The sequence below is a fragment of the Myotis myotis genome, unplaced genomic scaffold (genome assembly GCF_014108235.1).
Source record: "Myotis myotis isolate mMyoMyo1 unplaced genomic scaffold, mMyoMyo1.p scaffold_m19_p_72, whole genome shotgun sequence".
NCBI classification, from domain to species: domain Eukaryota; kingdom Metazoa; phylum Chordata; class Mammalia; order Chiroptera; family Vespertilionidae; genus Myotis; species Myotis myotis.
In genome coordinates, this window is record NW_023416382.1 from 35,916 (window position 1) to 106,044 (window position 70,129).

Here is a 70,129-nt window from a genome sequence, read left to right on the forward strand (position 1 = left end):
AAAGAGCAGAGGGTTCTCTTGCTCTCCCCTCCGCTCCTTCACCAGCAGCAGTGTTAACATGGCAACGTCGGGAAACACGGCCGCAGCTCCTTCTTCTGAGTCCAGTTTAAGAACCCATTGTGGCCCTCGAGTCAAAAAGTTTGCCCACCCCTGGTGTAGAACCTGCGATGGAGGAGGGATCACTCTCAGAATTCATTCATACTACGTGGGACTTGGCAAACAGTTTTAGCAAAGACTCTATTAAAGGAAGCTCCTCCTAGGTGTGGAAAGAGTGTGCTAACATGCTCCCTCCATAAATGCTGTCTGTAAATGCCGCCAGCAGAATCTGTGGAGAGAGGTTTGCTGTAACTTTTCAATGAGCTGTGCAGGGCGTGGAACCAGTGTGAGGTCTGAGCCTCTAAGGAAAGCTCACAGGAGGCAGGCTCAGGACACTGTCCCCCTTGTGATCATGGGATGTCCTCTGCAAGGCAGGTGACATACTCTCCTGATGATGGGTGGTGGTTGCCAGGCAGCCCACAGGGGCTGGGTTCCCAGAGCAGCCTTTGGGTTCCCTCCACACCTCCCAGGGGAGGAGGGGAGAGATGGGGCACTCACTGGGAGCGGGGGGTTAGGGGGAAGAAGGAGTGTCACAGGAAGGGGCAGGAAGGGGCAGGCAGGTGGTGGGCAACAGTGCACCAGAGTGTTCTTGGAAGTGGCCCACAGCCGGTGGGACGGTGGGAGGCACGGAAAAATTCCGAGGGAAGGATGTTTGATCCAGCCACCAGGTGTGTGGGCTTATGTGCTTCTGGCGGGCTGCAGGCGGCCATCTCTGGGGCACAAAGCCTACAGCACCCAGTGTTCCCAGGTGGTCTCTTATTTAAGTGCTAGCCAAGCCCGACCCTGCTTAGCCTCCCAAATCAGCGCAGTTCTGGCGCATTCAGGGTGGTGTGGCCCACTGCCCTGGCCTCTTGCTGAGCTCGTGCTCCCCCCTCCTCCCACCCTGCCTCCTCTGGTCCCTCAGCAGCACCAAGGTTTCTTCAATTCCCCCTATTTTGGGGTATTGGGTCCCCAGAGGCACGCTGGGGGCTTCCACCTGGATGAGAGACACCTCTCTAATCGAGGGGTGCCCTCTGTAAGATGGCAACAGTTTCCTGATTGGGGGCCATTGTTGGGGAGTGGCTCACCTGTTGCAAGAGTCGTTCCTGGGGTTCACTCCACACCTCCACACAGAGGAGAGCACAGGCAGGACGCTCACCGGCATTGGTGGTAGGGGTAGGGGTGGGGGAGTATCAGAGGACAGGAAGGGGCAGCAAGGTGGCCTGCAGCAGCACCCCAGGACCCAGGACTGCCCGTCTCTGGGGCACAAAGCCTACAGCACCCGGTGTGCCCAGGTGGTCTCCATCCGACCACTAGCCAGGCTGGCCCTGCTCAGCTACAGGAATCAGACGAGAAGGGTGTGTTCAGGGCGGTGGCGAGAGCCTCACTCCCACCGGGCGGCCTCTCACGGGATCCCGCTGGTCTGCCAGGGCCCCTGTACCCCATTTCCCATGGAGTTAGTATTAACCCTGCTCCTTCCGCTGCACAGGGGACTGGGCTGGAAATCACAGGCCACCCTTGTCTTTAAGCCACTTTCCAGGGTCCTGGGGACTCTGCGGTGGGCGGGCCAGAGCGGGGCCTCCTTCAGCCTCTCCCCCAGAAGCCAGGGGGCCTGGAGGGCCCTGGCCAGGGCTGAGGTTGCTGGACCGATTTCCCCTGAAATGTTGCCTCCAGATGGGGAGGCAGCCCAGGAGCCTGCTGCTTGGTGGTCACCTGGCGCCTCGGTGCGCCCTCTGTCGGCAGAAGCCCATCGTGCGTGAGACCATCGGCTCCCTCCCACGTTCTGCCCATTGGCCCCAGCGACTCAGAGCCTTGGCCTTCGGACCTGGGGACCTGGCGCTTCCCCAAACCTGGACCCCTGGGCCCTGCATGTGCACGGTGATGGCAACACCCCTCCCGCCTTGGTAAAAGGTAAGGGACGATGGCCTGTTTATCTCTGTGGCGGAGTCCTGGGCGCCTCTACGCGGGCACCATCTGGGTGCTGTCTGGGCGACAGTCCTCATGGGCAGGACGCTGTGTTACCCTCCCCAACGGGCCCTGAGGATGCCCCACCCGCGCGCAGGCCTTTCTGAGCCGGGCAATGCGAGGCTTCCCAGCCCGCGACCTTGCTCGGTGCCATGTCTGTGGGATCCACGGTCAGTCTGCCAGCTCCAGCCCTGCCCGCTGCTCACACTCCCTCGCAGGCAGGCCGCCCACGGACGGTGAGGAGTACGGGGCCTCCTCCGGTTTGGAGCCATGGCACCTAAAGCCGCTGCAAACACCCACCTCCAGGGTCCTGTGTGAAACAGGAGTTTTCGTTTCTCTTGAGCAGCATGCAGGTGTGGACTGGCCTGAGCCTATGGGGAGCGTTTTAACGTCACAAGAAACTGCCACACTGACTTCCATAGGGGAGTGTCCCTTGTTGGCCTCTGACCCAGGCCACACTGCCCGCCCTTTGGCTGCCCTTTGGGACTCAGCTCCCTGCAGGCAGAGCCCTCTGAGGCAGGCACAGAGGGCAGGCTCTGGTCCCCCACGCACCCGGCTGTCACGGCACCCCTCAGCCCAGCTGTGTACTCAGCCTCTCGCCTGGCCCAAGGTGGGCCAGACAGGCAAATGGGGGGCGGGGGGGGGCATGTGGGGCCTGAGTCTGAGGGGCTCAGGTGGGGGGCCCAGAGCCTGCAGCCAGCAGCCTCAGAGTGTCCAAACAGCGAGGGACTTGACATCTGTCACGTGCCCCTTGCCTGCCACCGTCCTCAGTGAGGGCCCCACCACCCTCCAGTGCCTCCCATCTCCCCTCCTGTCACCAGTTCACCGTCCTCCTTCCCAGCCACCCGGCCTCTCTGCCCTCTATGCTGCCCCCCGAGGGTTCTGCCTGCAGGCGATGGACCTCAGGGTGGCCAGCTACAAGTGCAGGGTGTTGTGGCCTTGGGCAAGTCACTCCCCTCTGAACTTCAGCTGTGAAACCCACTCTTGCCTGGACAGGGCTCAACCCCCTACTTGCCTGTCAGGCCCAAGTCCCCCCTCTCCTCCTGGTCACCACCCAGGCCTCACCGTGCCCATCCTCACAGCAGCCGGAGTGACCATCAGAAGCCCACCATTTCCCCAGGTCTTTCTTGCTCCCACACACCTGGAGTCAGTCTGCCCGGGCCCAGCCCAGCCTGGACTCTCCTATGGAGACTGTCCTCAGGCCCTCCCCTCATCAGGCCTCCCTCCCGGGCCAAGAGCTGCCTGTTCTCTGAGCCCACACCCAGCTCCCTGCTCGAATGGGACAGTCTGTCCCGGGACATCCAGCCTCGGGCCAACCTGCTCCCCCAGGCAGCCTCTGTCCTCAACAGGGCGTCTGCTCTGGACTCCCCATGGGGCATGAACTCCAGGCAACTCTTCAAAGCTGCCCGGCAGGGCCCTCGGTGTCGGGACCCTCTCATTCAACATTGTGGCTGTGAGATTCTCCCAGTGTTGCCTGCATTCTTTTTCGTGGCCGAACAGTGTTCTATACAATGTTGTGTGTGTGCACGCACTTGAGGTGCATGTGTGTTTGTGTGCATGCTGTGTGTCTATTAGTATGAGGCACACAGCCCTTTCGTTGTCCTGGCCCAGCGGTCGGCAAACTGAGACCCCTTGAATGTGGCTCTTCCACAAAATACCACGTGTGGGCGTGCACGTACAGTGCAATTGAAACTTCGTGGCCACACTCAAGGGGCCAAAGAGCCACATTTGGCTCGCGAGCTGCCGTTTGCCGACCACTGTCGTGGCCCATCAGTGGGTTCACAAGAAGTTGTGGGTGTCTGTTGACACGGCCCCATCTGCGCCTCCTACACCTGCATGGGAGCCCCTTCCCACTGAGCCTGGGCAGCTCTTCTCCAGAGGCCTGAGCTGTGAGGTCACCATTGCTGTCATGATGGGGTGGATGGTGAGGACCCCCTGGTGGTACAGTACACGGTCAGGGCCCCTGCACTGCCCAGAGCCTTGCCTGGGCCCTGAGTGGGCTCACCCTGTCCCAGGCTTCCTCGGGGGTAAGCACCACCTCAGCCAGGAAGAGGAAGGGAAGGGAGGGGAGGGGAGGGGAGGGGAGGGGAGGGGAGGGGAGGGGAGGGGAGTCTCTCTAACACCTGGACCCGCAAACCTGCCCGGCACTCAGCACTCGGCCCTCGAAGAATATCACTTCTCATGACAGACTGCACATGGGGAACTGAGGCCAGGGCAGGGCTGCAGCTGACAGTCAGGAAGGATGGACTAGGTGCCCCGTCATTCACTTGCTCCTTTTTGTCCAGCCGAACTGCTTGCCAGAGCAGCCTCCAGAGACCCATCCTGGGGTAAGGGCCGAGGTACAACCCAAGGCAACACCCCAGGCTCTTTGCTGACACAGCTCTCCAGCTGTGGAGACAGTGTGAGCAAGGGTTCTCTCCCCGTGGCCTTGAAAGCTGGAGGCTGAGCCCTGGTGTAGATGAGTCTCTCCCACCACTGGGCCTCCATGTCTTCCTCCCGCTCATGGGGGCCCTGCCAGCAGCCTCGTCTGTCCTACACTCCCACTCGGCTGCAGCAGGGGCATCCAGTCCCCGTCGGTCCCAGCTTCCTCTCTTGTCACATCGGCAAAAACAAGACTGTAGTATCACTGGGGCCTCCCAGGGCTGTGGGTTCGAGTGAGCCTCTGCTCTCTGCAGGAGGTGCACATCACATCTTTGCAGAAGGAAGGAGAGGTGGCAGGCCCAGGCCCAGAGGGGACAAGGGCATGGCAAGGTTGCCCAGCGGGGGAGGGTGGCATAGTCTGGGGTGGATGGTCTGGCTCCTAGGCCCACATGGGAGAGGGTCTGGGGGAGGGGAGGGGCTGTTGGAAGGACGCACCAGGCTGCGAGGAGGCTGTCTATCCTCTGTCCCCAAGCTGCTGCCTTGTCCACTCACCTCCTCCTGGACGGCCCTGGGAGCCCCACTGCTGCAGACACAGGGCTGAAGGAGCACAGAACAGCGCACGTGGGGAGCCGAGCAGGTCCTTCAAACACACGTCTCCACAGGGTGGCACTCAAGGAGGCCAAAACGCATTTAATGAGGGCTAGTCCCCAGGCCCATGTCTTCAGACACCGCTCGGTATTGAAAATCACGGAAATTTGCCACTTAAAATATATTTGACATTTTGTTATCTTACAAAGAGCAGACACCCCTACACAGGGGGCTCCTTCCTACCAGGCCCCAACCCTCCGGGACCCCGTGCAGGCAGGAACTGGGTGGCACGGCACCGTGGGGCAGAGAACTGCATGCAAGGCACACGCATGGACGCATCATTCCTGACACATGCACACACATACATACCACTCCAGCAGGCAGGCCCCAGCCCTGCTCAGAGCCTGGCACAGCTGCCACACAAACGTACCACATGCATGTACATGTTCAGAGGGACAAATACACACGTGGCCTCCCACACACAATCACTCACTGCTGGAGGTCAAGGACTCACATACGTGTGTAGACATCATTTCACACCCAGGCACCCGGAAGCCTCACCCACACACACTCCACGTGGACACGCTCTGAGCTGAGGGTCCACGGGACTCCTGAGCCAGCTTGCTGACGTTGCTGGCTGGGGTCCATCTTGAGCACTGTGCCCATCCATACAGCCTGGTGAACATTCAAGCCAACGCCCTCATATAAAACACACAAATACTCCCCTACAGGTAAGCACACACACAACTATGCGCGTGTGTGTATATGCCTGCACACATACATACCATGTATCTATGTTATCATCCCAGATCCACACACAGATTGTCCTATGCACACATCTGTACAACAGCGCCGTGTATAATGCACCCACACGTTCATGCACTTACCGGCAAAGCAATCGCTGCGTGTCCTATTTGAACACAGATGAGACATCCCACATGAACTCACACACTTGACGCCCACTCTCTCAGCCACACACACTCCTGCCGGCGTGGCCTTCCCACGGGAGGCCCGAGGCCAAGTCTTCAGCCATCCCCAACTCTGGGCCTCCTGGTCCAGGCTACTGAGAAAATTCTTGGAAATCCCACTGCCTGGGAGGGCGAGGGTAGGAGCAGTTTGGAACACACACCTGCTCAGCACAGACCACACACCAAGTACACACACATGCATGCACGCACACACACTTGCCACACGCCACATGCACTCACATGTGCACAAACACCCCCACTCACCTGTGTGCGGAACGTTCAGTGGGTTAACATGCTCTCCACACACCAAGAGTGAGCACCCCCCCTCGCACTCTCCCAGGAGCCATGTGAACCGTGCTCTGCACATACCATAGCCCCACCCAGCCACCCTCCATCCTCAAGTGCATTAAAGAGGGAGACTATTTTGGTCTTCAGCACAAGCAATAAATAAATAAATACAGGGCAGGGAGGAGAGGGCAGACGAGTAAAAACACAGCCTCTGCCTTTGGCAAGAGACGACAGGCTGCGAGGGGCTGCTCCCTGCAGGGTCTTGAGCTAAGCTGCCTGCCATGGGCCCCTGAGGGCACAGCTGAGCAGAGTGCACCTGGTCACCCCAAACCACCAGGACCTGGATTCCAGGGCCTCTGGGCTTGGCGCTGGATGGAGTGAATGGAAGGCTGGCCTACCCAGGCCCCAGCTTCTCCCTGTCTCCAGAGTCCCACTCCCTACTTGCATGACCTTGCACACTGCCTCAGTTTCCCACTTGGGCCCGAGTCCCTGGTGCCTTCAGGCTGAGCTGTCGTGGGGGCACAGGTTGGAGCAGCCAGGGCAGGCAAGCCCAAAAGCCACTGGCTCTCTAATACTGACTTCCTCATGGGCCTGGTCACTTGGAGGGCAGCGCACTGAGCTATCCTGGGAAGGCACCTGGCTGCCCCGGGGTCCAGGCTGCTCTGGCCTCCCCACCACCCCCCTAGCCCAGCTGGCTTCTCCGCCAAGAAGCAGCCTGCACTGGGCAGCTGCTGGTCTTGGTGCTGCTTCTGGGCCAGCAGAGCCCACAGCCCAAACACCTTCCGGGATGTGTGTGCCGCTCCTGACTCTCAGCGAGAGGTCGAATCTCTCTGAACACTGGTCCTCTCTGTTCAGGCAGGGCGCAGCCTGGCTGCCACTCATGGGCTCCACCCTGCTGCCCAGAGTCAGGGGGAGCACCATCAGCCTGGCCTCTGCAGACAGAGGGGCTGTGGGGACTGCATGGTGGCGTCGGGGAGGGGTACAGGGGAGTCCTAGACCATGAGGAACTGAGCCAGACCCACAGAATCTATAAGGCACCACTCCTCTGGGCCTCACAGGGTGGGGCTGCCAGGTGCCCTCCCCAGGAGCACCCACTCCTGCATGTTTGCAGCGGCCCCCCTCTGTGGAGGGTGGGAGCCATGGGCAGCAAAGGAGAGAGCAGCAAACAAGGGGACCCCGGGGCGCTGGGGGAGGGGACCTTCCGTGGCAGGCGGGGCTCACATCCGACCCTGAGGGGCGCCTCTAAGTGCAAAGTCAAACTCCAGAAACCAGTTGTTCTGTCCCAGCGCCGCCTCCATGACCCAGGGGCCTTGTGAGCATTAACACGGCCCTGGTTTTTCCACCACAAAAGGGACCTAACCCAGCCGTGCGCACAGGGGCCACAGCGAGGGCTGCACTGGCCGGAAGCGGCCCTGGCCCTCCAGCCCCGGGGAGCCTTGAGGAGCCTCCGCCCACTGCCTGCATCCTGGCAAACAGTGGAATTCTATGTGTCCTTTTTTGTAGCCCGTGAATTAAAAAAAGGTTTAATCCCATGTTAATTCTTTTGTAAAGAGTCTTCCTCAAACTGAGACTGAGAAAGTGGAGACCCCTGATTTCTCCCCGAGCTAAAACAAGTGGGTGCCTGCAGCCAGCGGCCTGCACCGAGCGGGGCGGCTGTGGAGCCGGTGGGGGCGGTCTGCAGCCCTTCCCTCAGGCAGACGCACCAGCCCCTGCAGCGCGGCCCCGAGCCTGCGTGGGCCTCTGAGGCCAGGGACATCCGCTCCTGCCACCCACGCTCCTGCCTGCCTCCCAAGACCACTGCGAAGCCTGAAGCGTCTAACATGCGGCCGCGTTGGCCACCTTTCAGAGGCTGCCCGTGGCCACGGCCACTCATATCTCCGACTCCCGCCGGTAGGGCCGCGGCTCCAGGGCACTGCTGCTGGCCGGGGGCCTGGCGAGGCCGAGCCTGGCCTGAGGGCCGCCAGCCGGGTCGTCCTCGGCCGCGTCCTCCTCGTCAGGGCTCAGGAAGGCCAGCTCGTTCTCGTAGCAGAAGGAGCTGGTGCCGGGCAGCAGGAACTTGTTCTCCGCCAGGTCCCTGGCGCTGCAGCAGGGCGTGGCGGGCACCTCGTAGGTCTTGTGGAAGCGCGAGTAGTCGATCTTGTACTGGTTCTTCTCCTCAAAGAGGACGGGCTCGAAGCGGTGGCCCCAGAGGATCTCGCTGGCCAGGTAGGAGCTGCGGGCCTGCGTGGTCATGGCCGTGGCCTCCACCATGCCCTCCAGGATCACCACGATCTCGAAGTCGTCCGCCTCCAGGTCCTGCCGGCTGATGCCGAACAACGGGCTGGCCTCGTCGATCTCGTGCAGGATGGTGATGGGCGACACCAGGAAGATGCGGTCTAGGCCCTTGTCGAAGCCCACGTCCATGTCCAGCTGGTCCAGCGGGATGTACTCGCCCTCCTGCGTGACCCGGGGCTTGATGAGCTGGGCCCGCACGTGGGCCTCCACGATGTGGCTCTTGCGCAGGTTGCCCACGCGCCACATGAGGCAGAGCCGGCCGTCCCGCAGCGCCACCACCGCGTGGTGGCTGAACAGCAGCGTCTGCGCCCGCTTCTTGGGCCGGGCCATCTTGGCCATGATGGCGCCGATCATGAAGGAGTCGATGATGCAGCCCACGATGGACTGTGCCACCACCATGAAGACGGCCACGGGGCACTCCTCCGTCACACAGCGCAGCCCGTAGCCGATGGTAGTCTGTGTCTCGATGGAGAAGAGGAAGGCGGCCATGAAGCCGTGGACTTGCAGCACGCAGGGCGGGCGGCCGCGGGCCTCCGCCGGCTCCAGGTCGCCGTGCGCCACGGCGATGACCCAGAAGATGACGCCAAAGAGCAGCCAGGAGGCGAGGAAGGCCAGCGAGAAGAGCAGCAGCATGTAGCGCCAGCGGATGTCCACGCAGGTGGTGAACATGTCAGCCAGGTAGCGCTGTGACTTCTCGTCCATGTTGGCAAACTCGATGTTGCACTGGCCATTCTTCTTGACAAAGCGGTTCCGGCACCTGCGCCGCGTGTGCACCTTGCCGTTGCCGAAGCCATTGGTGCCCGACATTGTGACCAGGTGCAGCCCGTCCTCCAACAATGACACGATGCTGTAGGGGGTGGCCCGGCCAGCTGCGGTCATCCCGGGCGGGGGGAGGTCCTGGCTCCTCGGCCCCACGCCGGCTCCCAGAGGGGCGGCTCCTGCAACAGAGAGGACAGAGGACGTTCCACATGGGCCCAGGAACCTACCACCTCCCCCGCCCCATCTCGGTCCCCAGGTGTTGCTGGACCCCGCCTGAGCTGGCACATGCAAGGCACTCACAGTGCTCACTGCCTGCGCGAGTCACTCCTCACACACAGGGAGGGCAGGCCACACGCTCAGCAGATGCTCCCAGTCATCCAGTCAACAGCCCCAGGAGCAGCTGCTCCCTCTGATGGAGATTCAGAGGCCGCCTGGCCTCCCCTAAGCCACGCAGCCAATAAGCAGGAGAGCTGAGGTTCAAAACACTCTTGTCTAACTCAGGGCCTCCCGTCATGGGCCCAGGTTCTGCTGGGGCCTCATCTCCTCTCCCCCACCCCCCACCCAGGTGCTCCACCCGCCACCTCGCATGGGTCTGAGGAGCTGCTTCTGTCTGGGCCAGGAGGCAGGAAGCCGGGGGTGGGGACGTCAGGGGGAGTGCCAGGGTCAGGGTACACAGATTCCAGCAGGAGGCTACCAGATCGCTGGTGGGGTGTTTTTGTGGCCCGGAGACTTTGAAGGACGTGCAGCGGGTCATGGCGACTCCACCTGGGGCTCTGAGGTGGGACGGAATCACAAGAACAAAGGCCAGAGAGCCCGGCCTGGCGCTGCTCCTGGCTACTGAGCAGCCTCACACCTGGCCTGCGCCCAAGCAGGTGGGCACCTGGGACCCACCTCAGCCATGCCACATAGGCCTGGTAACCCTCACCTGCTGACGCTCCTCCTAAAACCATACAGAGAAAACCTGTTCACACCCACCCCCCTTTCAGAGCTGTCCAAAGTCACCCTGACACTAAGGAACAGAGACAGCGTGGAATCCCGGAGTCCAGTCCGGTCCTCAGCCTCCCTGCCCTCTTGGTGCCGTGTGTGTGTGCACAGGAGCACACGTGTGTGAGATGCTCAGGGGGGAGCCCCTCACAGGCTCTCAGTAAACAAGCACACAAAGCCCCAGAAGAGGACCTAGGAAGAGAACCCAGCACCACACACTTGCCCAACGGCCCAAGGGCACTCCTCATACACAAACACTGGCTTGGCAAGAAGGCTGGGCCATGCTGTGGTCGTTAGGGACTCCATTCAAGACATGTGGGATTGCCCTGACTGGTTTGGCTCAGTAGATAGAGCGTCAGCCTGCGGACTCAAGGGTCCCAGGTTCGATTCCAGTCAAGGGCATGTACCCTGAATGCGGGCACATCCCCAGTAGGGGGTGCGCAGGAGGCAGCTGATCGATGTCTCTCTCTCATCGATGTTTCTAACTTTCTATCCCTCTCCCTTCCTCTCTGTAAAAAATCAATAAAATATATTTAAAAAAAAAAAAAAAACATGTGGGATGATCCCCTGGCCAGCTGAGCAGTGGTTAGAGCATCAGCCCTCGGCTGAAGGGTCTCAGGTTCGATTCCAGTCAAGGGCACGTACTGCAGTTGCAGGCTCCTCCCTGGCCCCCACTGGGCTGTGTGTGGGAGGCAACCAATCCATGTGTCTCTCTCACATCGATGTTTCTCTCTGTCTCTCCCCCTCCCTGCCACTCTCTAGAAAAAATCAATGGAAAAATTATCCTGGGTGAGGATTAACCAAAACAAAACGAAATGTAGGGGGCGGTCCTCGCCCGGGCATGCAGGCCTGTGCGGCACTCGCTCAGGGGGCACCTAGTTAAACCAGATAAGAATGGAGTTATATGTGTTTTGTTGGAAAAGGCCTTAGCAAACAAGGAAGCCAGCTTCCCATTTTACAGATGGGGAAACTGAGGCTGAGACTCATCCCAAGTCACAAAGCAACTTACAGACTGAGATGAGATGGTAAAGAGAACAGGACCAGAGCCATTGTCGGCAGATGCCCAGGTTGGTCAATGAGGGTCAGGGCACTGCTGGGAGAAAATGGGGGCGAGACACTGGGGTGTGATACCTGGGCCAGAAAAGGTGGGGTGACTTCCACACCAGAGACAGCAGTGAAGCGAGCTTAGCCGGCAGAGAGTGGGCAGTGCAGGACACGAACCCAGAGCCCTGAGGAGGTGAGGCCCCAGCAGGGTCAGCATCAGAACACAGCCTCTGAGCACCCAGCACACTCAACCTACTGCTCTGGCCTGAGCTGGGGTTTTAGAGAGGCAGCTACCACAACCCATGGGAGGGGCCCGAGAGTCACTGGGAGGGGCCTCTGGACAGAGCAGATCAGGCCACGCCTCATCCCCTGAGGCTCCAGACACCTCCCTCAGGTTAGATGGCAGCCAGGAGGAGACCAGGACAAGGCCTGGGCCCACACTCTCAGATGCCAAGAAAGCAGTGACTGTAAGGACCAATGGAGGAGGCCCTCAGGGGGCAGGCTCAAGGTCCCCACCCTCAGGGCCCCTTCAGAGGTGCAGGCAGAGTCATCAATGCTTACCCAGTGTTTACTACCCACCAGGCACTGCTCTGAGAGGGCTAATCCCTACAGCAACATTATGACTATCACCCCATTTCCCAGGTGAGGATACCGAAACTCAGAAAGATGAATCCACTTGCCCAGGGTTACAGCCTTCGCACAGAGTGCTCCCTTGAAATCCCATGTGGATGAGACACACAGACAGCCCAAAGCTCAGCACTGACCAGCAGGGAGGCCCACACCAGCCCGCCCCCCACCCCCAGCCATGCAGCCCTGAGAGTGTCCGGGGATGGGGCACTCACAGCCTCAAGTCCTACAACTGGAGGAACCCTTAGAGGCCACTGAGTTCAGGGAAAGCCAGAGTGTGGCTCACACACCACCTCTCCAGCCTGTACATCACCAATCCGTCGCGGACCTGACTCTCAGTGTCCTGGAGCAACTTCAGACTCTGCTGGTCCATTCACTGGGTATCAGAGTTGGCCCAAGAGCTTAAAAAATCCAACCTTCCATTTGAAGACAGAGAGACTGAGGCTCTGAGAGAGGCTCCCTTTCCCAGTCACACAGGAAGTGAGGCCAGCGGATGCGCCACAGGCACTGGGAGCTGGGGGTGCAGAGGCAGGGAGGGCATTCCAGGTGGGAGAAGGGGCAGGCAGGGACATGCTGGCCACTCAGGGGGCCGTGAGGAGGCTGGGGATGGCCAGGAGTGGGCCTGGAGGGGACAGAGGCTGGAGGGGGCATTCCCATCCTCACATCTGGGAGACGATGAGCCCTTGCACAGAAGCACCTCTGCAGCCACATGCCCGCCCGCCGTGCGCCCCCACGTCCTGCAGATGTGCAGGTGAGCATAGTGCAGGCTTCCTGGGCCGAGGCCTGGTGCCCAAGGAGAGAAGGAGCAACGTGGAGCTGCATACGCGGAGGCTGGGGGACCAGGCTCCACCCACTTCCTGGGCCTCACCATTCCAGGGCCACTGCCCAACAGCCAACCTCCACCAGTCTTTCTGCCCAGCAGCTCTCAGCAGGTGGGAAGGAATGCCCCAGAACAGCCTTCCATCAACTGGCAGGCAGCTCCCTGCCTCCACGCACACTCTGGCTCCTCAGCCAGGCTGAGCTCCCACTGCACCAGCCATGACTTTGTCAAAAATACATCCCAAATGACTCCTGCCCTTCCCGGTCTCACTTCCTTACTCCCCTCTGGTGCTTCTTAGGGTCCCCAGCCACTAAACCACCTGCACGGACCTGGTCCCTGGGCTCTCCCTCGCAGGCTTCAGGCAGTGTCCCCTCCAGGAGGTCCCACACCACCAATGGCCCACGCAGCTCCTCTCCTCTTCCAAACCTCCGCCGCTCCTTCCTCTCCCACTTCTCTTCCCCTCCTCACCTCTTCTTCACTCCCCTCCTCTCTTCACCCTCTCCTTTCCCCTCCTCCTCCCACTCCACATGGGGGTCCGTTGGCACCCTGACCCCTTCTCCAATTGCCCAGCCAGAAGCCTGCCTCCTCCCTCTCCTTCAGTCCCCAGATCTACTCCCTCGCCCAGTCGGTCCTCTGTATTTTACCTCCTGAATTCCCAAAGGCACCCACCATTTCCTGGCCCACGGCCACCCTCCTGCCCAAGCCACTCCTGCCAGGACACAGCAACAGGCTCCTGATGGATTTCCTTGTAGCCACCCTCTGCCCCATGTCATCAAACCCCCAAACCACAGCTAAAGGGGATGTTTAAAATCTTCCCATCCACCAGTGCTTGGCTGAAAGCTACTAGTTCCATGAAGCCCTCTGAGTGCTCTGGCCCTGGCTCTCCTGTTAGGGTCCGAAGGTCCCATCTCTGGCCAATCTCAGAGGCCCAGAGGGGCTGATGCAGGCCCGGCACAGAGAGAGAATCCAAGAAATTCTCACTGACTAGACCAGTGGTCGGCAAACCATGGCTCGCAAGCCACATGCGGCTCTTTGGCCCCTTGAGTGTGGCTCTTCCACAAAATACCGACTTGTGCGCACGGGCCATGAAGTTTCAATCGCACTGTACATGCGCGCTCGCATGTGGTATTTTGTGGAAGAGCCACACTCAAGGGGCCAAAGAGCCGCATGTGGCTCGCAAGCCACGGTTTGCTGACCACGGGACTAGACAAAGGAATGAGGGGGTAAGCATCTGAATAGAGAAACAGATGAGGAGATGGATGGATCAATGAATGAGGAGACAGGTGGCCGGGCATATGGATGGATAAACAGGACTGACAGATGAGTGGATGGGCGGGTGAGTGGTAACCAGAGACATGGAGGAGTTAGGTGGATGGAAAATTATTGAATGGGTTGGGTGGATAGATTAGTGAGTGGAGAAATAGGTGGAAGAGTCAATGGATGAAAGGATACATGGGTGGTTGGGCGAGTTGAGGAGTGGCTGGGGGATGGTGGGGAATGAATAGTTGGGAGATGGGTGAACACATGGATAAAAAGATGGCCGGATGGGCTGGGTGGATAGGTGGGTAGATGGCAGATGGAGGGAGGACATGTGGAACTAGTGGATGGATGATGGAGGAATGAGAGGCTAAGTAGGCACGTAGAAGGATGAATAGGGAGATGGATGTATGGATGGGCTGGGGGGGTGGGTAGATGGCAGATGGAGAGAGGACATGTGGAACTAGTAGATGGGTACTGGAGGAATGAGAGGCTGAGCAGGTACGTGGAGGGAAGAGGAGGGAGATGGATGGATAGATGGGTGGGTGCACAGATGAGTGTTGGGCTGGGAGGACTAGGTGGACAGGTGCACATCAGTGACCTTAATCTTACCTCTTGGTTCTATCTTCTAAGTAACAGTGCTGAGTGGGCACGTGCTATCTCCAAGGCCGCATTAGCAGCAGCTGCCATTTCCCCAGCATCAGCTAGAGATGAGTCAGTGGCTAGAAGACCCTAAAGGTAACAAAGCAAAGCCAAGTTACTATAGATGGTGCTACTCTTCCCAGAGAGGCTCCAAAGTCAGGAATTTCCACATGCACCCACATTCCTGCTTGCTTCCCCCAGGACCCCTGGGAGGAGGAGGGGCCTCCCATACCTCTGGTGCCCCACACCTTCCCAGAAGGTCAGCCTGTCCATGACAAACTGTCAGAACCAGAGAAGGCAGAACAGAACAGGTCCCACCACAATGACAGCCGATAACTGTTGAGCGTCTATGGCATCCAACACTGTGGTAGGTGATTTGCAGACATCAATTCATGTCATCCTCACAACAACCCCCCAAGGTAGACACTATTGCTGTCCCTATACTTGAGAAGAAGTTAATGTGGGAACACTCCTAAAGTCACAGAGGAGCTCGGGTCCCTAGCCTGCGCCCCAGCCACCACCTGAAGGGTCTTCCCAAAGTTAGTCACAGGGCTGACCTACCAATAGATGGCTGGATATATTATGTATGTATGTATGTATGTATGGATGGATGGATGTATTGATGGATGGATGAATAGACAGATGGCTGAATGGCTGGATGGATGTTGAATGGGTAGATGGATGGGTGATGAGTGGATGGATGCATTATGAATGGATGGATGATGGATCACTACATGTGTAAATGGATAAATGAGAGGGTGAGTGGATGAACAGTTGGATGAATGGATGGATGGATTAGATGGATGGATGATGGGTGAACGAGGGAGTGGATTATAAATGGGTAGGTGGGTGTATAAATGGATGGATGGGTGATTATAGATCACCCGTGGGCAAACTACGGCCCTCGGGCCAGATCCGGCCTGTTTGAAATGAATAAAACTAAAAAAAAAAAAAAAGACCGTACCCTTTTATGTAATGATGTTTACTTTGAATTTATATTAGTTCACACAAACACTCCATCCATGCTTTTGTTCCGGCCCTCCGGTCCAGTTTAAGAACCCATTGTGGCCCTCAAGTCAAAAAGTTTGCCCACCCCTGTTATAGATGGATGAATTATGGATGGCTAGGTGGGTATGTGGATAGGTAAGTGAATGGAAGGATGGATGGATGGATGGATGGATGGATGGATGATGGATGAAGAGGGATGGATAATGGATGGATGAATTATAAATGGATGGGTAGATAATGGATGGATGGATTATGGGTGGGCATGTGGGTGTGTGGATGGATAAGTGAGTGGATGGGTAGATGGATGAATGGGTACATGGATGGATAAATTATGGATGGGTATGTGAGTGTGTGAATGGATAAATAAGTGGGTGGGTGGATAGATAGGTAAGTTGATAATGGTGAATGAGTAGGCAAATATGAATAGGTGAGTAGGTAAATATATTTTTAGGTGAATGAATGGATGGATGAATGAGGTGGTTGGGATAGATAAATAACCTTACCCCCCCCCCAAGTGGGCCCACACTGTGCCCCACCCTGGGAGCTCAGCTCCTGGCTTTAGTTATTCCAACCTTCTCTGCCCCGCCCTGCAGGAGAGGTGAGTCTCCCTACTGAGCAGAGGGAGACACTGAGGCTGAGAGGGTGCCACTTGCCCCAGGTCACCTGGAGCGGGGACTCTGAGCAGAGGAAGTGTCCCTCACAGGGTAATGGGAGAGAAAGAGGGGGGCCCAGGGGCCAGAGAGTCCTTGCTCCAAATTCAAGACCTGTCCCCTCCCCCTCCCCACCACCCACCCACCCCCAACCCGCCAGCGGCTAGCTGTGGGCCTCTCCCTGTGTCTCAGCCTCCTTGTCTGCAGAACGGAGAGACGCCACCCACCTCGGGAGGCTGTCAAGGAGGTAAACCGAGGCCCTGCCCCAGTGGGTGCCACACAGCAGACCCAGAGTGAGTGCCTGAACTTTGTGCAGGATTGTCTGTCCAGGTCAGGGAGAAGGGACAAGGGTGGAGGTATGGACAGCCTGCCTCTCCCCACTTCAGACTGGTTACCTGCCTCTCAAACCCATTCCTGACTCCATTTCCTCAAGTTTCCAGACACACAAACCCCGCCCGTCAGGCCTGTCCTTACCGTGAACCTGAGGCGCAGGGAAGTGACTTGCCAAGACCACAAAGCAGATGAACGAGTGGAGGCGTGGAGACAGAACACAGGCCTCTGGACACCCTGCCTGGTGCCTTCCCTGCCCACTGCGCGTGCACTCAGCTCCTGGCACCCCTGGGTCATGGCCGCCGTCCTGCACGGGGTGGTCTGGGTGTGGGACCAGGCTTGCGACAATAGAAGGGCAGCCTGAGCCACAACGGACCAGACTGGCTCTTGGCGTCTCAGCAGTGAGGGCAGGGCCTGGGTGGGCCCTGGAGCCCCTGTGCCTCCCTGCCAGCACCAACCTGTCAGCAAGGCTGGGACGACACCCCAGGGGGCAGGGCAAGGCACTTCCCCTTCCGGAGGCCCAGCTTCCTCCACCACAAAATGGGCTGATGACTGGCCTCCCAGGGGACGCCTGTGCCATTCACTGCGATGGGGGAGGGCGGGTGCTCTGGGCAGAGGGCCTGGCACAGCATAGCTTCGAGGACAGGCAGCTGTCATCATAGCATCACGACACCAACCTTTCTTGGAGGGAGGGGCCCAAGGGGCCAGAGGGTCCTTGTCCCAAATCCAAGACCTGTCACCCTTCTCTCAGCCCCCCCCCCACCCCCCGCCCGGGCTCCTGTAGGCCTTTCCCTGTGCCCCAGCCTCATCTACAAAATGTAGAGACCCCACCCACCTCAGGAGACTGTCAAGGAGGCAAACCGAGGCCCAGTCCTAGGGGGTGCCACGCAGCAGACCCAGAGTGAGTGCCAGGGCCTCCCTGTGCCCCGAGAGGGGTTTCCGCTCTAACACTGGCAGAGGCAGCTCCGAGCAGAAATAGGATTCCCAACGGAATTGAAACGGCACATGACTGGCTCCCACCAGCCCCAGTGATGCTCTCCAAACGCCACGGCAGCAGCTACGCCAGAGCCGTAATTCCATCTGCTCAGCGGCCGCCTGGCCAGTTGCTCCTGTGCCTGTGCCTGGGCTGGTGCGGGCCACGCAACCACAGTGCCCACGACCCCCGGGCCCTGCACCGTCTGGGGTCTGGGGACCGAGGTTGGACATATGAACCCAGTGACAGGCTGTGCCACGTGCCCAGGAGGGTGGACATCTACCCTGAGTCCTGCGGGGAAAGCCAGGTCTGGCCCCAGGGCAGGCGGCAGGTCGGGCCAGGCACCAGGGAATGTTTCCGGGAGTATTTTTATCCTGAGAACATCCTACTCTGAGGGCGGGGCAGGGGGAGACAGGGTGTCCCTGGCCCCAGGCCTCTGGGAGCAGCAGAGGACAGAGCTGCTGGGTGCTCTCCACTGAGTGGCTGTGACAGTGTCTCCCCGCCTCTGGGCCGTCCTGTTCCTATTTGCTAACGAGGGGATGGCCCTTCCAAGTCCAACATTTCAGGACTTAAAGGGACTAGGGGACGAGAGGGGCTAGAGACACAGAGGGGGCACCCTTGCCATCCTGATAACAGAAGGAGGAGGTGTACTGAGTGCATGCACTGGCCCTGGGGCCGAGGCTTACAGACAGGGAAAGGAACTGAGGCTCCAAGAGGCCCTGGATGCGTGTTCATGAGCTTGAACTTAATCCCAGGGAAAGTCTGAAAGTGTGAGCTCTGGGGCAATATGGCTGGGGGTCCCCTCTTGTCTCTGTCTCTTCCTTGTGTGACCTTGGGGAGGTCACACAGCCTCTCCGAGTGCCAGTTTTCTTACCTGTAAAATGGGATCAATCATGGTACATATCTCAGAGGTGACGATGGAGTTGCAGCAATTAATACAGGAAGCTGACCAGCTGGGAACCTCCTGGCCCCCACCCCCTCGCATCATCTCATCTCTAAGCCTGGCTCATGCCCTGGAGGCCTCAGCTGACCCTCCCTCCAGGCAGGAAGGGATGAGCAGATGGACAGAGACTTCAGGGGAGGAACCCAGTGAGCAAAGGCAGCGAGGCTCCTATTTCCCTTACGGTAGCAATTTTTCAAGCTTCAACCTAATATGAGTCTCAGACATTTCCTAAGCACCCAGCATGTGCTTGGGAGAGCAAAAACATGAGATTAAGTAACTAGAAACGTCCTGAACCAGAGACCATGAGTAAATAGGCTAGAAAAGTTGCCAGCATAAAAATACGTATGATGTTGAAGCATCCGTCTTACATAAAAACTGCTGTTTGAAATTTTAACCCTGATATTTTGACTTCTGTTAATGCTTGCTGGCTTACAGAAAATAAGACTACTCCCATTCCAGAGAGGCCGTAAACTCTGCCCCAGACAGAGTTGCCAGTGCTGGCACCAGGCCAGCCCTTGAGATATGGTCTTACGGCCCCTTCCCAGCTCACAGGCCTTCTTTCTCAGAAGGCCTGGAAGTCTCATTCCAAATTTGGGAGACAAAGGGCTGGAAAAAGTATAAATACAGAGAGTTTCCTCCATGTTGGGGGGCCCAGAATTTGAAAGACACGTTTTTTTCTGGGCCTGCACAGAATCATAATTAAAATGTAACTCCCGTTCTCTAAGCATGGCTTGGTTTTTCTCCGGTCTTCTGTAACAATGATCATTATCAAAGCCCACCATAAACAAAATAAAAGGTATCAATGTTTTGTTTGTTTGATGTGTTATAAAAAAAAAGATTGATGAACTTAATAGACAAAGGGCTCTTATAAATCAATGAGAGAAAAGGACACACAGAAATGAACAGAGGGCTAGGGTAGGGCCCCCACTGAGGGTCATGTTCCTCAGGCAGCGACGTCTCAGGAACAGCCACACTTTAGAGCAGGGGTCCTCAAACTACGGCCCGCGGGCCACATGCAAATACAAAGATTGCATTTGTTCCCGTTTTGCTTTTTTTACTTCAAAATAAGATATGTGCAGTGTGCATAGGAATTTGTTCATAGTTTTTTTAAAACTATAGTCCGGCCCTCCAACGGTCTGAGGGACAGTGAACTGGCCCTGTTTAAAAAGTTTGAGGACCCCTGCTTTAGAGCCTCGGTGTAAGCTAGTCCCTCACCAGAAATGCCTTGTTCTGCCTTCTGAAACTCCATGCATCCTTCAAGCGTGAAGGATGCCACCTCTATGAAGCCTTCTAGGATTTCCTTGGCTCCCCAGTACTCCTTGCTAAGTCCCCACAATACGTTTCTTGGGCCTCTGGAACCAGTACTTGGCTTCGGTGAGTACCTGGCACTGCATCAGAGATTATCCCGGGTTTCGGGGAGGTGGGGGGGGGGGGGCCTAAACACCTTGAACAGAGGAGAAAACCAGGTACAGTGATGGAACGGTGCCCCCAAGGCCTCCAGTCTGTGAGCCACCCCTGAGGGCCTCCCCCTGCCCAGGTGTCCCACCTCTGGTCCCTCCACACTCCAGCTGCCTCCTCCCTAAGGAGCCTGCCAGGCCTGCCTTGTCCCTGATAAGAAAAGCCCCTGCCCTTCGGGCTGCATCTTATATAATAAAAGCCTATTATGCTAATTAGGCTAATATGCTAATTGGTCTCTGGTCAGCCGTTCAACCAATCAAAGCATGATATGCTAAGGTCACTCAACCACTCGCTATGACATGCACTGACCACCAGGGGGCAGACACTATGACCAGTCACTTAGCTTGCTGCTGGGGTCCGCTGATCAGGACTGAGTGAGACTGGCCGGAAATGCCCTGGAGCCCTCCTGTGGTCCCTCCCCAGCTGGTCCCTCCCTTGTCCCTCCCAGGCCCAACCGTGCACAGGTGGGGTCCCTAGGCCTGGCCTGTTCTTTCTTACAATCTGGGGCCCCTCCAGGGATGTCGGAGAGCCGGTTTCCACCCGATCCCACAGGCCAGGCTGAGGAACCCCCTGGTGCACGAATTCATGTACTGGGTCTCTAGTGTCTTTATAATGGGCCTGACCCACTGGGAGACCGGTCCAGGCCAAGGTCAGGCAGGACCAGGCCTGAGTCCCAGCCTCTGCCCCCCAGTGACCCAGAAGCTCAGCTGAAGGAACACAGGGACTGTTGTTTCAAGTTCCCTGTTCCTTTCCTTCTCATTTTGTAAACTTGGCTTCATTTGGGGACCAGGAAATCCACTAGGAGAGCTGACAGGCCTCCGAGGGCCCTGGGCCCACCTGCTTGGGCAGGAGGCTGAGTTCTGCCATCAGGAGTCCAAGGAAATAGAGTGACCCGTCGCTCCCCAGGGCTCCCGGGAGAACGGCCAAGGCCTCCACCTGCTCACCAGAGCCACACTCACAGCCACGCGCTCAGCAGATGCCCAACAGCCTCGGCTCTATAGGAACATGGTGTCGGGCCCATATTCGATGGGGCCAGATGGACAGAAGCATGTTGAGGAGGAAAGAACCAAAGGGACTCTAGGGGCAGGAGACCTCCCGAGGGAATGTGGGAAGTGCCTCTGGAACAGCAGGGATGGAGGCGCTGAGGCTGCGATGCCGCTGTGTTCAAGGAGCTGAAGAGCAATGGCTGGAGCTGAGGGTGCCCGGGAGGGGAGAGCAGGTGAGGGAGCAGCGCCAGCCCAGAGGACGGTGGGACGCACAGCCAGCAGGTGCTGGAGAGCCTGCTGTGCACCAGGCACCACACTCAGAAGAGACGCCGCCCCCTTCCTGCTTTGCCCGATGCCAGCCCCTGCCCAACGCCCTCTCTTCCTCTCTTCCCTCAGGTTCCTACGCTCCCTCCACCCCACCTCCAAGCCCCATCCTGTGCTCACCCCGGTCTTAGGCCAGGTCATTCTGGAGAGCAATCACCTATCCCTGTGAGTCTCCCCCAGGGCCCAGGGCCGGGTCTGAAACCCGCAGGATCCTGCCCCTCTGACCTGAGAGCCCCGCGGCCTGGCTGCGAGGCGGTGGAGGGGCTGTGGGCCCGCCCAGGAGGCTTCCGGCTCACCCTGTCATGGGGCCTCGTGCTGCCCGGGCCGTCTCCCTTGTCTGACAAGAGTCGCCTCTGGGCCCTGTTCCACTTGCGCCGGGAAAAGGCCGTGGCTGGGGGACTGGATGCCCACGACCTCATTCCCTTAGTCACTGCTCATCACCTCAGAGCCCCCTGGAGTCCAGGGGAGCCCAGGGTGCAGGACAGGTCGAAGGGGCTCCTGGCCACACCTCAGGACGGACATTCAGAAGAAAATGAGAAGATGAAGAAGATGCGGGCTGAAGGGGCACTGTGGACTACGGGGGAGTGGGGTCCTGCTGGCGGGACGGGCCCGGGCCTGGAACAGGAAGCGGCTCCAGCAAAGGCTGTTTGGGAGGAGCTGTGTCCAAGGGGAGAGAGTGAGCAGTAAACAGGGGAGATGAGGTCTGAGAGGGGCAGGATGGGGTCTCGCCTGTGACCCTTCTAAATGTCCCAGGTCAGGCCCTAGCCAGTTTGGCTCGGTGCATAGAGTGTCGGCCTGCGGACTGAAGGTCCCAGGTTTGATTCTGGGCAAGGGCCTCCCAGTGGGCCCCACGCCCTCTCTTCCTCGCCTTCCCTCAGGTTCCTCCGCTCCTTCAACCCCACCTCGAACATGCCCAAGTCGTGGGCTCAATCCCCAGTAGGGGGCAAGCAGGAGGCAGCTGATCAATGGTTCTCTCTCAACAATGATATTTCTCTCCCTCCCTCTCCCTTTTCTCTCTGAAATCAAATATATATATTGTGGGGAGCCAATATAGGCTTAAGCCTCGGACTGACCTGTTGGCAAAGTCACAAACAAGTCCCAGCTTAGAGGGCACAGTCCTCTTAGCATAATTAGGCTTGACCTATAACACTCCCTAGATCTTATCTGGGAAGCTAATAGGCTGAGGGAAGTGCAGGAAGTGTAACTATGGTCAAAACAAGTGAAACTCACAAGAACAGTGTAACTATGGTAACCACTGCCTTGTTTACCTCTGACTATAAAAGGTCTGTGCGGCCTGAGCACCAGTGGAAGTCCTTCCTCTTGAGTAGGACTTACCGGTCTGGCCCCCCAATATTCCCAAATTATCTCTTGTCTTTTCTCTTTCATTTGTGTGCGGCTCCTCTTCCAGATCCTGAACCCTGAACCACGCGGGACTTGGAGGGAAACATTTACAACATCTGGCGCCCGATGGGAAATCTGGAAGTGAAGGCTTCGCCTAGAGCGAAAAAACAAAGTTTCACCATAAAGATGGGGAAGAATTCACCATAAAGGTGGAGATGAATTCAGTGTAAAGGTGGGGAGATATTTCACCGCATGCAAAGCCCATGATCAGCTGCAGAAGTAGGGTGGGAACGTCTTTCTTAGCCAGGCTAATGGGGCAGGATTCGGCTTAAAAAGTAAGAAACTTTATTATAGACTTTTGCTTTGCATGCTAAAAGAGTTAAAGCTTCAGAAGGTAATCTCTTATAATTTTTGCTTGATGTTATAGAACATAACCCTTGTTTTCTTGAAGAAGGTACATTAGATCTTGAATGTTTGCCAAAAAGTTAGTCAGAACTTGAAAAAAGGTCAGCAGCAGGGAAAAACTTGCCTCCAAAAACTGTTTTCCCTTGTGGAACACGGTATTTCATTTGCTAGAGCCTTTAAGAGAGGCCAAGGAGGATAAATCTCCTCCCCTTGCACCCTCCACTCCTTAAGAGGAGCAGAAAGAAAAGAAAAAATGGGAGGAATGGCCTTCATGGCTCCCTCCACCTCCATGTCCTAATCCTGAAATGTTTAACTCGTCGTTAACAGACTCACCTGTGCAAAAAGGCCAAATTATAAAGAAATTGGAATAATAAAAGGTACTCTTTTAAATCAGACTGAAAAAAGAGTGCCATGGTCATTTTAATGTGGTTTCTTGTCCAAATTAAAATCTTAATTTGTATTTGGAATCTAAAAGAGGCCAGGCTGGTGGGGCGACAGCCTGGTGTTTGGACCTTGTTTGTCCTTGCTGTGCTGTGTGACCTTGAGCCACAGGACCTCTCTGTGCCTGTGCCCCGGAGAATAAGGTAAGTTTGGGGGCACTGGTCTGGAACAAGGGGTCTGAGCAGCAGGTCTCTGGCCCGGGCAGCTGGGGTCACTGCTGAAAGGCCCCGGAAACCTTTCTCAAGCCTGCAGCGCTTACTTAGCACCAACAACCCCATGAGAGGCTGCCTCCTGCCCCAAGAGGAAGAGACAGGGTCGAGAGATAACCCTCCTCAAGAAGCTGGGCAACCTGGGGGTGGGCAGGGCACGGACCACCTCCCCCTCCCGCACATGTGCATCTGCCAGTGGAGGGACAGGGAGGTGTGAGGGCAGGTGTGTGTTCCTCCTGTGTGGGGAGGTATGGGGGCAGGCGTGGGTTCCTCCTGTGTGGGGAGGTATGGGGGCAGGCGTGGGTTCCTCCTGTGTGGGGAGGTATGGGGGCAGGCGTGGGTTCCTCCTGTGTGGGGAGGTATGGGGGCAGGCGTGGGTTCCTCCTGTGTGGGGAGGTATGGGGGCAGGCGTGGGTTCCTCCTGTGTGGGGAGGTATGGGGGCAGGCGTGGGTTCCTCCTGTGTGGGGAGGTATGGGGCCAGGCATGGTTCCTCCTGGACCTGGTCCCGGCCTCCATGTGCTCCACCTCGCCCTGCCTCCATTCAGAGGCACACAGTTGTGCTGCTAACCGAAGCCTCAATGTCCACACTGGTCAATGGGTTTAATCCCATTGCCTCCCTGGTGCTGTTGGGAATGAATGGAGGTGGCGGATGCAAGGTGACCAGGTCAGGTCCTGTGCCCAATAGGTGCTCGCGTGTGCACTGTCCTTGCACGAGCACGCAGCGGAGGTGCGATTCCTGCTCGGCTAGGAGGTGCCAGGGGTGTGTGTGCACCTGGCCCCAGTGTGCATTTCCCCAGAAACAGACTTGGGAGTCAAAGATTTGGGAGCAGGTCGTTTGGGAGGTGACCCCAGGGAGACTGAGGCAGGGGACGGTGACAGTCAGGCCGGGGTGTGCTGGGAGTGCCTCTCCACACGGGCACTGAGCCTCCCGCCCCCTGGTGCCCGCACCTGCGCATCTTCACTACCCCCTCAGAGTGAAGCAGCCCATGGTGCTAGGGAGGGCACGGTGGCCCGGGGGCCACTGAAGGCAGAGGCAGTGCTGGCAGCTGGAGGAGGTGCCGTGCAGAGATGAGGGTGCAGGGTGAGGTGGCCACCTGGCATCACACATGTGTGGTGTGTGGGTGTGTGTCTGCATGTGCAGCAAGTGCCAGGTGTGTGCTCCTGTAGAAACACATGGGGCATGTGCGTGTGCACCCGGGCTGAGCCTGTGTCCACCAGGACAGATCTGCACCTGCCTTAGTCCTGGTGCCAGACACTCTGGGCCAGGTCTGTGTGTCTGCTTTTGCACACATGCATGTGCATGTTCAACCTGTGTGTATATAGCTTGGCACACGCACACACGCATGTGGTATGGCACATGAATACACGTGCCCAGGCTGTGTGCATGTGCATGTACCACAGTCCCTCACCCAACCTGGCAGTGGAGATGGTCTGGTCGCCTTGGCAATAAGGCAGGAGCTGGCTAGGCTGGGTCGGCTTTGGTTCAAACCCCAGAACCCACCGAGGCTGAGAAAGAAAAGGTGCTGGAGGCCGGGGTGGGCGGGGCAGGCTCAGCCCCTGACTATGCTCATGCTGCCCCCCCACCCCCACCATGGCACCCTGCCATTTCTGTTCAAGCTGAGGGTGGCTGGGAGCTGGGGCACAGGCCTGACTGGCTGAGTGTCCCCAGTGTAGAATCCACCTCGGAGGACAGCAAGCAGGGCTGGGGTGCCCCCAACACTCCCCCAACTCCATCTCCCTGACTCTGCAGGAGGGCCTATTCCCAGACTCACTGAGCCCCAGAAAAAGGCGCCCCAGACACCAGGCTCCTGGTAACCCGAAGTCACCTTCCCTGGACAATTAACGCACTAATTGCCCATGCTGCCCCCTGGCTAGTCCATTAGCCCAGACCTCGCGATGATTTATTCACGAGCTCCCATTTCCCCGACCCCACGGCCAGCTCATCAGCCGCGCTGCCTCTGCCGGGAGGGCCAGACCCACAGACCCTCCCCCTTCATCTCACTTGAAAACACTGCGTGTTATAGTCATCAGACGGAGCCCACGAGGATGAGAGCGCTGTGCCTGCTGTGCGCCCCGAGGTTCCGGCTTTTGAGGCAGAGTCCGTGCTGGAGAGCCTGGGAGACCCTCTGCTCCTCGTTACGAGGGCTTTACCTTGACCGCCTCACGGTGTCCTGAGAAAGTCTTGTAGGAAAGAGTTGCTGCTATTCCCATTTGCCAGATGAGGAAACTGAGGTTCAGGAAGGTGCCGTGACTTACCCAAAGCCAACAGCCTAAAAGAGCCTGCGGTGGGGACTGCTGCTGTGCAGGTGGCCCTGGGCCTGTGCCTTTACTGCCCAGCTTGTGGCCTCCTGGCTGAGTCCCAGAGCGACCCTCTGCAGTAGCCCCATTGTGACCCGTTTCACAGATAAGGGAACTGAGGCTCAGAGAAGCGAAGTGCCTGGCCCAGGGTTACACAGCCAGGAACTGCAGCCAGACAGATGGCCTGACTGACAATGTGCTCCCACCCAGGGCCTGGGTGACCTACGAAGTGTCCAGAAAGCAGCCCTGGGAGGATGAGAACGGCTCAGGCCGTGAGTCCCCCCTCTGCCCCCCCAAACCCCCACACGGTTACCTGCAGACACGGCACATGGGCCCCCTCACCCCACCTCTTCAATGCTTCAGAGGCCCAGATGCCAGCTCCACGGACCCAGCTGTCTGCACAGAGACAGTGTGAAGGGCCCTCAAGCCACAGAGAAGGGCCTCACCCAGCAGGACGGGGCCCAGTCACATCAACATGGGGCTGGGTATTCTGGGACCCCCCACCGGCCCCCAGGGCATCCAATCACTCCAGCTTCTTCTCAGACTCCTGGCAACACGGCCCGCTAGAACCCCATCCTGAGGCCTCACTGTCCTCGTCTGTAGGCTGCGCACTGAACGCCCTCCAAGCACAGGCTGGGTGTGGGAGGACTTGGTGGCGGTGACAGGGTCTGCAGGCAGCGATGGCCCCGCAGTGGCTGCTGCGACTGGTGTCCATGGCATTTGCAAAGCCCGAGGCAGCACACTTGCCTGAGTACAGGCTGCACGGGCTTGGCTGCAGCTGGCTCTGGGTTCAAAGCCTAGTTCTGTGACACCTGGTTCTATACCTCAGGCACCCAGCCAGCCCTCGCGGAGCCTCAGCTTCCTGACCTGTGGGCTGAGCGCTGTAGGGACGAAGCCAGCCCGGGTGTGCACAGCGCTCGCCTCCCGCTCAACAAGCACTGAGAGCTGACCAGCCCTCACACCAGCCCGACTGAGGCAGGGCAGCTGGCACTTCTGGCAGCTGAGGACCCAAAGTAACCTTGTGTCAGGCCTGGCAGGGACCCAGAAGCAGCAGAAATGTAGCCTGGGGGAGTGTCCCGGGCCGGTGGCAGGGGCCCAGGGCCCAGGACCAGGCAGGGCAGGGAGCAGCCCCCACTCACTCTGAATCAGAACACTGCCCTCTCTCCAAGCCAATCCACACTGCCTGCCGGGCACCAGCGGGTTCAAGCACAGGCCTACCACTCAGACCTGGTGAGATGTCGGGCAGGTCACCAGCGCTCTGAGCCTGTTTCCCCATCTATACATGGGGTGCTAAGCTGTGATTCTTGTTGAGGATCAATGGCTTCATAAATTGCGTAGAACTATACCCAGCAGAGAGAAACACTACCAGCTTTAGCACTGTCACTGCCATTAGCACGATTCGCATTTCTGTGCAGACGCTAGAGCTCAGCTGGAAGTGGCCCGGGCTCCCAGTCAGAGCCCAAGCCTGCCAGCTCCAGGATTCCTCATGCGCCGCCTTTTCTGTGGCCCCAGCAGAGCCTGGAAAGTGTTTCTGGAAGAAAATGAATTGGCATTTTCTCATGGCCCAGCACTGCCCTCCCGGCTGCTCCCACCCCATGCCTTTGCCCAGGCTGTGCCCCCAACCCTGCCCCACAAAGGGTGGCCAGCTCCTGGCTGTCCTCTAGTGTGCCCTTCAGTCCCCAGGCTGGGCTGGGGCCTCCCTCAGCCCCCTGCAGCCTCTGGGCTTCCCTCTGTCATGGCTGCAACCACAGCCCAGCCTCCAGGGCATCCTGATTCCTGCCTGGAGGGCCTGCACTGCCGGGCCCAGCAGAGCAAACCATCTATGACAAGAACCAGCTCACTGAGCGGCTGCACACTGGGCCTGTCCCAAGGACTCTGCCTGGGCGGAGGCTGGGCTGGGGAGCTGGCCGGTCTCTGCCAATGGTGTAAGCTCTATGCCTGGGGCTTTGTGGGAAGAATAGCTGGTCTTGCCTCTGAGCCGTTTGAATAGGACTCCACAGCTTCCCTCCCCTGCAAGTCTCATCTCCAAGTCTCACTGCCATTGAGAGGGGCTCTGTGAGCAGGTGTGAGCTCAGAAAGTTCACTGAGGCCAAATATCCCAGGAGTATTGAAAACTAAATAAAACGAGGGCTCCCTGATTGGATTGGTGCCAGAAAAAGAGAGAAAAGTCTGCTATGATTTAAAAATGCAGTCTGGCCGGGCTGGTGTGGCACAGTGGTTGAGCGTCAACCTAGGAACCAGGTTCAGTTCCCAGTCAGGGCACAGGCCCAGGTTGCAGGCTTGATCCCGAGTGTGGGGCGTGCAGGAGGCAGCTCATCAATGATTCTCCCATCTTTGATGTTTCTCTCTCTCCCTCTCCCTTCCTCTCTGAAATCAATAAAAACATATTTAAATTGAAATGCAGTATGAGTCACCTTCATTGGACTTGCAAAATGAAGCAGGTAGAATCAACCACATGCCTGTGTTTTGAGTAACAGAAGCCAAAAGGGTGGGCTTCCTGGCCACATGGTGTGGGAAGAAGATGGAAAGGACACGGAAAGTGAGCTGCTTTTAGTCTGATGGAAATTTCGTTAAACATTTTAGAGCGAGGCCAATAAGCAAGTGGAATAGAGAAACTGAGGCAGGAACATTAAACAAGGCCCAACAGTTTGGATAGCTTGCAGCCAGCTCGTGAATTGCAAGACCTTGTCTTCTCCAACCAAGGACACTTGAGGGCAAAGGGTTAATACCTCTCCCCCCTAACCAGAGGACACATAGAGTAAATCACCCTGGAACCAAGGGGGGGTGGGGGATGGTGGAGAAGGAAAAGAGCAAGTTTTATCTCACCCACTACACAAAGAAGTCACCATCTTAGGACTTGCCAAACAAGATGCCATGCGTATGCACAAACATCCCAAGAAAAGTGACACCCAAGTACAAGGGGACTTTGACACCTAGTCTGACACCCAGGGTACCTGGCAGAGGAGCCTTGAAACCTACAGGGGAGGGCACAAAGCCCCTTGGACCCCACCGGGCACCTGCTCAGACAAGCTGAGGGTGGCCCACTTGTGCCCTATGCCTGGTGTATTTTTAACAATGCTATTGTCTGTCTGTCCGCCACGGATTTGAAATCTCTCTTACGAGACTGACAAGAGCCAAGGAGGGGACAGCCCTCTCCCACGACACCGGTCAGAGTGCCCGTGTCTGCGTGTGCGGATCATGTATAGGCAGGGAATCTGGCACCTGCAGTGACTAAAAAGTAAACTTGAACAAGGACAATTCATTGACGCTGAAACACCTTGTCCAGCTGTCCTGGGAGGCTTACACAGTGACGGGCTGGCTCCCTGCTCATTCATCTGAGAGAGTGTGTATCTGCAGTGACGGTTGTGAGGCCCCTGACCCGGCCAGGTGCCCAGGAGCCTTCCCTGTGTCAGAGCCCAGGCAAGTCCAGAGACTCCGTTAGCCCCGCTCCCTCCTCCAAAGCCCTGGGGTGGCTAGGGGTCCGAGGGCAGGGCAGGTGAGCCAGCTTGCTGTCTGGACCCATAGGCAGGATGAGGTGCTTCTAAGCTGTGTCTCTCCTTGGGGACTGGCCCCCGCGCGGCCTGGGCACAGCCTGTGGCTTTGGGAGTCTGCGGCCGGCTTCGGGCATGTGCCCTGCAGGGAAGCGGCAGGTGGAGCAGCCAGGGCTTCATCACAGCAGAGGCTACCGTGTAGGTTCAGGGGCAGACACTGCCCTGAGGTGGGAGCTGGAGGAGGCGGGTGCGAGGAGGCCACAGCCCCGGGCCTTCCTCTGCAGGTGGGGTCTGCACGGTACGGTGGCAGGGGGGCCGCGGTTACACCAGGCACCTCCCGTGAGCAGCCCCTGGGGCATGGCTGACTCTCCTCACCTCCCCCTCCTTTCATCACACCCTGCGCCCTCGCCATTTCCTGTCCTCACGGTCAGTCTTGGGCTCCCAGTGTTTCCAACGTGGGCACAAGGGGTGAGGAGCGGCTGTGAACGAGGGAGGGAGCCTGTGGGTTGTGGAGACTCAGGGGAGCTGCTCAGCGCAAGGCCCGTCCCAGCGCCCCTGGCAGTGGCTGGGGGACCAAGAGGGGCCGCGCGGGTGGGTTTCCTCCCCGGCCCCGGCTTTCCGAAGGGCTTCAGGTCTGAGCTGCAGCTGGGCAGCGGGCGAGCTGGGGCTGGTGTCCCACAGGGCATCTGTCACAGAGGGCCTTGTGCCCTGTGGCCTGGACAGCGTGGCCTCACCTGTTTGACCTCACCCTCCTCCTAAGTGTAAGTGTACGCATGTTCGCTCTCTCTCACACACACACACACACACACACACACACACACACATGCTCACACACACTCAACACACACACACTCAATACACACACACACATGCTCACACTCACACACACATACACACAATACACACACACTCACACACACACTCAATACACACACACACACTCACACACACACATCCTCACACACACACACATGCTCATACACACACACTCACACACACATACTCACACACTCACACACACACACACATCCTCACATACACACACATGCTCACACGCTCACACACACACAGCTGTGCTCCCGGGGGTGCCTCCTGCCGTCACAGGCCTTCTCTGTGGGGCACTGTCCCAGGCAAGCAAATGCGAAGGGCGGGGTCAGGACCGCCTCCCGTGCTGCCTCCCCCCAGGCCACCGTGCCATACGAGGTGCAGCTCTCTGCTCGCCACAGGGGAGCATCCCTGTGCCCAAGGAACCGCGGGACACTGGCTGGCCACTGTGCAGCACTGTCCCAGCTGGGGTCCCCGCCCCTCTGGGGCTGCTGAGCTTCATCCAGGGCCCCCCTTTCTGCAGAGCCACTTCCTGCCCAGATCCCGCCTGTCCTCCAAAGGCCTGGAGCGCGATAGACCCGGAAGCTCGCTCTGTGCGTCCTGAACAAAAATCAGGCTGGTGTCCTGGGTCACATGGGAAGAGGCTCAAATAGGACAGCGCCTCCTCTCTCCCGCGCTGGCATCTCTGTCCTCAGGGAGGCGGTCACTCTGGCCCCCTGGCTCATGAGGTCCCACCAGTGAGAGTTTACGAGGGCAGCGTCTCGGGCTCCCTGCTTCTTCCCTGCTTCTGCCTCCCCTCTTATGGCTCCTGGCTCCTGTCAGAGCCGTGCTCTCTCTGCACGCTCCTGTTCTCAGGAGCCCAGAACGCAGGGGACCCCAAGACTCCCAGAAGTCAGGCAGCCAGAACCTCACGCCTCTCACCCAAGGCATACCCCACCCAAGTGCAGCAGGAGCTGTTACACACGTGTGACCTCATCCGATTCCCGCAAGAGTGAGGACTGTACAATCTCAGGGGGACTGTTAGACGGGCCTCGAGGTCTGGGCCATTCTCACTAAACGCTATTCTTGCTGAAGGTTAACATGCAGTAGTTTGCAGACCAGCTGTGAACAGAAACTTGACAGGAACCCAACCAACTGCAAACAAGATATCAACGAGCAATTGACCACATAGTGCAGGTGAGCCGGGGCGAGCCCCTTCCCGCAGGCAGGGCTGTGGGTGTGAATCCCTCTCCCGGAGAGGCTGGGAGTAAAGGAAGCTTCCTAAGGCAGCCAGGTCTCCTTTCCCATGGAGCCAAGTGGGAACCCCTGGAGAGTCGGGTAACCATTTCCCACGTACCCTCCCCACTGCACATGCACAGCCGTCCCCATTATCGACATCACCCACTAGTGTTTCTCATATGTTACAACCGAGGAACCCACATGGACACATCATCATCACCCAAAGTCCACAGTTCACGTAGGGTTCGCTCCTGGTGTTGTATTGTCTATGGGTTGGGATAAATGCGTCCTTGCAATCACCAGGACAGTATCACACAGAGCGGCGTCCCGGCCCTACACGCCCGCTGTGCTCTGCCTGTGCGTGTCCTCTTCCCCACCCCTGGCAGCCACTGCCCTCACTCCCACAGCTTTGCGTCTCCACAAGGGCCTCTGGTGGGACTCACACAGGGGCAGCCTTCCCCTGGCTGCTTCCCTCAGGATCTGCACCGCTTGACAGCTCATCTGTTTGCAGTGCTGAGCAACAGTCTACGGTCTGATATGGTCCAGTTTACTCATTCATCTTGGTTGCTTTCAAATATAAATAAAACTGCTATAAACATCCTTGTACAGGGTTTTGTGTGGACATAAGCTTTTGACCTCCTTGGATAAACACCAAGGAGTATGCTTGCCGGATGGGAAGAGTGTGTTTAGTTTTGTAAGAAACCACCAAACTGTCCTGCAAAGTGGCTGCACCCATTTGCATTCTGATCAGCAAATATGAGAGGAGCTCCTGCTGCTTCTGATCCCAACTGCATTGGGTCACGTGGGCCATTCACATAGGCGAGTAGTGGAATCTTGTTTTAATTTGCATTTATTTCCCTGAGGGCATATGATGGGAGCGCCTTTTCATCGGCTTCCTGGCCACCATGTATCTTCTTTGCGGTGATATTTGTTCAGGTCTCTGGCCCATTTTTATAATCAGGTTGTTTGTTTCCTATTGTGGAGTTTTAAGAGTGCTGTGTGTATTTTGCATAACAGCCCCTTTAGCGAATGTGGTTTTTGCAAATATTCCAGTCTGTGGCTTCTCATTCTCCTGACAATGCTCTCGCAGAGCAGACATTTTTAATTTTAAAGAAGTCCAGCTTACCAATCATTTCTTTCATGAACTGTGTCTTTGCTATTCTACCTAGAAACTCATGACTGTACTCAAGGTCATCTAGATTAACTCCATTCTCGTTTTGAGTTTTATAGCTTTGCATTTTACATTTAGGTCTGCCATCCACGGAGGTAGTTTTGTAAAGGTAAGAACTGTGTCTGATTCCTCTTCTGCATGTGGATGTACAGGTGTTCCAGCACCGTTTGTTTCCAAAGCTGTCTTGGCTTCATTGTGCTGCCTTAGTTCCTTCGTCAAAGATCCACTAACTGTGTGTGGCTCTGTTTCTGCTCTCGGTTCTGTTCTACTGGTTTATCTGTCTGTTCTTTCACCAGTGCCACGCTGTCTTGACTGCTGCAGGTTCACAGTGAATCTTAAAGTCGGGTCTGTCCGTATCCAACTCGTTTCATCGCCCTCAGCACTGTGGTGGCTGTTCTGGACCTCTTGCCTCTCTGTTAACTTTAGACTCAGACAATATCTACAACGTAACTCACTGGGATCGGTGGATTGGATTGAACCTATAGATCGGGTGGGAGAACTGACATCTTAATACTATTGCCTCCCTATCCATGAACATGAAATGCCCTCCATTTAATTAGTTCTTTGATTTTCTTTATCAGACTTTTGTGGGGTTTGTTTTCTTTTCTTTTAGATCCTCACCTGAGGATTTGTTTATTGATTAGAGAGAGAGGACGGGAGCCATGGCTGGTGTGGCTCAGTTGGTGGGGCATCATCCCACACACCAACGGGCTGCTGCTTTGATTCCGGGTTAGGGCACATGCCCAGGTTGTGGGCTTGATCCCCAGTAGGGGCCGTGTAGGAGGCAGTGATCAATGTTTTGCTATAGCAGGGATGTTTCTTTTTCTCTCTCCCTCTCCCTTCTCTCTCTAAAAACCAATTTTAAAATCTTTAAAAAAAAAGAAAAAGAAAAGAAAACAATGAGATAGAGGAAGGGGGAGAGAGAGAGAGAAACATTGATGTGAGAGAGAGAGAAACATCGATAGATTGCCTCCTGGATGCTCCCAACCAGGGAATCGAACCCAAACCCTCTGGTGTATGGAACAAAGCTTCAACCAACTGAGCCACCTCTGGCCAAGACCTTCATCAAACTTTTGTAGTTGTCCTCATGTAGCTCTTGCACAGATTTTGTTAGATGTCTAAGTTTTTCATTTTGGAGGGGCTAATGTAAATGATATTTTTATCTTTAAATGCCACCTGCTCATTGCTGGTAGATAGGAAAGCAATCGGCATTTTGACATGAACCTTGTTCCTGCAACCTTGCTATAACCGCTTATTCGTCCCGGGGTGTTTCTTTCTTTTGTTAACTCTTCCAGCTGCTCTACATAGACAATCATGTCATCTATAAACAAACACAGTTTATGTCTTCCCCGCAGCGTGTACACTTTATTTCCTTTTCTCATCTCCCTGTATTAGCTGGCACTTCCCGCCTGGCCTGAAAGGGAGTGGCGTGAGGGCGCGTCCTTGCCTCGTTTCTGGTCCTTGTGGGCAGGCTCTGAGTGTCGCCGGACTGTGATGTTCATGCAGGACTTCCGTAGATATTCTTTATCGACCTGGAAAGCCCCCTGCACCCCTGTTTACTGAGAGTTTTATCATGAGTGGCTGTTGGTGGGGTTTTGTTCTGTCCCCTGGGGTGTCCTGTGCTTGGAGAAGTGCCGCCCATGTGGGCCCTTAATGATCCCTGGGGAGAAAGGGGTGCAGGCCTGGAGAAGTGTCCTGCAGAGAGGGGGCCTTGCCCAGGGATGTGCGGGGTAGGCCAGCAGGTGGGAAAACCACCCACCCGCAGGAAAGCACAGGTGCCGGGACGTGGGAGCTGTGGTGGGAGCCAGAGGGGGCCACACTGCAGGCTGCAAGTCCGGGACCCTGTCGTGGAAGGAGAGCCCGGACTGGGGAAGGCTCTGGAACAGGGAGGAAGGGGTGGGTCTGGGACCAGTGTCCGAGCTCAGGAGCAGGGCAGGGCAGGAGTGGCCCCCGGAGCAGCAGAGGCTGCAGGGGCTCAGGCGTCATGCCCTTCAACTCTTCCTCCCTGTCTGTCCAGGAGGGCAAGGGAGGGCTCAGGAGGCGAGTAGCAAGGGACCTCTCTGCCCGGCTCCTGCTCAGACCCCGAGTGGCTCTGAGGACACTCACCCTGGGCGTACTGGTGCCACAGCAGCCTCCTGAGGGGCCAGGGGCCAGGGCCCGGCCCTGGGGAACCGTCTGCTCCGCCCCCCTGTGTCCCTGTTCTCTCGGGAGACTCCTATTCGGGCCGCAGGGCTCATCCACTTTGGATCCAACATGAAATCAGCAAGCGCATGAGTCAGTGGCCAGCATCTCCGCTCGCCCCTCCCAGCAGCCACGCTGCGGCCACAGGTCCTGGGCAGCGGATGTGCCCGCCTCCACATTCACAGGAGCTCAAAAGTCAGCCACGGGGAGGGGGGCTTGGGACTGGGGGCGATGGGGAGACCGAGCCCCATCTCTGTCTCAGTAATGGATAAAGGGGCCGCGACCCTCCACCTTGAGAGCTTTAGCAAGATCTTGGCCGAAATCTTTCCCCTGCAAGAGCCTCCCAGCACACAGCAGGCTCTCAAGCCAAGATCTGTCCTTCCAGCCTCATCCTGTGGGGGGAAGAACGAAGGCGCTGGGGCCAGAGCCACGTCCAGGCACAGGGATGAGTGGCTGCGAGTCTGGCATCAGCTCTGCCTCAGCTTCTCCACACGTGACGTGAGGGACGCCGGAGGCCTCTGCATTTAGATTCTGAATTGGTCCTCACACCTGGCACACGATCATGGTGTGCACAGGGCAGACGGCCCATTCCACAGAGGAGGGGAGTGAGACTAGAGAGGGAAGCTGCTGGCCGCTAGTCACACAGCAAGCAGAGGGGGCCTGCCCATTGAAGTCCAGACCTGCCTGGCTCATGCCCAACGCCGCAACTCCAAGCCAGAGATGGCTCCCGAACAAGACATCGCCAGACCCTCGGCACAGGGCACCTCTGCCCCCTCAAGGGAAGCCTCACAGGGCTCGAGGCATCCCTGAAGGGCCCGCGCCTTTGGAGGGACACTGAGGCCCATTCACAGGGCTCTGGTCTGAGTTCAGATGCAGTTTGGCACCTGCCTCTCCCGGTGGCCTCCTCGCTCAGGCTCTGCTCCCACCACCAGGACGTTCTGAGAAGTAGAGGGTGTTGGGAGCGGCGAGCACGCACCGGCACCGGGGCACGGGAGTGGCATGGTCACTATGATTTCTGAGCGCCGATTCTCAGCGAAACGCCATGCCACTTCCTGAGAAGTGACGGCACCCGGTGACACCACAGGCTTCTGAACTCACCACCAAAACATCCCAGCAGCAGCCGGCAGCCAGGGGAGGAGGCCGAGGACACCAGGCCCCCAGGCCACACAGGACCCGGCCAGACCATGGCAGCAACTCCTCAGTGCATCCCCATCTCAGGAGGGACACTCGGCAGCCCAGGGAGGAGGCTGGGGCTGGGTTTGGGGCTGGGGCTGGGGCTGGGGGGAATGGGGCTGGAGCTGGTGGGGCTGGGGGCTGCTGGGGCTTGCAGGGAGGCTGAGGCTAGGGGGGCTGGGGCTGGGTGGGGGAGGCTGAGGCTGGGGCTGGGGTTGGGGGGCGAGGGCGGAGGGGGGGCACTGCAGGAGTGAACCCAGCCTCTCCCTCCAGCCACAGTGAGCTTTCAGGGAAACTGACATCGAGGAGCCGACCCTCGGGCGTCAGGCTCCAACTGGGCTGCGGTGCAGCCTTTCTGAGCCTCGGTTTTGGCATCTATGAAATGGGACAGCGACTTCCAGTCCTGGGACCAGCCAGGAAGACCCACTGGGATGAGAAAGGCCCACACTGGACAGGGGCATCCCACCCGACACCCAGAGACCGCGCCCTGGGGAGGGCGGCCAGGGAAACCGCCTCCTCCCAGGAGCCACAGCTGCCAGAATAAGCAGACAGGAAGGCTTTTCGAACGAAAGGCGGCTCCGCGCTCTGAACAGGAAATGCGAGCGGAGTGATGAGGTGGAGGAGCCGCTCTGCGTGGCCAGGACTGACGGGGTCTGAGGGATGGCGATGTCGGGGCCACGGGGCCGGGAGCGGGAGACCAGGCACACTTAGCTCTGCCACGGGGTGGAACTGGAGCGACACGAGGGAGGACACGCAGTGACAACTCTCAAAGCCACAAAGGCACAGGCTGTCGGATCCAGTGGGCTCATTGCCAGAACCTTTCTCTCGGACGCCCAGGCACGACGTCCACACCGGGCGCCTGTAGCAGCACCATGTGCACTGACGGGCAGGGCGGACGGAGACCCGGATGTGCATCAGGAGACAAGCGAACGGCGTGGAAACGGAGCCCCAGGCAGGCGATGCCAGGGAGACTACCCTCCTGCGGACCCAGCGCCAATGACAGGTGTCGCCCACTGCACCCGCCGCCCGGCCACCTGAGGAGGCAGGGCCATCCACAGCTCCCCTTTGCAGATGTGCAAACTGAGCTCAGAACAGCTGGCGAATGTGCCCAAGTTCACACAGCGGTCAGCAGCGGAGACCGAGCACAGAGCTCCCACACGACGTACCCCCAGGTGTGCTGCTAACTAGGAGGTGGTTCTTAACAAAGAAAAAGCCAGGCCGCAGGGCAATACATCCAGGTTGGTCGTAGGTAATGGGCTGAACAATGGCCTCCAGAAAAGAGGTGTCCACCCAGGCCCCATGAGTGTGGCCTGTGCAGGCGTAACTACTGCGATTACCCTGGGTGAGGATGGGCCTTAATTCCAATGACAAGTGTCCCAAGAAGAGGAGGGGAGGGGAGGGGAGGGAAGGGGAGGGGAGGGGAGGGAGGAGGAGAGGGGAGGGGGGAGGGAGGAGGTGAAGGGAGGGGGGAGGGAAGGGAAGGGATGGGAGGGGAGGAAGGGGGGGAGGGGAGGAGAGGGGGGAGGGAGGAGGTGAAGGGAGGGGGGAGGGAAGGGAAGGGATGGGAGGGGAGGAAGGGAGAGGGGGGAGGGGAGGGTAGGGGGGAGGACTGTGTGGAGACAGAGGCAGGGAGCAGAGGACGTGTCTAGGAGCCAAAGCCACCAGGATCCCAGCAGCCCCCGAAGCGGGGAGAGAGGAGAGCCGGTGGGAGGTGGCCCCTGCCGACACACCGCACCATGACCTTGGGCTCTGGTCTCCAGGGCTGTGTGCTTAAGCCTCCAGCTGTGGTGCTGACTTGGCGGCCACAGGAAACCAACACAGGGTCTGCCTCTGCCCGACCTCCCCCGCCTCAGCTCCCTGGGCCCGGCTGACTGCCCCACCCCAGAATGCCGCCCAGCCCTGGCACACATCAGCCCATCTCCTGGGCACCCATTTCCCCATGAGGAACAGGCCACGCCCACCACTCCCCGCCTGCTGGCCCGCGACCGGGGCCGGGTGAGTGGGGACCCTGAGGTGCCCAGAGAGCAGCTGCCTTAGAGGACTGGCCAAGCCTCCAGGGCGGGACACCTGGGCCAGGCCCCGGGTGCCTCAGGCTGGGCTGGCAGGGCCCCTCTGCTCCACTCACAGCCCCCAGGAGGCCTGGCTGCCCAGGGACTGCGTGGCCTGGAGGCGCTCAGGGCCTGGGGGGGGGGGGGGGGCCTGGCTGCCCCAGCCGGGCAGGTGCTGCCGACAGCTTGAGGCCCAGCAGGCCAAGGGGATGGGCACAGCTGAGCCTCCTGCCCACGAGGCTGTGAGAGAGGAAGCTGCCGGCTGGCCTGCCCTGCCCGCAGAGCCAAAGCCAAGAAGAATGAAACATAAAGCCCCGACTCACACATGGTAACAGGCGCAGGGAGGAGAGCGCCAGGTGATGGAGTCCTTCGGGCTTGGGCTCTCGGGTCCCCTGCAGCAGGCAGGGCGGGGACTGTCCTTCAGACCCAGCCCCAACCAGGCTCTGCCCCCAAACAGCCGTCTTCCCTCCGCCTGAGAATCCTGAGCGAGCAAGACAAGGAGGCCAGTGCCTTCCCTGAGGTGTCCAAGCAGAGTGGCACCCTCCCACCCATCTACACCGCACCCTCCCACCCGTCTACACCGCACCCTCCCACCCGTCTACACCGCACCCTCCCACCCGGCTACACCGCACCCTCCCACCCGTCTACACCGCACCCTCCCACCGTCTACACCGCACCCTCCCACCCGTCTACACCGCACCCTCCCACCCGTCTACACCGCACCCTCCCACCCGGCTACACCGCACCCTCCCACTCGGCTACACCGCACCCTCCCACCGTCTACACCGCACCCTCCTACCTGTCTACACCGCACCCTCCTACCTGGCTACACCGCACCCTCCCACCGGCTACACCGCACCCTCCCACCGTCTACACCGCACCCTCCCACCGTCTACACCGCATCCTCCCACCCGTCTACACCGCACCCTCCCACCCAGCTACACCGCACCCTCCCACCCGTCTACACCGCACCCTCCCACCCGGCTACACCGCACCCTCCCACCCGTCTACACCGCACCCTCCCACCCAGCTACACCGCACCCTCCCACCCGTCTACACCGTACCCTCCCACCCGGCTACACCGCACCCTCCCACCCGGCTACACCGCACCCTCCCACCGTCTACACCGCACCCTCCAACCAGGCTACACCGCACCCTCCCACCGTCTACACCGCACCCTCCCACCGTCTACACCGCACCCTCCCACCGTCTACACCGCACCCTCCTACCTGGCTACACCGCACCCTCCCACCGTCTACACCGCACCCTCCCACCGTCTACACCGCATCCTCCCACCCGTCTACACCGCACCCTCCCACCCAGCTATACCGCACCCTCCCACCCGTCTACACCGCACCCTCCCACCGTCTACACCGCACCCTCCTACCCGTCTACACCGCACCCTCCCACCAGTCTACACTGCACCCTCCCACCGTCTACACCGCACCCTCCTACCTGGCTACACCGCACCCTCCCACCGTCTACACCGCACCCTCCTACCTGGCTACACCGCACCCTCCTACCTGTCTACACCGCACCCTCCCACCCAGCTATACCGCACCCTCCCACCCGTCTACACCGCACCCTCCCACCGTCTACACCGCACCCTCCTACCCGTCTACACCGCACCCTCCCACCCGTCTACACCGCACCCTCCCACCAGTCTATACCGCACCCTCCCACCGTCTACACCGCACCCTCCTACCTGGCTACACCGCACCCTCCCACCGTCTACACCACATCCTCCTACCCGTCTACACCGCACCCTCCCACCCAGCTACACCGCACCCTCCCACCCAGCTACACCGCACCCTCCCACCCGTCTACACCGCACCCTCCCACCCGGCTACACCGCACCCTCCTACCCGTCTACACCGCACCCTCCCACCAGTCTACACCGCACCCTCCCACCGTCTACACCGTACCCTCCTACCTGGCTACACCGCACCCTCCCACCGTCTACACCGCACCCTCCTACCTGGCTACACCGCACCCTCCTACCCGTCTACACCGCACCCTCCCACCCAGCTATACCGCACCCTCCCACCCATCTACACCGCACCCTCCCACCGTCTACACCGCACCCTCCCACCAGTCTACACTGCACCCTCCCACCGTCTACACCGCACCCTCCTACCTGGCTACACCGCACCCTCCCACCATCTACACCGCACCCTCCTACCCAGCTACACCGCACCCTCCTACCCGTCTACACCGCACCCTCCCACCCAGCTATACCGCACCCTCCCACCCATCTACACCGCACCCTCCCACCGTCTACGGGAGCGGGGCGGGAGCTGCAGGTGCCTGTGTCGGGGACACACTAGCACGCCTGCATGAGCGCTCAGGCGATGCCGAAGGCTCTCTGCGGGCACCTCGGGAGCATGGAGCTGGGCTGCAGTGGGGAGACGGGGTGAAAGGAGAAATGCACTCTCTGCCCTTGCAGTTGCTCGTGCTCACGGTGAGCTGCAGCACTCCTGTCAGAAATGTCATAACTGACACAAGGGTATGACACGTCTGGACTTCCTTACATATTTGTTCCCTTCTTTCTTTTCTCCTCCCTCTCTGCCCAGACCTCACCCCCAGCCCTGGCACAGGGCAGGGCACTTGCTAAGAGGGGAGGAGAGGGGAGGGAAGGGGAGGAAAGGGGAGGGGAGGGGAGGGGAGGGGAGGGGAGGGGAGGGGAGGGGAGGGGAGGGGAGGGAGGGGTCAGCAGGACTAAAGAGGCAGATGTGTTAGGGGGGTTCCAGGCCCTTCCACACCCTCCTTCCACAGGTCGACTTGTGGGCTCCCCACCGGCCCAGAGGTCCCAGCACCTCGGGAACCCCTGGAGTCCACCCGCCTCTGCCCTCCATAACCCAGGCAGGCCCGCACACGCTGAACTTGTGTGGCCTGAACTTGGCCTGAGACCAGGACCCAGAGGCCCAGGGTCGGGGCAGCGGGTGGCACACGCTGGCCGCTGCCGTCACAATTACTTTCTGCTGTAAGGGACAGAGAAGTGCAGCCTGGAGCCACCCTCAGGGAGCAGGCTGCAGCTGGAGGGAGGGGGAGGCGGACAGGGATTGGGGACACATTGCCCTCTGTTGTCCTTGGCCTTGGGACCTCTCCATTACACACACAACACACATGCAAACACGCACACACATGCGCGCACACATTGCTCAGCACCTCCCCGTCTTCACACACTCCCTCCTCCAGCCCAGCTTCCTAAGTCAGTCTCCACAGGGCTGCTAGGGGCTCGGGGGACAGAGGGTCTTGCTGCTAAGCAGCTGGGCCACGTCTGGCTGTGGTTGTCCCTCTCTGGGCCTCAGGCTGCCCCTCCCACCGCGGGGATGCCACGTCTCACCCCACCTCCAGGACACCCCTCAGGGGGTGAGGACAGCCAGAAGCTGCCTCCGAGGCGAGCCTGCCTGGGTCGCAGCCCCGAGGGGCATGGCCAGCCCCTGGTGGCACTCAGCAGTCCGCAAGGTCCCTGCCCCTGGAGCCCGTCAGCTCAGAAAGCCCGGCGTGGCTCAGGCAAGGGCCACAGAGAGACCAGAAGGAGGAAAGCATGCAGGTTCTTTTTAAAGTGGGGAGCTGGTCAAGTTGAATATGGCAAATCTTAAAAAATAAAAAAAAAAGAATGTTAAACCTGAACGTCATGATCCAAAAAGAGACTGGGCAGGGGGACACAAGATACAAATGGCCAGTGGACACCTGGAATGCTAAGTGGGCAAGACAAGGAGACACTGGGCCCTGGGACACCCAGCTCTGCAGCTAGCCCCACACACACACACACACACACACACACGTGTGCACGCACGCACACACACGCACACATGCACACGCACAAGCACGCACCCGCACACACACATGCGCATGCACACACACGTTACTGCAGGAAGGCACAGAGATTCATGGCGGGAAGCGGGGGCCATGAGAGCTGAGCAGTGGGACTCCCCGAGCCTCTGTTTGCTTAGATCTGCAGTGAGAACAGCTCCTGCCCTCACAGGGGTGCGGGGCGGGGGGCAACCTAAGCTGCACGCAGGCTCAGAGCTCGAAGCAAGTAAGGTCACAGATGCAACTCAGCACAGAGGAGGGGCCTGAGCTGAATGCCAACTCCCTCCCCAGCACAGACAGATGGCCGGCAAGGGCCCAGAGCGAAGGTCTGAACGCCAGCTCTGCCCCGACAAGCCCCACGATTCTGGGATGCTGATGCCACCTCTCTGAGGCCCAGTTTCCTCATCTGCAGAATGGGACGCCATCCTGGCTACTGAGCACTCGCATGCCTGGTCGCTGCGCACCCACTCGCAGCGGGCACCCCTGCAGCACATCGGATGAAAACCCTGCCCTAGAGAAGCATGCGCTCAGAAGGGACGGCAGGAAACAAGCTGAGCAAGTGAGACAGGGCGTGGCAGGCAGCAGTCAGGCCTCCACAGGACAGCGCACGGGGGGGGGGGGGGGGGGGGGGGGGGGGGGGGGCGGGGGGATGGTGATGGAAGGGTGGCATACTGAGAACTGTACACCTGAAAGCTTGTAATCTTATTAACCATTATCACCCCCAATAAATCAATAACAACATTTTTAAAAAGAAAAATACAGGAGAGGGATGTAGGGAAGGGAGGCCATGGTGCTATCCAGGAAAGCCTCCCGGAGGGGGCGACATCTGGGCAAGACCTGAGAGTGGTGAGGCGGGGGCTGTGCAGAAATCTGGGGAAGAGTGTTCCAGGCAAGGAGGCAGCAAGTGCAAAGGCCCTGGGGGAGGCCCAGCAAAGAGCGGGGCAGGCAGTCCAAGGGGGAGGGGAGAGGGATGGGAACGAGGACTAGACTGTGCAGGGCCTGGGGACCGTGGGGAGGAGGGTGGCTTTGTTCTGAGTGAGAGGAACCCTGGGCGGGTCCTGAGCCCAGGGCTGTCCCTAGACTACAGCACCCACAGCGCACGCAGTGCACTCAGAGCTGAAGTGGCCGCTCGGGTGGCCTGCAGGAGCCTCGCTCTGACGGCTTCATTTGTTGCGCGCTGGCCCTCTCCAAGCCTCAGTCCTACGGAGATCCAGACCCAGGGAAGGGGAGAGGGGTCCCCAAGACCTGCTCTGAGGCCCTGAGAAAGGGCTCCCCTCCTCTCTGGCCACACAGTGGACCTGCATCCAGTGCTACAGAGCAGAAAGCCGATTAAGGGACTGGACCAGGGACCCCTGGTCTCCACAGCCTCACGCTGCCCTGCAGCCTCCATCTCAGCATCCAGGCAGGGGCCTGAGCTGGGGTGCATCGGCTGGGGCAGGTGTAGGAAGCGGGGCAGGGACAGCAGGAGACAGCCTGGCCACAGCAATCACCGGCCCTTCTGGCCTCCATGTCCAGGGGAAAGCTGGGATGGAGGACAGATTCCCAAGGCCCTGGCATCACCAAGGCTCCCCCTCCTTCACCGAGCCCCCTTTCCACTGAGACCCCTGCCCAGAGGCCACAGAGGGGCGCACAGTCCTACTCTCCCATCCTGGGTGCTCTCAGCAGCCTCCCAGCGGGTCCTCAATCCCACCCTGCAGACGATGAACTAAGGCCCAAGAGGAGAAGTGGCTCAGCCAGTCACACCGCAGGCCTCCCTCACCTCAGCCGTCTGCCCTGAAGTCTCCTCCCAAACACCGAGGTTCGGGGGGGCAGGGCGGTCTCTGTGTACCCAGCACCATGTATGAAGCAGACCCTGTGCTGGGCCATGGGCATCAGAATGCCAACCCGCCACGCACATGCCAGCACAGCAAGGCCTCACGAGGTCCCTGTGGCCAGAGAAAGCAGCCCGGACCCTGACCCACCAACACGTCCTGAGCACCTGCTGCATACCAGGCCTTCACGGGGCCCCGGGCCCGCAGCACCTGGGCAGCCAGGAAGGCGAGCAGACACCAGGGCCTGTGTGGGCTCAGCCCCAGGCGAGGGGTGGCAGGAAGAGATGCCACGCTGTTCTGGTGAAACACAGAGGCACCTGCGGGGTATCTGGGCAGGAGGAAGCATATAGCTCTGTCCCTGGCAGAGCACCAGTCCCTCCCAGGGCTTCAAACCTCCTGTGTGTGCCACGGAGAGAATGCCACCCTCTGCACCAGCAGACCATTTGGAAATTAAATGAGAGTGCAGCGCCCTCAGCCAGTGGACAGAGCCCCGGGACAGGAAGCTGGGCACGGAGCAGGCGGTGGAGGCTTCTGCTCAAACCCCCGACTTGCTGTGCTGCTTTCAGTGAAGACCCCGCCAGCTCCGGGTCCACTTCCTCCCAGCACAGCACAGCTCACTGGACGGCCCTCCACCAGGCACTCGCTGCGCAACCGGAAGCCCCCTGGGGTCTGACATGACAGCCGGGATGGGGGCAGCGTCCTGGGCACAGGCTGACAAACGGGCTCTAGCCCCTGCCCCAAGAGAAGGGCCATTCCCTCGGGCTGGGGAGGAGGCTCTGCTGTCCCCTCGCCAGGAGAAGGACAAAGAAGCTGTCAGGGGCCCGGAGTTCATGTCTGCCAGGTCTATGACAACACCCAATCCTAAGAGTGCCATGGTGGACACTCAGTGATACACCAGGGCCCCTGCTGCCCAGCACCCGGAGCCCCCTCTTGTCCCTCGGGGGTCAGCACGCCCCTCCCCCTCTGCACCTGCTGTCCCTCAGGGGTCAGCACGCCCCTTCCCTCTGCACCTGCTGTCCCTCAGAAGCTTGTAACACTGATGGGAGTCCTTCCAAGGTGTCCCTCCTGGAGCTGCCAACCTCTGCTGAGAAATCTCTCAGGACTCAGAATAGGGGTGGGGAGTAAGGGGTGTGAGAGGCGTGGGGGGATCTTCTACTCTAAGCCCCCCTGGCAGCACCCAGGGCTGGGGCCCCTACCTGACCCTCGGGGCCACATGGCACAGTCCGGGGCTGGAGCAGCCCCGGCCCAGGTGAGGCTGGGCTGGGGCAGGGAGCAGCCGGGAGCCAGGCTTCCTTTGGCACCTGGGGGTGGGGTAGGGCCGGCCAGAGGGCTGCAGGTCTCAGACCCAGGCCTCTGGGGAGACAGACTGCCACTGGGTTTCAGGGTTTGGGTCTGGAGGGCAGAGTCCCCAGCGCTTTATCCCAGGGCTCCCACCAGAGGAGAAACGGCCACAGGCAGCACAGGCTCCAGGTGGACCTGCCCTCGGGGAGGGGCAGGTGGCCCTGGTCCCGCAAGTCCCGGCTGTTGAGAGGCAGAGGCACCTCCTGGAGCGAAGACCTCCTCCACGGAAACACGGCTCTGTGACCCGTCCCCCGCTCCCTGGCAGGTCTGAAGTACCACGTGCCCTGAGCACCTTCCAAACCGGAGGGGCAGGAGCACTTGGCGGGGAGTCTGGCCTGAAACCCAGGGGTCCGGGGCTGCGGGGCATCCTCCCCGTGGGCGAGGCCCATCTAAAAGCAAGAAGCTTTGGCTGGAGTCGTCGGCTCGCTCGCCAGTAGAGAATACCATTTCCAGAATGTTTCCACTCCATCGCACGGAGAGTGAGAAGGAGAAGCGACTCCAGGACCGCAGATCTTGGATCGGGGGAGGGGGAAGCACTTTCAGGGCTGCTCATGGACTGCGACCCCATCCGCGCCCCCCATCCCGGGGTCCGGGGAAGATCAGGCAACACACGCAAGTGCCTCCCGAGCCTCTGGTGAACGTCTGCCAGGGGACCGAGAGCGCCTCAAAGTTTCCCGGAATGGAGGTGAGCAGGGAGCAAAGTTCCCGGTGGCGTAGCAGCCGGAGCCATGGCAGGAGCAGGCAAGCCTGCAGTCGGCATGGCCTCCGATGGCTCCCCAAACTCTCCCATCCCCTTCCCTGTGGCCCCACAGCCTCGCGCTCACCCCGAGCCGAGAGGGCCTGCGCGGAGCGGACGCCAGGCCCCCGGGGGCCGCGCGCCGGTGGCCTCGCACTTACCTCGGCGAGTGTCCGGGGCGCGGCGCGCTCCGCGTCCTCCGAGCTCCGCGCGGCCGTCCCCAGCCCCGGCCGCCGCCGCCCCGGCCGCATCGCCGCCGCCGCCGCTCAGGGCAGCGCCCAGGGGCGCTCCAGGCCGAGGGGCGCGTCGGCTCCGAGCGCCGATCGCTCGGGGTCAGCCGTGGGTCGGGGGCGCGCGCCTCCACGGCGCCCCGGGGCGCAAGGCGCTCGCTCCGGCCGGCGCGGCTGGAGTCCGTCCCTCTGTTCGGCTGCGAGAACTGGCGACGCGCTTCCTCCCCCGCCCTCTGTTATCTGATCCCAGGCCGGCCGGGCGCGCTCCCCACGCCCGGCGCCCCGCCCTGCGCTACCTGCGGGCTCCCGGCCCCCAGCCCCTCGACCCTGGCGACCGAGCTGAGGAAGACCGCGGTAGCCGGGAGGCAGGGGAGGACGGTGAGCGGGATGGAGGGCGAGAAAGAGGCGGGAGGCGGAGGCACGGCGCGCACCCAGCTCCGTGTCCTGCGGCCACCAGAGCACAGCTCCGCAACTCCTCCAACTCTCCCCCCGGAGCACCCTCCCAGCGCGACCCGCCGCCGCCCGCCCCCCTCGGGAGGAGCGGGGGCTGGCCCAGCCAGCGCGTCCCCAGCCTCGGGAGGTCCCCCGCCCCATCAACCACTTGCGCACTGGGGCGCGCGTGCGCGCGCGCGCTCGCGGGCACACACACACACACACACACACACACACACACACACAGAGGCATGTCCTCCAGGGACAAGCACAAACAGGTGCACAGAGAGCGCACACACAGTCCAGGGAATCTTGCATGCAGCCCATACACAAGTTCACCCACACATGCAAAATGCATGCCCTGACATGTATGAGGTTGCAAGTGCACAGGGACATACACACTCATACATGTACATTCAGGGTAGTGTGTGCACTTATACACCCAGATCCCGGCTTGTACACCTCAGAATTCTTCTCCCTTGCACACCAGGCATGTACTCACACATACCACCTCCCCTCTTTAACAGCCTCTCCGCTTCCACCCTGCGCGGTTTGACTTCTCTCAAATCCTGCCTTTCCCTCTGTGCTCCCCTCAGTTCTCCCTTTTTGCAGACCTGACCCCGCTGTGACCCGCTTCTCCTGCCACCTCTGCCTCTGGAGGCGGGGCTTTTCCCAGCCTGTCCCCAGGGACCCTGCCCTCCCAGCCTCCTGGGCCCATTGTCTGGGCCTCTGATCTCAGCCGCCTGCAGGGCCCAGGACTTCCCTCCTGGCAGACAGATGGCCCTGACCGCTGGGCCTGGGCCTGGGCCTGCGGAGACCCCATTTTATCACCAGTCTGACCCCTGGCTCCACCTTGGAGCCCCAGCATTGGGCCAAAGAGGTGGGTCTGTGCCCAGAGCACAAGCCTGAAATGAATCCCAGGCCCTCGGCCTCCAGCTGCCCCTCAATGTGGAATGTAATTATGTATCTGAGCTGCGGGCGGCTGGCTGCAGAGCGGAGGGGTGGGGGTGGGGGCGGAGGGGGGGGCAGGATGCCTCCCGGCCAACGCCTAGGTTGCTGGACGCTCAGACAGACCAGTGCAGGCCTACCTGCCCGGCTCCTGCCCAGGCTCCGGGCCCCAGGAAGCTGGTGGCTGCCACATGGCCTAGGCCACCCAGAGAGTTCCCAACCTCAGGCTGTGCTGGGTTGAATCCCACCACCTCTGCTGACCAGCTGAGGAAGCAGGTCAAGTCGGCTCTCCAGGCCACGCTTTCCCAGGATCAGGTGGGGAGTGAGGTTTCCCGCCTCCTGGGCCTGCAGTGAGGGTCCACGAGTGCCTCCCCCAGGCACCCAGCACAGCGCCAGCTGCCGAAGAGCTCGGCCTGGGCCTGGCTGGGCCCCTTGCTGCCACTGCAGCCTCAGCAGTCACTGGCCCTCACACAGGAAGGGTGGGCGCGTACCTGCAGAGCTGCTGAGGGTGAGTGGGGCTCAGAGCCGGGTCTGTCCCCGCCAGGATGGCTGTCCAGCCTGCAACGGGGAGAGGGACACCCCAGGAGGTTCCAGCCACCCCCCACCCCCTTACCCCCTCCCCCCGCCCTGACTGGCACAGCTGTCCTGGCTTCCTCCTCCCCTCGGAGACCAACCTCCCAGGGGGCCAAAAGCTCTCAGGAAACTTCTCCTTTTCCCTGGAAATGACCCAGGAGGGAAGTGACTCAGCTCCCCACCGTCCCCTCCCGTTTCCCAGAACAGGGAGGCTCAGGTCATCACAGAAAGAATGGCTCCCCCCCCCCCGGGGGGGGGCTCGTCGTGCACCCCAGGGGAGCCAGCGCATCCCCTCAGCGGGCCGGGCCGGTGGTCTCAGCTGGAAAGGACAGAAGCCTCTGGGCACCTCTGTCTCTAGGCTCTAACAGCTCCCAGGACAGGGGTGAGCCCAGGGCATTCTCCACTCTAAACCCACCTGCAGCAGCTCCCGGCCTGCTGCTCACCAGGGAGCCAGGGAAGGCAAGCAGCGCTCCCCGGCCTCCGAGATGCCCCAGGGCCGCTCTCCATGCCAGTCACAGACCACGCCAAGCATCCTGCCCAGGTCCCTGAGCAGAGACTATCCTTGCAGAGGCCAGCCCTTCAGGCTCCACATCCCACCCTCCTGGCCCACCTCTGGTGCCAGAATTCAGTTCTCAACCACCATCACATCACATAAGCAGCTGCTAAAGGCCCAGGTGCATGGCCCTTCGCTGGGCCCCATGGGTGCCAGCCTCCCTCCAGGGAGCGCGTCCATGTTCCAGATGCAGAGACTGAGGCACAGAGGGCAGGATGTGTGCCGGAGTCTCTCTAAACAGCCCCCATGCCTGCCCCCTGGCTTCCTGTCTGTGAACAAAGGGGCTCACAACCCCCGCCCCCCCCCCCCCGCCACCCCCTCCCACCCCCCCCACCCCCCTCCCCGCCAGGGCAAGGTGCACAGCCACTGCTCCCTCTGGTGTTGAAGGGATGCCCCCAAGCAAGGCCAGGCGTGCGGGACCCAGACAAGTCCCTTGCTGAGGTCCTGAGAAGCCAATGACAGGAAAGGGAGTTGTTGTCCCACACACAGTAGGAGTTCTAGCAACAAACACCTTTCCAGCCAGCCGGCATGGCTCAGTGGTTGAGTGTCAACCTGTGAACCAGGAAGTCACGGTTCGATTCCCAGTCAGGGCACATGCCCGGGTTGAGGCTAGATCCCTGGTGGGATGCTTCTATCTTTCTCTCCCTCTCCCTTACTCTCTGAAATCAATAAAAATATATTTTAAAAACAAAACATACCTTGCAAACCCCTCTGATTCTGCCCAGCGCCCAGCTTCCCCTTAATCTGAAATTCTCTCTCTTCCCCTGGGCCTGGCACATAGTAGCCATTTAAGAGACCCTTGCTGCCACGGTGCCCTCAGAGCGCAGGCAGGAAGGCCCACAGGGACCACTCCTTCTGCTGAAGAAATCGAGGCCCAGGCAGGGAAGGTGGCTCCCAAGGCCACCAAGCCACCCGGGCACGGGGAGCAGCCTGCTGCTGGGCTGAGAGAGCAGCAGGCTGTCTGCTGGCTTCTGTAATATTTATGTCTTAATATGACGATGCCAGTGCATTTGTTTCAGTCATAAATTAATCATGGGCTGAGATGTGAAGACCAGACGGTCCCTCGCTGGTGTCTGTCTGGTACCACGGCAGCTCCTCGGAGCGCTCTAGGGCACCTCCTCCCAGGAGCCCATTGGGTTTCTCGCCCCCCCCCCCCCCGATTCCCTCCCCAGGATTTCAGCCCAGCCCCAGCCCCAGAGTCAGGAGACCCTTGAAACGTATAATGGGCTATGCGTGCCCAGCTCACTCTCGCAGGACAGCCGTGAGCCAAAGTCCCCAGGCCCGGCCCTACGCCCCTCAACTGGCCCAGTCCCTCAGCCTCCTGTTCCAGATGCACTGTCCAGTCCTTCAGCCCTCAATGCCACCAGCTCAATTCTGTCACTAGACTTTATCCCCAAACTGCTCTTCCTTCCAGGACGGCCCACCAGGGCCTCCCCGTCCCGTCCCACTCCTTCCCACACCAGCCACTCTCCGAGGCGCCTCATTTCCTGTGGGTCTCCAGCGAGGCATGTCCGTCTGTACAGACAGGGACAGGTCTGTCCGGAGTGTTCACAGCCCAGGCTCAGCACACAGGCACAAAGGGACACGGGATGAGAGACACCGGGGCCACAGGGCAGCTCCTGGCAGAAGCCTGGCTCCTCCCCGCTCCCCCCGAAAGTGTCCAGGGTCTGGGCTCACCCTCCTTTCACCTCCACCCACAGGCAGCTCATGAGAGCCACACCCGGCTGGTCCAGGACCTGCCTTTCCCGGGTGCACAGCCCGTGGCCAGGAATCAGGGGCACAGGATGACGTCCCACGGGGCCAGGGGAAAGGAGGCCCAGCACGCAGAGCCCAGGCCCAGTCCCTTCCCTCAACGCCATGCTCCCTACGACAACAGCCGTGGCTGTGACAATGGCAGGATGCGTGCATTTGCCTGTGCCAGGCTCCGTGGGCGCATCAGGGAGGATGACGGGGCAATCGCTCCGGTTGAAGGTATAGAAACGCCACCCCGGTGGGTAAGTGAAGAAATGAGACTGGACGGGTCTGAGCTCGCAGTGAGAGGGGTGCCTGGGAGGGTGGCCGCCCACCCTTGCCGGGCACTACGAAGGAGTCAAGAAAGTGACTGTCTGGTTCCCTCGAGGCCACACTCCCCTGCCTGTTCCCGGGCACCCGCAGGCCCAGGCTGACCCTGGGGCATTGATTTGAGGGGAGTAGACATGAGGCATGGCTGGCGGCCTGGGAAACAGGACACTGGGCCCCTCCCGCTCGGCAGGAAGCAGCATTGATTAGCTCCGCCAGAGCTGCCACCTGACTATTTCCCTCATGAGCAGGCTCTGCCCTCCCCCACTGCCTCCCCTCCTCCCTGCCTCCTGGGGAGCTTCAGCCGGCAGCGGTGGGCCCAGGAGCCAGGAGGGCAGCCCCGGGTAACCTGGCCTCTCCTGGGTGCAAGGAGGGCACTGTCCTGGCTGTGCAACCTCACAGGCACCTGGTCCATGTCCTCCGGGATTTAGGCCCTTCTTTGGGAGCTATGCTCCCTGGGGACTCACCACCTGGATCTAATCTATCCTACCACCTGGTGCCTGGGGACAGGGACCATTCCCAGGGCCCAGGGGTAGGCAAGTGGCCCTGACCTGCCTGTGATTGGTTGAGATATGGGCATGTGATTCAAGCCAAGCAATGAGGACTGGCCCTAGACTGGCTGAATCAGCTGGAAAAGAAGGAGCTTTATCTTGCAAGGGCTGCTGGGGACCCCTTGGCTGCTACATGGGCTGAGCCCCCCTAAAATAAGACCCACCCACATGAGCGGAAAAGCTGAGAGAAGCAGGAGTCCAGACAGGCTCCTGGGGGCCTTCTGATCACGCCCTGGACCTTTGAGTTTTGCGACCTAAACCACTCTTTTCTAACTGGAGGCTTTTGAGATGGGTTCTGCCCTCTCCAGGTCCCCGAGAGGCTGCTGGGGGAGTGGTAGATGTAACACGACCAGCAAGGACTCAAAAATGTCCTCAAGCCTCTCAACCCTCTCCCCTCCTGCCTGCCGGGTGCGTGAGGGCTGCCTGGCAGACCTGAAGGACAAACAGGGTCTCCCCTTCCTTCCGTCTCACTGTCTCCCTCCCTGTACAGGGACAGAGCTTCCAGGAAGGCGGGCAAGGCCTGCTGGTCCCAGGATGACAAGAATAAAGGGCAACAAAGGGAGGGAGGGAGGGAGTCACTCCAGCCTCTCACAGTTAGAAATAGCTTCCCTCCAGGAGGCCTGCTCCTGAAATAATGCAGCCGCCACCCGCCACCCGTGGGCACTGCCTGCCTCCTCCCTCCTGTCAGAGGTCCCCAGGAGGGCCCTCACTCTCGGGATGAGGACTCTGCCCCCAACACCTGCCCCATGACCAGCCCCTCACCCTTCCTTCCTCACAAGGAGGCAGGCTGAAGCTGGGCCTCAGTGAGCTCGTCTCTGCAGTGGGCCTGACTCTGGCACAGGAGGTGGGCCAGAGGCCGGCCAGTGGGGCGGGGACGGACCAGGACACACTGCTGCCCCGCCCTCCCCAAAAGGACTGTAGAGGCAGAACAGGGCCTTATGCGTGGCCCTGTTTATGTGGAGAAAAACTGCCGATCTATTTGCATGAGCAAAGGAAGCCTGAGGAAGTTTGGGAGTGAAACTGTCAGAGGTGTGTCCTCCTGAGAGGGGACCCCTCCTTGCTTCGCTTTTGTGTGCAGCCCACACCTTACTGCTCCCCGAGTGCTTGGGGCCCCGCTGCTGGCCTGGCCTCGCCAGCCGGGGACCCTGCAGCCGCTCAGGCCTCCAGCCTGGCTGTGGGCCGTGAGGAGTGAGAGGCGTTTGGGCGCGTGTGACCCACGGGCACATCCAACAGCATCTGGGCTCTGAAGTCCGTACAGAAAGAACTTTATGTGACTTTATGTTTTATTTTTTAATTTTATTTTTTAATATATCTTTATTGATCTCAGAGAGGAAGGGAGAGGGAGGAGGAGAGGGAGGGAGAGAGAGAAAGAGAGAGAGAGAGAGAGAGAGAGAGAGAGAGAGAGAGAGAGAGAGAGAGAGAGAGAGAGAGAGAGAGAGAGAGGAGAGAGAGAGAGAGAGAGAGAGAGAGAGAGAGAGAGAGAGAGAAACATCAATGATGAGAGAGAATCATTGATCGGCTGCCTCCTGCACGCCTCCCATTGGGGATCGAGCCCGCAACCTGGGCATGTGCCCTTGACCAGAATCAAACCCGGGACCCTTCAGTCCGCAGGCTCTATCCACTGAGCCACACCAACCAGGGCAACTTTATGTTTTAAAGTCGGGTTGTGGTGTCCGTGCGAGGAAGCCCAATGGCTCTCTGGTTCCGCAGGTCATTCCAGGAGTCGTGGCTGATGCTCCTCTCCACAGGGACTCCCCAGCCGGGCACTCAGGGCCAGCCCTGGGAGAGGCGAGTGGCTTTCTGGGTCCTTGCTCTCTGCCTCCAAGCCTCGGTCGGCCTCAGAAGCTGAAACAGGCACCTGCTCTCCACCCCAGTGCCAGCACCTGGGGGCTCTCGCCCACCCCAGTGCCAGTGCCCAGGAAGGGTCTGGGGTAATCACTGTCCAGTGGGTGGGTTGGTGATGTAGGTCTCCTGAGGGATATGGGGAGGGCCCGGGGCAGCCCCAGACCCATTGTGGGGGCTCAGGAAAGGGGCCCCTCTTGCAGCCTCACCAATGCTCTCCTTCCCAGGCTGGGCCCCACCCTCCTCCAGGCACCCACCGCCTCCTGGGCTGCCTCAGCACAGCTCGCCCCGTCACCCACCCCCTCTAACTCCGACTTTCCTCAAGCAGAGGGCTCCTGAGGACTAAGGGGTGTCTCTGCTCTCCCTCCTCAAGCCCATCCCAGCACTGGCACCACCTGACTCAGTGCCACCTCCAGCCAGGTCACTCCCTGCCTCGAACCCAACCCTGACGTGTCAATCACAGCCTGGAGCAGCCAGCCAAGCTCAAAGAACACCACTCTCTATCCCAGGAGCTCTGTGTCTAGGAGTGTATCCCACCAGCTGCTTGCACCCCGACAGCAGGATGTACGTCCCAAGTGTCTCCCTTCAGAGTAGCAACAGATGCAAAGCCTGCCACACGCCAGAGCCGCCGTGAGAAGGTGAGGATGGAGAGTCAGTGTCCACAGGCCTGGCCAGCCCGAGGCCCCAAGAGGCCCTGGCCTGGAGACAGAGGCCCATGGCTGGGGGCCGAGCCTGGGAGACCCTGGCTCGGGGGGCCCCACAGGTCCTACTGCCCAACAATTCTTGTACAAGGTGCCACCCTGGGTCATGTGCCGCTTCTACAGAATGATGGATGCCCTGGAGCCCAGCGACTGATGCCAGCTTGCCGCCCTAATGGGGCGAGCTCGGACCGCGCTCCTGTGGCCCCAGATCAACCGAAACGCCCGTGTGACCAACCTCATGCACATCCTCACGCACTTGCAGCTGCTCCGTGTGAGGGACATTGAACCACCTGGCACCCTCCCGTCCCCCTCCCACCCTCCAGCACCACAGCCCCGAGGACCAGCTCCATCTCTGCACCCTTTGAGGCCAAGGCCCCAACACCCCCCCCCCCTCCCCGCAGGAGTTGCAATCGTCAGCATCCCCCCACCTCCTCCCAGCTTTTCCAGGCTCCCAGAACCATTCTGGGCCTGAGTGCTGCCCTGTCTGAAGCCCTGCTGCCCTCGGCCACCACCACCATCTCTAGAATCCTCCTCCACCAAGCAGAGGCCAGAGAGCCCAGGCTCCTTCCTGCCCGGGAACCCCCTCTCTATTCTGCAGGCCCTCCATGAGGCTCCCAGCGCACCACAGCTTCTCGGAGGAGCTGAAGGTCAGGAGGGCGGCTTCGGACGTGTGCACGGGCATCCTGAGGAGCACGGGGAATGCCGTGGAGACGATGGACGAGGAGGCAGACCTGGGGTGGCCACTGTGGGGCAGAACTTCCTGGCCGCGTGGAGCAGCAGTCAGTCTTGTCATCAAACATCGTGGACTTTGCTGGCTGCTGTGCTCAGAGCGGCGACCACTGCCTTGTCTGCAGCTTCCTGCCTGGCGGCTCCCTGCCTGGCGGCTCCCTGGAAGGCCCTCCACTTCCAGGCCCAGGCCTGCTCCCCTCTCCGGGGCCAGCGCTGGGCACCCTTCTGAGCACAGCCCGGCGAGTCAGTTTTACCTCAGGACGGCCCCAACCTCACCCACGGAGATGTCCGGAGCTCCAGCGTCCTTCTGGATGACAGGCGGATGCCCAAACTGGGAGACTTTGGCCTGGCCCGTCTCAGCCGTTTGCAGTGGTCAGCCCTGGTCAGAGCAGCACCGTGGCCCGGACTCTGCCTGAGCGGCACCTGGCCTGCCCGCCCGAGGAACACGTCAGGACCAGAGGCTGGCGGTGGACACCGACACCTTCAGCTTCGGCAGGTGGTTCTGGAAACCCTGGCTGGCCACAGGGCTCTGAGGACGCATGGTGCGAAGGCCAAGTACCTGAAAGACCTGGTGACAGAGGACGCAGAGGATGGTGGGTGCCCTGAAAAGCATCCAGACCGCACACCACCCGGGTCTGGCCTCAGAGCCTGGGCTGCCCCAGTCGCCTCCCAGATCTGCACGAAGCACCTGGACCCCAGGCCCGGGCCCTGCCCCCTGAGCTAGGCCTGGCCCTGGGCCAGCTGGTCCTCTGCTCCCTGCACCGCCAGGCTGAGGAGACCCCATGACCCAGGTGGATGAGAGGCTGGAGAAGCCTCAGGCCGCAGTGGCAGGGCCGCCCCTGGAGGCAGAGGCTTCTGGCCGCAAGCCCCTGCTCCACAGGAAAACTCCTACATGTCCACCAGCAATGCCAGTCCCTGGCAGCCCCTGGCAGTGCCCTCAGAAGCCTCTGCCCCGGCAACGGAGCAGCTCCAGAAAGGCCCCAAACAGCCCGTGGAGAGTGACAAGAGTGTGTCTGGCATGTCTGCCACCCTCCATTCCTGGCACCTGACTGTGGACTGCCCCCAGGCCCAGCCCTGCCAGACAGCCCTGCAAGGGGGCTATCACATGGGCCCCTGCACCCCCCGGGCAGGCTGGCTGTACTCAAGGGGGTGCCACCGGAGAGTTCTGGGGGAGCGGCCCAGAGCCCCAGCCCACAGCCGTGCAAGGATCACACCTGGGCTGTTGTGCGTCATCGCGGCCACCACAGATGGTCGTCGACTCAGCCTGACAGAAGACAGTGCAGAAGCTGGCCTTGTACGAGGACGGGGTCCTAGACAGCTCCCTTCCAGACTTGGGCCTGGACCACCGAAACAGGCGGGGCCTATAGAGAGTGATGACTTTCAGAGCTGATCTCTTCACCCGGGCAGACCCCCAAACCCAGATGTCCAAGTCCTCATGGTGGGACGTCCTCAGAGCACACACACCCTCAGCAGCCTGTGGGTGGTAGGGGTGGGCCCAGCCTCACAAGGCAAAGCAGGTGGTGGCCCCTGTGCTGCAGGGGTGTGGGCACAGGCCGCACTCAGAGCCACCGGGCCGGCTGCCGGAAGCCATCCGTGGGGCAGGACATCTCAAAGGCCTGCCTTCAGCCCAGCACTTGCGGGAGAGGAGAGCCTTGGTCACGGGAGGGGTGTGTGGGGGAGGAATGCATGTCTGAAGGCTGCTGGCTGCCCGGCCAGAGGAGCGTGGGTGGGACCCATAGGGAGGCAGCGAGGAGCCGGCGCCCCTGAGGGCGGGGCAAGGCATGTGCAGCCTGGCCCACAGCGCAGCCGAAGCCCTTCCCCTCTTCCTTGGCTGAAGCCCTGCGGGAAGGCGGCCACTCTGTGCAATAGTGCAGGTGAGGCCCGGGGCTCTCCCAGCTGCTTGCGACGAGGAAAAGTGAGGTGTGGTTGCCCGTTGGTTCTGTCCACCAGCTAGAAGTGAGGGCTCTGAGATACCCCAGAGAGTCCAGCAGCACCCCACATCAGGCCAGTGTCTGTGGGCTTCTCCGAGGAGCTGGGAGCCAGCCTAACGTGACTGCTCGCGACCCAGGCCACCCCTGGGTGCTACAGACAGGCTCCCAACCAAGTCACCTCCAGAGGCTGCAGGCTCAGCACCAGGCCCAGGCAGTGATGTCACAAAGGGGCCACTTCCCAAGGTTGGCCTAGGCCGGGGCCTGTGTTACCCAGACAGTGAGAAGCCCCAAGGTGAGAAGTTGGGATCGAGGCAGAGAAAGAGGGGGAAATGGGACTTGCAGTTTTGGAAGCAGGTGAAGTTTCATGAAGCCCAGGGCTGTAGCACAGGCTTACAGTGACTCTGTGTCCACAGTCATGACGCACTACATGCCCCACAAAGCGAGGCATTGGTGAAGTCCCAGTTGCACTAGAGCAATAAAATCTTATGTTTCATCCAAGAAAAAAACAAAAGAAAGTGAAGATAGAGATTCTGTGAGAACAGGGGGCTGGGCAGTCCGACTGCAGGGGAACACTTGCAGGGGTTCAGTAAGTATTTGTTGAGTGAATCTAACAGGGAACATTTTCTGAGACAGTGAAAACAACACAGGGCAGGAGAGAGAGTGCTGGGTGCCGTCAGGTTTATTCTGAAGCAAGATATGCACATACATGCACCCATGCATGTTTGGTAGAATGTTCTGGAAACATATACCAGAAACTGGCTGCCTGGATGACTGGGAGGTTAGGGAGCAGGAGGGAGGAGAGCTGTTTCTGTGAGTCTTCTGCATCTTTATCCCATGTGTCCCCAACATGAACTAATGTTTAAAATAACTCAGAGATCAGGGAAGAGGGAGCCTGGGAGGTTGGTCCAGAGAGCCCGGCTGTCATGCCCGTCCTGACTCCCCCCCTTTTCTCCTTTCCATGTCAGCTTCCTGCCTGCTCCCCCTCCCTGCAGAATTGCCCAGCCCATCTGTGACTGAGAAACACTCTACAGCAAGCATGTCAAACTCGTGGCCCACAAAGAGTATTTTTGTGGCCCAGCCAATATAATGGTATGTCAGAAACATTTTAATAAAAATTTTGTAACTTAGTTTTTATAATAGCCTGTTATACATACTTATTAATAACGAACTACAACATTCTCTAATGACTGATTACTATAATTGTGTTGCATTCATTTCCTTTACACGCCTTACAACCAGGCACACCATTTCTCTCCATTAATACAAGCAGCAAATATTTAAGCAGCCAATGGCCACGTCATTTGTCTTGGATTAACTTGTTTGGTGCATGCAACAGAAAATATTTCACTTTCGGAGAACAAGAAAAATAGGTTTATTTGCATTATGCTTATTTTTTTTTATTGATTTTTTACAGAGAGGAAGGGAGAGAGATAGAGAGCTAGAAACATCGATGAGAGAGAAACATCGATCAGCTGCCTCCTGCACATCTCCCACTGGGGATATGCCCGCAACCCAGGTACATGCCCCTGACCAGAATCGAACCTGGGACCCTTCAGTCCGCAGGCCGACGCTCTATCCACTGAGCCAGACCGGTTTCGGCCATTATGCTTATTAATTTGTGCAGTTATTCAGTGTCTGGTAAGTTAATGTTCAAAAAAAAATATTAATTTTTATTAAAATGTTCTATCCTAGCTAATAAAGCAGGAATATGCAAATTGACCATCACACCATCACAAAGGTGGTGGCGCCCACAGCAGAGGTGGGATTTCCATAACACAAGATGGCTGCACCCACAGTGAAGACCAAGTTCCCGTAGCGAGCTTTAATGAGCAATCAGCAGGGACCTGAGGCTGCTCCCCCCAACCCAGTGAGGTTTGACGGGTACCTCAAGCCGCGCCCCCCACCCAGCGGGGCTTGACAGGGGACCTCAGGCTGCTCCTCCTGCCCCGGCCGGGCTTGACAAGGGTGGGGCCGGCTAGGTCTGGGTCTTGCGTGATTTTGAGGTGGGGACTTGACTCTGTCCTGTGATGTGCCCCAGACTCTGACAGGAGGAAGATTTTCATATACATTTTACTAATTTTCTTTCATCTCTGACACTTCTATTATAGAGAAATCTGGGCAAATAGCAATATTAAAATATTTCCTCTACTTAATCCCCTTTTAATGTGCATGAATTTCATGCACCAGGCCACTAGTTATTTTATGTTAATGATTACTCACTTATTTCAGCCCTTTGTATTCAGCATGTTTCTATCGAAATAAACCTACGTTTCTATGAAAATTGAAGCTTTTGTTTGTTTGCAGCCACACACACTTAAACCTTGTTTATTTGGCCCATGCTAGCCTTTGAGTTTGACACACTTGCTCTACAGTGACCCAAATCTCCCAGAAGCTCCTGAGGGACAACTCGCTCTGAGCCAGGACCAGGCAGACTTGCTGGCAGGAGGGCGTGCGTGGCTCTTTCAGGAGGGCCACAGGGTCCCCCCGCCATGCCTTCGCCTGCCCTGTTCCCTCAGCCAAGTGCCCTGCTTGTGTCTCTGCCTAGTTACATCCTCACCACAGCTTTGGTGCTGGTCTGTGTTAAGGAATTTGGTGGTAGAATTGGAGTAAACTCTCTCCCAGTGTGGCCCACCCACAGCACAGGGGCAATTAGTATCCACTCCATTAAAATCCATAGACTGCTGGGGAGAGGGCATGATGGATATAGAATCAATTGTATTAACAGTAAATCCCCAGGGCCAGCCCAGACCCCTGTGAACAGAGAGGACTCAGCAGTGACCCTTTAAATGAGCCAAACACCTATTAAACACCACTGTGTGCCAGGCATTCTAGTGGAGGGTGGGTATCAGCACAGGATCTGGGATCAGAAAGACTTGGCTTCAAATCTCGGCACCAGCACTTGCAAGCTGTGTGACCTGGGGCAGGTTACTTCATCTCTCTGAGCCTCAGCTCATTCTTCTGCCCAATGGGGACCACACTCAAGTTCTCCTTGCATAGCTGTGGTGAGCTCACACAAGGGGAAAACTCACCCAGTGTCGGGCACGAGGCAAGGCCTCCCTAAAGATCAGAGGTCATCGATTGTCATTTTTAGTCACCAGACATGGTGTTATTCATGTCACTTATTTGTAAAAAACAAAACAAAACAAAAATTTTATTGTCAAGAGTACTACAGATGTTCCTCCCTTTTCCCCCATTGCCCTCCTCCACCCAGTTCCCTTCCCACCCCAGTCCTTCACCACTCTATGCACATATGCAAGTAAGGTCTTTGGTTAATCTCTTCCCTGCCCCCTCCCACCTTCCCTCTGAGATTCCTCAGTCTATTCCACATTTCCATGCCTCTGATACTATTTTATTCATCAGTTTATTTTGTTCATTAGATTCCTTGTTCATTTATTCATTTATTTTGATTTTTAAATTCAATTGTTGATAGATATATATTTATTGCCATCATATGTTTATCTCTTCTTCTTCTCCTTCTTCTTCATCTTCTTCCTCTTCTTAAAGAAGACCCTTCAACACTTCATGTAATACTGGTTTGGTGGTGATGAACTCCTTAAGCTTTTTCGTGTCTGTGAAGCTCTTTATCTGACCCTCAATTCTAAATGATAGCTTTGCTGGGAAGAGTAAACTTGGTTGTAGGTCCTTGCTATTCATCACTTTGAATATTTCTTACCACTCCCTTCTGGCCTGCAAAGTTTCTGTTGAGAAATCAGCTGACAGTCATATGGGTACTCCCTTGTAGGTAACTAACTGCTTTTCTCTTGCTGCTTTTATGATTCTCTCTTTGTCTTTAACCCTTGGCATTTTAATTATGATGTGTCTTGGTGTGGGCCTCTTTGGGTTCATCTTATTTGGGACTCTCTGCGCTTCCTGGACTTGTAAGTCTATTTCTTTCACCAGGTAAGGAAAGTTTTCTATCATTATTTCTTCAAATAGGTTTTCAATATCTTGCTCTCTCTCTTCTCTTTCTGGCATGCCCACAATGCGAATGTTGGTATGCTTGAAGTTGTCCAAGACCCTCCTTACACTATCTTCATATTTATAAGCATTGTTTTGAACTCTGTATCTAGCAGTCGCTTGCTTCTATTTCATTTAGTTCTTTTTCTGGAGATTTCTTCTGTTCTTTCATTTGTGACATGTTTCTTTGTCTCCATATTTTGGCTTCTTCCCTGTATTTTTTCTATGTATTAGGTAGAGCTGCTATGTCTCCTAGAATTGGTAGAGTGGCCTTGTGTAGTAGGCGTTCTGTAGGGCCCAGTGGCTGGGCACTCTAGGTGCACCTCTGTGTGGGTTGTGTGTACTGTCCTGTTGTAGTTGAGCTTGATTGCTATTGGCATCACTGGGAGGAAATGACATCCAAGCCAACTGGCTGTGAGGACCAACTGTGAATACAGTGGAAGAGCTCCTATGCAGGAGACACTTCTATGGAGCAGGACTTGCTTCTGTGAGGCTTTGGTGCTCACCAAGTCTGCCCCTTGAGTGTGTCGATCATGGATGTAGTAGTGTTGTAATCTGGCATGGCCTGAAGCTGTCCTCTGGGTGCACTGGCTCTGGGGCCTCCCAGGTGGTGCAAAGTCAGCCACTGCCTGGGGCCACCCAGCACAAGTTACTGAGTGGTAGGCAGATGGTTGCTATTAGTGTTGGGCTTGGAGGTGCCCAGGAGAGACCAAGCTGTGAACCAGGGCAGGCTTATGCTAGTGCTGGGTCTGGGGCCATTTATTGTGAGGTATGGGACATGTTGAGTCCAGTTGCTGCTTGTCTGAGAGAGTTAAGGGAAGTCTGAAGCCTGAGCCAGGACAGGCCACTAATATGGAAAAGCTGCTGGAACAGCTTGGGTGGGGCTGCAGATTGGACTGGGTCTCAGGGAATCTCCAGTGCAGTTGATGGCCCCTGCCATTGGCTCTGCGAAGGAGGAGGTCTCCACACAGGAACCAGGACCTCTGCCAGCACCCCTGTCAGTCTCAATGTGCTTTCTCCTTTAATTCTTTCATTGTAGGACTTCCATCCAGCCAGTTTGGTTCTTCCTCCATTCATCTCATCAGTGTCACTTCTTTCCATTTCCTTGGCCAGGGAGTACAGAGCAGGGAAATGCTGGGATGGGGGTCGGGGCCTTCATATTTGAATGGAGGACAGTATCACTACTTCTCACTGACCTCTGGCTGGAATTCAGTGCTGCCTTCAATGTGAATCAGGGCAGTGAGCCTGTGTCTCAGCAGGGCCTAGTCCTGCATCACCCAGAGAAGGGACAGGGGTTCAACCCCCCTCCCCGCCCCCCGGATGGGGGTGGGGGCTTTGCAGGCCTCCACAAATGCCATTTGCATTAATTTCTGCCCTAAAATTATGGTTGAGACTGACCTGCTGTTCAACCAGACCGTCAGTGCGCCTATGAAGAGGCAGCTAGCTGGCCCATGACCACGTGCTTCCTCGCTGCCGTGGCAGCCGGACCCTTGGAGTCTTTGGCTGCTTGATGACTAGAAGACCAGGACTCCAAGGAGGGATTGGAGGGACAGGACGGTGCCACCATGGTGCTGGGCCCACTGACCTCCAGCCCCTCCTACAAAGACCTCACAACCCCAGGCCTGGACTGTGTCCACGGTGCCTTCTCACTCTGAGCCCTGCATGTTCATTGGCACCAGCTCCAGGATGTCTGTGACCCTTCCGAGGGGTCAGACCAAGATGGGGGTGTCTGAGCCCCGGCCAGGGGCCAGACAGGGTGTCGTGCTTGGGGGTGCTCTGGCCCCCTCAGGCCCTGGGGAGGCCTCATGCTATCACCCCCTGGAGCCTTGATTGCCAGGTCTGCAAAAAGAGCCCTCACACCGGCTGCATGTCTCAGTCCTTCCCAGCGTCCTGGCCAGTCTCCTGCCGCCTCTGGTCCCCTGGCACTGGCTCTCAGGAGATGAGGACGGAGCAGTGACAGGAAGAGCAGGAGGAGGAGAGGGGGCAGGACTGCCCTCAATCAAGGGCTCTTAAGTGGGGGAGGTGGTCACATGGAAAAAGTAGCCCCTCCTTGAACCCCCAAAGCCGGTAGCCTGGCTGAGCACTGGGGCCCAACCCTCTGCTTCTCGAGGGGAGGGAAAAGCCCTCTGAATGCATCAGCTCATCCCCAGGACCAGTGCACAGAACTCCCCAGGTGCCTCTCCACTCAGATCTTCATTCTCCAGGGAGAGCGTTTCGCCATTTTACAGATGAGGGAAACCGAGTCACAGAGCCATGAAGGAGCTGCCCTCAGAGCCGTGCTCCTCCCACTGCTCCCTTCCCAGAGGAGTGGCCTCAGGGTCCCACTCCCCAGCGCGCTGGTCCTGAAGGACGAGCACTGCAGTGGGAACAGGAGCAGAGGGAGCAGCAGGCAACAGCCTGGGGTGGGAATGGGGCAGGGGGTGGTGAGGGGTGTCTAGTAGAACCAGGGTTTCTTAGAACCCAAAGTGCAGCCTGTCTGCTTTATTGCAGAAGAAAGAACAACCTTGATAAAGATCAGAGCAGAGCAGCTCAAAGCCAAACCCGGTGCCCTGTGAGGGAGCAAGCCTGCATCCTAGAGGCTTGCAAGCAGCCCAGCCCCACCTGCTCTGAGCGGCAGGCCGGGCGTGGGGCGGGGGACCTGGTCATGTGTCCCCTGTGTGTGTGGATGGAGGGGTGCAGAGAGCAGACCTGTCCAGGCACAGCTGCAAGGTCAGCGCTGGAGCCAGGGCCATTGTCCCGGGATTCCTCCTGGCCTGCAGCCGAGCTGGGGCCTAGGCGCACAAAGGGTGCAGCAAGGGAGGCATGATGGGGAATCCGGGGCTGTCAGCACAGCTCGCAGGCCAGGCCAGCGCCGACCCTGTGCCCCTCTCCCAGGGAGGTCCCACCCCTCCAACACCCCCATACCCCCCATACCCCATCTCCCCACCCCTCCCCCTGTCAGCCCCACTGGTCTCGGGGCTTTGAGTCTGGGTAAGCCCTCCCCCAGCCTCATTTGGGGAGGGCGGTGGGAGCTTGAGAGAGGATGTTTATCATTTTGTTTTTGAAACAATTTCCATTACGCCCGGCTGTGTGTGTGCATCCTAGGGTTTCCACCATGGGACACTTGGACAAGAAACTCTCCAAATGAAAGATGCAGTTCCAGGGGACATTGCAGCGACAGGCGCGGTGCTGCTCCCCGGCACATGCCCTCCTTCCCTGCCAGTCTCTCGGGTTTGGAGCAGGGAGCCCAGGTGTGGGTCTGGGACCCCAGGCTGTCTTCCAGGCTGGGCCCCAGGAGCCCTTGCCTGGGGCCTGGTCTAGGGCAGCCCCTGCTCCCTGCAGCCTCCACGGGGCAGCCAGATGGGACAAGCCGAGGGCGAGGAAGGGCGAGGCGGCCCTCAGAGCCAGTGAAGAGGCTGCCCTAGGGAGAGAAACAAGCCCTTCCTCTCACATCACAGCCTCCGGAGCTCGGAGCTCGTGCAAACCCTCTGCTGACACCCGCCTGACCCCAGCTCAGCCGAAGCCGCAGCCGCAGCCAAAGGGCTCCTGGTCCCTCTCCCAGGCCACCTGCTGTCCTCCTCCTTCGGACATGGCTGGCTGTCTCTCCAGCACATCGAGTCCTGCCCCTCCAGGGCCTGCCCTCCCTCTGCCACGATGCTGTTACTCCAGATCTCTGCATGCGCCACTTTTATTAAAACTATTTTTTAAAATATGTTTTCATTGATTTTAGAGAGAGGGAGAGAGAGATAGAAACATCAATGAGAGAGAGACATCGACCGGCTGCTTTCCGCACAGCCCCTGCCAGGGACGTCTTGGTGCAAGGTCGATGCTCAACCCCTGAACCGCGCCCACTGGGCTGCAGGTGCCACTTTTTACCAGCCGCAGGTCTCTGTCAAATGTCTCTTCTCGGGGACATGCCTCCTGGAGCCATGCCCCCTCCCTCGTCTCTGCCCAGCTTCGTTCTCTGTCACCCCCCACATGATGTGGTGTGTACATCACTTGTCTGTGTTAAGTGTTCTCCCGAGGAGGCATGTCTGTCTCTTTTATTCATTGCTGTGTCCCTAGCACCTAGAACCTGCCAGGACGGGGAGGCGGGGGGGGGGAACAAAGCTTTGTTTAAAGAATATAATCTTGCGGCCGGCTGGCTCAGTGGTTGAGCATCAACCTATGAACCAGGGGGTCAGGGTTCAATTCCCAGTCAGGGCACATGCCCGGGTTTCAGACTCAATCCCCAGTGGGGGACGGGCAGGAGGCAGCTGATCAGTGAGTCTCTCTCCTCATGGATGTTTCTCTCTCTCTCCCCTTCATCCTTCTCTGAAATCAGTAAAAATATGTTTTTAAAAAAAAGACCAGCACCTTCACACAGCTGCAGGGAGGGCGATGAGGGTGCCCTTTGTCCCCTCAGGGCGCCGAGGCTCAGAGCATGAGGCTGGGGTCCGAGAAGCCGCTGGAGCACATGCCTAGGAATCAGGGGGCTGGCTGGCCTGGGTCTCCCTGTCTGAACCATGTCAGCTCCTTTCCACTCACACCCGTCCCCACAGGCGGGCCCCCTGGTGCCCGTGTAGTGTGGAGGATTGTGGGGGAGCCACTCTCACAGTCTCACTTTTCTGGAGCCAGATGTCTCCATAAGCATCAGCGTAGAGCCAGCAAATCATCACAGAAACCTCCTCCTCCCAGGCCACTGGTGGGAGCCTCGGAGATGCCCAGATAGGGTGCCTTCCGCCGAAGGGTGGCCACTCCTCGGGCTGGGGACCCCATTCTGAAGAGCAAGGCAACATCAAAAGCTAAGCCAACTTGGGTACAAATCTGGTCTCGGCCTCCCCTCAGCTGTAGGCCTTAGTAAGCCAGTCCACACCTCTGAGACTCAGTTTTCTGTCTGTGAAATGGGAACGTGATCCCTCTCTTGTTATATTGTCATGAGCATTAAGTGAGGTTGGATGTGTGAAGGGCAGGCATGGCACCTGGAATGCATCAATAAATAACGGGTGTGTTTATCATCATTATCAGCGGCAGCAGAAGTGTCCTAGCCATCGGTACACCCAGTTGACCACTCATCAATTGACCTACCCATCCATTCATTTGCCCACCCACCCACCTATTCATCAATCCGTTTGTCCATCTATCCATCTACTACCTACTCATCCATCCATTCATCCACCCACTCACTCACCCGTCCATCTGTCCCCCATCCACCCATCAGTCCTCTGTCCATCTGCCCACACATTCATCTACCCATCCATCTGTTTCCTTTTTTCATCATTTATAGCATCAACTTTTGCACGTATCTCTCACACCTAGAGATTTTTCTAGCATCTGGCCCCAACCTTCTCAGTAGAAACCCTCTCTCTGACTCCAACAAATGTCAAACTTAGCCCGGCCTTTGCCCTCTACCCAGGACCCTGCAAAGGCTTGGGGCTCACGTGGTGCAAGTCGAGGGCAGAGGAGGAAGGAGGACCGCTGCTCGTCCTCAGCCCTTCACGCTCCTCTCCAGCCAAGCCCAGACTGGCAACAAGCAGGGTGCCCTTGGGCATCCAACCAACCATTCATCCGATCAGCCACTCATTCAGGTGATACCTATCTGACGCCCACTGTGGCCCAGGCACTGCGCAAGCTGCTCGGGACAGAGCAGGGAGCGGCACCGCAGAATCTCTGCCCTTGTCAGGAGGCAGGGAGCACACGAGCAGAGTGAGAAATCAGAATGGCAGAGGGTGGGAGGGGGAGCTGCAATCCTGGGTTAGCCACAGAAGCTTCCCTGAGAACGGCCTGGGTTGACGGGGAGCATGAGACACTTGGAGGAAGAGCAGCCCAGACAGCAGGAGCAGCACCGCCAAGGCCCTGGAATGGGGCTTGTCTGGAGAGTTCCAGGAGCAAAGGCCCTGGAATGGGGCTTGTCTGGAGAGTTCCAGGAGCCATGAGGCTGAGCAGAGGGCGTGAGGGCAAGGAGTGGGCTGGGAGCCTGAGGCCTGTGAAACCTCCGCTTTCGCCTCTGGGGGAGGTGCGGGGGGAGGGGGGCGCTCAGCGGAGCTGGGACTAAGCCGACTTAGGTTTCACAGGGGAGCAGGACAGGCCTCCAGCAGAGAGTGAGCCTGGCTGGCGAGGGCCTTGCTCTTCTTCCAAGAACTTTAGGGCGGATGGTGGCTGTAACTTCCCCCACCCCTAACGGGGAGACCAAGGGCAGAGCCTGTGTCTGTCCCCTTGTCCCCAGCATCAGCTTGCAGCCGGGCACACGGTGGGAGCTGAGGGAGGGAGGGAGGGAGGAATGTGAACAAGAGGATAAACGAACACACGAGTGAGGGGGAGGGTGGGAATGAATGAGGACAGAGGCTCTCCCTCCGCTCCCTCTCCCTCTTCCTGGGCCCTGAGGGCCCCCTGCCCACAGGTAAATGGGTCGCTGTCAGGGCTGGAAGCTGCGGGCCCCAGGCAGCCTCGTGGGCAGGCCTTACTCCGTGGGCCCAGGCTCAGGACCGCCTCCCTCGCTCCTCGGGCCATGCCCGCTCCATTCCTGCTCCTCCACAGCTGCACCCACACCTGATCCCTGATCCCGGGCCGGGTGGGTGTTGAGAAGGGCTCCCGGGAGGGCTGCTCCCAGCCCAGGGGGTACAGCCGCTGCTGGGGCCACTCAGCCTCTGCGGTGGGACCAGACCTCGCGGCCGCAGAACCACGGGCAGATCGTCTCGGGTTCAGACAGCAAGTGGAGGCCGGGCCGTTCCCGAGAGCCCCGCACCGCTCCTTTCCAGATACGCCTGTGAGAGCAAAATCCTGTTTTTAAAATCTAGTCTGAAATTAACATTTTTAATGTAAAACAGGAACAGTAATGTCTGCTTTGTTCACTGTCCGGACCTCCTGCTAAGGCCAGGCTCTGTGGGGCAGAGCCCTGGGGGTCCCGTCCCTGCCAGGCCCTTGGGGAAACCCCTCCAGGCCTGGCTTCCCTCTGCGCCTGCAGACCCCATCCCTCCCTGTGCTGCCATTTGGAGGTTCTGAAATGCCGTGTGCTCCCTGCTGAAGAGCCGAGCTGGCCGGAGCCCCGGGAGGGGCCGATGGAACGAGGCACCAGGGACGCATTCAGCGAGCCGGGAGGCCACACGCGCACTTATGAGAGACAGCAGGCCTGTGAGCCGCAGCGGGCGGCACGGCCTGGGGCAGCCCCTTCCAGGGCTTTTGAAAGGAGAGAGGCCGCCCCAGCTGGTTGGCTCCGTGGACGTGGACGTGGACGGAGGGCTGGCTGAAGGGCCAAGGGCACATCCCCCGGCTGCAGGCTGCATCCCGGCCCTGGTCAGGCGCGTGCAGGAGGCAACCAATCCGTGTGTGTCTCTCACATCGATGTTTCTCTCTCTGTCTCTCCCCCTATCTTCCACCCTCTTTAAAAATCAATGGAAAATAGCCTTGGGTGAGGATTTAAAAATAAAATAAAATAAAATAAAATAAAATAAAATAAAATAAAATAAATAAAATGAGAGTGACTCACTGTGGGGACAAGGGGAGGGGCCAGTGAAGCCAGGACCCTGCAGGATCACCTTCCCAGCACAGGCACCAGGCCAGCTCCTCGCATCCAGGAAACCTCCCTCCCACCCATCCCAACATCATCCCCAGGCGCCGCCCCCCAGCGCTGCAGGCTCCTGGCACCGTAACTGAGCAGTCGTCAGGGTTTGCTCCCCAGGATCCCAGTGAGACAGCCCTTCAGCTCCCCTCGCATGAAGACTGTCTGATGGCCCTCCCTGGCAGGCAGGGCGGGCAGTGGCTGAACATACGGCGCCCGGTGCTGCTCTTTCTGCCAGACCTTCCCCTCTTCTCAGGCCCTGCCCACCCTGAGGCTGGGTCCTGAGGGGAGGCGGGATCCAGCGCATCGCTGAGCCTCAGTGTCCTCATCTCTGAAATGGGGAGATTAATGGCATAAGTCTCAGCAGGTCCTCCTGGGAATCACGGACGGACCAGCTCCCGTGGCCACCTCGCCTCCCCACCACGGGGGAGCCTGGACCTTTAATGTGGGGAGAGGTGTTCAGCAGAGGCTGGGGTGGGGCTGGGCTTCTGGGGTCACAGGAGGTGAACCAGGTCCCCCTGCTTCCTGCCTGCTTTCCCTGCCAGGGTCCCCTGAGGCTGCTCATTCTAGGCTGACTGAGGGAGCCAGAGGCTAGGATCCATGAGAGCCCTGATTCCTGGGGACTCTGACACCAAGCCCACCTGACTCCATCTCTCCTCTCCACACTCCTGGCCCAGTGAGGGCCTCATCTGGCTGTCCGGAGGCAGCAGCAGCCTCTCCAGCCATGGCCTTGCCCACCGCCCCCGCCCCCCCCCCCCCCCAGCACAGCCAGGGGTCCTGTGGCATCTGAGCCGGGGCTGCTGCTCCTGCCCTTTCTCAAGGCAAGAAGAGCCCAGATTCCAGGGTTCTTCCCCTTCCTCTCCCGCCTCTCTCTTCCCCTCTGGGGGTCACCCCACGGTCTGACTCCTGCACAGAACTTTCCTTCCGGAAGCTGTGCCCTTTATTCCCTCACATGTTCATTTCCCATCGCCCTGCAGGACTGCTTGCCTCGCTCACCGCTGCGTCCCAGGGCGTGGCACACAGTGGGTGCGCAACAGCAGGCGCTGGTGAGCGAATGGCTATATAATGAAGAGCCTGAGGTGCACCGTCCGGGCCCAGGTCTGGTGCTGATGGACCGATTGGGACCGGGCGCAGCTCCTCGTTGGATGGATGAGAGAATGCCCTTCCCGTGTGCAGGGGAGAGAGCAGGGCCGGCACCAGCTGCTGTCTGCAAAGGGACAGAGGAGACTTGTGCTGAGTTAACGCCCCATGGGCACTCCTACAGGCCTGCCCTCACCACGCACTCGAGGGGCCTAGCACCAGCTCCCACGCTGATGGCACAGGCTGATGGGCCTTGACCACAGTGGGGCCCCAGAGTCTGGTGGGGTTGTGGGGGGCGGGGGAGGCAGGGGTTTGAGGGGCAGAAGCTCAACCAGGAAGTACAAGGCAGGTGCTGGTGTAAAGTGGGAGTTTGGGGAGAGGGGGTGGGGCTAATGGACTATGAATGGCCTCACAGCGGCAGCCTGGTGACCCCTGGTCCCCAGGGGCTCTGAGCAGCGCTAATGGGGCTGAGATGCCCTCCCACAGCAGGCCCTTCCCTCCAGCCTGGGCCCGCGGGACTGTTAGTGTGTAAGTGACCGGGAGGAAAGGGAAGCGCAAGCAGCCCCTCCTCCACCCTGACACTCAGGCAGCTCAGGGACCCACCTTAGCATGTGAAGCCCCTCGCTACAGGCGGGGAAACTGAGGCATGGTGTGCCAACCTGTTTCTATGTATCCCCGCCCTTCCAGCTCCTGTGGTAGGGCTCACCTCTCCTCTCGGGGCGAGAGGAGACGAGAGCTTAAGGGCCTTGAAGTCCCACTACGTTTAAAGTTTGAGTTGGACCGATCAGCAGTGGGAGGCAGAGAGGGAATTTTTGCTGAGCAAATTGGAGTCAGATGCTAGAAGAATCTTGCAGATAGGAGATGAATGTAGAGGCCACTGCAATACATGATGAAAAAAGAAAACGGACATGTGGACAGATAGAAGAGTGAACACAGGTGAGTGTATGTATGGGGGAAATGAACATTGGATGGGTGAGCAGGTAAATTGAGATGGATGAATGGATGGTGGATGAATAATTGATGGATGGATTGGTGAGTGAATGGATGGATGGATGGATGGATGGATGGATGGATGGATGGATAAATGGATGGATGGATGGATGGATGGATGGATGGATGGATGGATGAATGAATGGATGAGTAGAGGGATGGATGGATGAACTAAAATGCTTTCATCACCCCAAAAGAAAGCCCC

At 58.9% G+C, this 70,129-nt stretch overlaps 1 protein-coding gene and 1 pseudogene across 2 annotated transcripts; one reads left to right on the forward strand and one right to left on the reverse strand.

The window, feature by feature from the left end:
* Positions 1–5,079: 5,079 nt before the first annotated feature.
* LOC118660974 (ATP-sensitive inward rectifier potassium channel 12) lies at positions 5,080–46,577 on the reverse strand. Of its 2 annotated transcripts, none has more exons than XM_036318518.1 (3): positions 45,995–46,577; positions 14,623–14,742; positions 5,080–9,457 (listed from the first exon to the last, which is right to left on the reverse strand). In XM_036318518.1, exon 3 carries the CDS (start codon positions 9,396–9,398, stop codon positions 8,115–8,117), a length of 1,284 nt encoding a protein of 427 aa, XP_036174411.1. In that variant the 5' UTR covers positions 9,399–9,457; positions 14,623–14,742; positions 45,995–46,577; the 3' UTR covers positions 5,080–8,114. The 2 variants fall into 2 exon arrangements, with proteins under 2 accessions (XP_036174411.1, XP_036174412.1); XM_036318519.1 differs by lacking the exon at positions 45,995–46,577 and adding an exon at positions 16,785–17,357.
* Positions 46,578–53,893: 7,316 nt separating this feature from the next.
* LOC118660973 lies at positions 53,894–55,840 on the forward strand (annotated as a pseudogene).
* The last annotated feature ends 14,289 nt before the right edge of the window (positions 55,841–70,129 follow it).

Coding starts and splice junctions, on each gene's coding strand:
- LOC118660974 (XM_036318518.1), bottom strand. CDS start 9,398: ATGACCGCAGCTGGCCGGGCCACCCCCTACAGCATCGTGTCATTGTTG.